Here is a 52,289-nt window from a genome sequence, read left to right as displayed (position 1 = left end):
GTTACCGAACATATTTTAAAATCTTTTACTTTTCGATTCCCTAATCAGGAAGTACAGAGTTATTCTCAACAATTTTTTTTTTATAACAATAAAAATGAAATTTTATTTTTCATTATATAACTAAACTCGTGAAACCTTTTTTAATGTATACGTGTTACATGATACATCATGTTTAAATAAATGTTTTCTTGTAATTTTCACATTGAGTACAAGAATTAATGTAAGTGAAACAATTAAAACTTTTTAGATCGTTAATTATTTAATTTAATAAAAATAGAAGAGTTCAATTCTGTGAGAAAACTAATTAAATTACGGTAAAATGTGCCATGTAAATAGTGAAGTAAGATTTTCAATTTGTTATTACTGATTCCATAACAATTGTAAGTTTTCATACCATTCAATAAAACTATTGTTATAGTCGCCAAAACTTTAAAAACTAATTTAAAATTTTTTTTAATCTATTTCTACCTCTAATTTTAATTTATTTCTTGTAAATTAGTAACTTGATAAAACTTTCTACAAACGTATGTACATATATTTCTCATCGTTTTATTTATGTATACTCCATTGTAATGTTTTATCTTTCATATTTTCGTATGATAAAATATTAGGTTCCACTTACATAGAAATTATATATACAATGTGAATAATATTATTACTATTGTTTATATTCGTATGGCGATAACTTATATGTAATATTTTATATATAATACTAAGAAAGTGTTTAGATGAAACAAAAAATTATTGTTTTGCTTGTTCTAAAAGCGTTTTTTGACTGGTTGAATATAAGAAATAGGATTTGTTTTCAAGTGGCAATTATCGTATATAATGTAAAACATAATAAAAAANATTGCGAATTTTTACGGCACGCCTTTAGGACTTAATTAAGCATAAAATATCGTCGTATTCAGTCTCCAAAACCTCGTTCATGACCTTAAGCACACGCGCACACATCTTCCATATAATTGAGCAGCTTAGCCGGCGGCTCTCACCGTTTCTATTGTATTCCGGATACATTTTGTGTTTTTTTCCTCCATTCAGTTCTTCATAAGCCATATTATTATTCGATACTTCCATTACGCACGTTTTAATAGACGTTATTAGAAGTGTACGGAGAGCACATTCAACTGTATGGGAAAAAATATGAAATCGACACACCCGCGAAACGCGTAAATCGCAAGTCAATCTTACAATTACTGGCGACATTGAAAATTGTTATCGCATCGCGTGCGGCACAGTTTGTCCAAAGTTTAGAGTGTTATTACATTTAAAATATTTTCTGTCAAGAACGAAGGGGTGGAGACAAGTGAAGGAGAAAAAAACCTGTCGAAGTTATTTGTTCGTGTCCGTGGAAAATTTGCTTCGGCGACAAAGGACTGCGTCGTAATTATACACTACATGATCTCAGTCCCCATTTGATCACGTCAGTGTGCTCATCACAAACGTACATTTATTACACATTTGCAGTTAATCGAGTAGGATACTTACCTATAGAGTTCAAATAGAGTTAAAACTTATAAAAAAATTTCTTAATCTAAGTTACCGAACATATTTTAAAATCTTTTACTTTTCGATTCCCTAATCAGGAAGTACAGAGTTATTCTCAACAATTTTTTTTTCTTAACAATAAAAATGAAATTTTATTTTTCATTATATAACTAAACTCGTGAAACCTTTTTTAATGTATACGTGTACATGATACATCATGTTTAAATAAATGTTTTCTTGTAATTTTCACATTGAGTACAAGTATTAATGTAAGTGAAACAATTAAAACTTTTTAGATCGTTAATTATTTAATTTAATAAAAATAGAAGAGTTCAATTCTGTGAGAAAACTAATTAAATTACGGTAAAATGTGCCATGTAAATAGTGAAGTAAGATTTTCAATTTGTTATTACTGATTCCATAACAATTGTAAGTTTTCATACCATTCAATAAAACTATTGTTATAGTCGCCAAAACTTTAAAAACTAATTTAAAATTTTTTTTAATCTATTTCTACCTCTAATTTTAATTTATTTCTTGTAAATTAGTAACTTGATAAAACTTTCTACAAACGTATGTACATATATTTCTCATCGTTTTATTTATGTATACTCCATTGTAATGTTTTATCTTTCATATTTTCGTATGATAAAATATTAGGTTCCACTTACATAGAAATTATATATACAATGTGAATAATATTATTACTATTGTTTATATTCGTATGGCGATAACTTATATGTAATATTTTATATATAATACTAAGAAAGTGTTTAGATGAAACAAAAAATTATTGTTTTGCTTGTTCTAAAAGCGTTTTTTGACTGGTTGAATATAAGAAATAGGATTTGTTTTCAAGTGGCAATTATCGTATATAATGTAAAACATAATAAAAAACTTATGGGCAAGGTGAACAAATTGAATTCAAATTTAAAACGTGACTATCGACTTAAATACACTTTGTGTTTTTATTTTAAGCGGCGATTGTTGAAATTTATAACTGGGGCTCAGTTATTACATAATAATGATATTGCCCAAGTTTAAATTGAGAGAAATTCTTATTTATTTTTAAAAATCACAAATATACGTTTTTTGTCATTACGACTTAAAAATCGTATTTTAAAAAAATGTAATAAAAGTGTTATCATGACAAACAGGATAAATGAATACTTCATAATAAATGATGTCCGTATTTTATAAGTGTGTACAAACTCTTTATTCAAGAGAAATTCATTGGTAGGTACATTCGATTAACTTACAATGCTAAATTCAATAGTTTCTTGATGGTGTATATAAATAAGCCTTAAAATAAATTAAATTAAATAGGGATAAGATTACAAAAAAAAAAAAAATACAATTATAATATAATTAAATTAATTTATACATAAAAACTAGAAATTATTTACCGGTTCAAAACAAACAAAAAACACATTGGAAGACAGGCTTTTTTAACGAGAAAAATGTTTTGTAGAAAATTTAAAATAAAATGAAATTTCATGTGAAAAATTGTTTAATGTTAGGTATAAAATAAAAACATTATTTTTTTGTACTCATCGTTTAAAAAAGCTCAGTGCTCGATAACTTCACCAATGGTTCGATTAAAATTACATGACATACTACCACAATCATAAAATATGACTTAGATCTGTCATGAAACACACAATAATAATTAGTAATATTCAATTAACATCATTATTTTTCGTTTAGAATACAAAAATTGCAACATCTTAAAATATTTATTTGAAATTTAACATATAATTAAATTTTCATATATTTTTTCCCTAAAAAAAAGTCTTCCAAAAATATATATTTATATATTATTTATATAAATTTAATCATTTATTTAAAATATTTATAGTGAAACTGTTCATGTTGAATCACTGTTTTTACAAAAATGTATACATTTTATTATTCTAAATAAAAATTATTACAAAAATTTTATGAGCGTTTGAGTATACATTATACTATGATTATGACTTATAATTTATAAGTGTTTCTATAATACTAAGAAATTCACACACTATATACCTATGATAGATAAACTACCTCCTAATCAGTCAAATTCCATGTATTTCATATTTTTAATTCTGATTTTAAAGTAAGTTTACTTGAATTTTTTATTCTAAAACTAATAAGTCGGGTGGGTTTTTAGTAACGACCGTAGAGATCTCTTCAATGAACACAAATTACATTACAATTACATTTCAAAATATAGGGAACTGATAAATCAGTCATTTAAAACTTGTGGGCGATAAAGTTGGCGATTTACAACCAAACTTGACATTTTCAGTTCATAAAATATCAGAACTGTTTAATATATCTCAAATACATCAATGATAATTTATATACATACACGTAAACGTGATAATTTAAAGTACAAAAATAAAAACACTAAGTATTTGGAATCATACGCGAAAAAAGTATCTATAAAAATAATACACACAATATATATTTTTTTAAGAAGGGTCTTAATTGTCTAATATATACAAAAAATAAAAATAAATTAAAACAAAAAGTAAAACAATTGACAACAAAAATTGTGGTTAAAAATTGATAATTAAAACCATTTAGTTATCTTCCTTAATCGTAATGAGTAATTAAATTTAAATTTTCGTTTCAATTATAAAACGTTATTACTTTAGCATCTTTGGCATTCAGTGGAATTCAAGAAAAAGAAAAGAATAATAAATTAAAAAGAAATAATAATAGTATTAATAATAAAACAGGGGACAAAATCACTGCGATACTCAACAAAATTTTGACGGCTTTTCCTGGTATGGACCAGTTACCATACACGGATGCATGGGGAATAATGTTGTCCACGTTGTCGTTGTATTTGTGGCCAATGTCGGGTCTCCTGCTGTTTGAGTGTACGCATTCGCAGTAGTGTTGTTACAAGTAGTAGATCCCATTTTTCGCACCTTCATTTTTTCTTCCCATTCGACCCATCCGTGATTTGGTCGATTCAGGTTACGGTGCTGATAAAAAACTAAACTTATTCTAGTTGGATGTAACCGGTCTGGTTTCCGCAGCGCCGTGGTAGCATGCAATTCATGTTTTGCTACTTCGAAGAGCACAGAACCATGGCTAAGGGCAATAGCTACTCCACCCATTTCGGGATCCTACGCCATACCAATAAAGATATTATTAATAAACTATTCTCAAATATTCCTTTTATTTTTTGTCGTATTTACTTTAAAGCATTCTTTGTTTTCAATGAAATCAGTCACTTCACCTAGGGAATCAAGTTTATGTGTTGCCGTTTCAGCAGGTGCAACAACTGAGGGGAAGTACGGTGTCGGTCCGTATAAATCCCACTTTTGAAGCTGGTATTGAGACATCCCCTGTAAATAAATTTAAGTTTAACTATAAATACATAGTTTTATTTATTTTGAGAAAACTTATAAAACTTACCTGATCGTACATAATTGTTGAGTCTTGATGATAGAATTGCTGCGGCATAACATTAAGATAGGTTGGCCAATAATGGTGATCAGCCATCATTGGTTGATATAAGTTCGAAGGGTGTCGAATGAGCGAGTTACCATGTGAAACATTTTGTGGAGTAGCCACATGTGTCAGACTAGGTCGGACTTGACTAGATTTATTGTAATAATTATTTTTGTTGATATTCGTCACCTCGATTGTTGCTACTTTGTTTTGCTCATAACTGGTAGATTGGTTACAATAATTAGAAGGCTTTTGAAGCAACGGTGAAATACTCCCTAACTCCGGTTTTATAGGTTTACCACCAGGCAAACCACCCCCAACAGGTGGCCATAGATTCCGAACGTGATTGTAGTCATTTGACAAAGATCGACTATGAAGTTTTGAATCGGTATTATTCATTATGTTCGAGTAAATTGTTACTAAAAGTTGTTATAAGTTAGTCGAACCCATATAGCTTAAATAATGATTATTAATCTTACTTGGGCTATTTAAATTACTATATTCTTGACTGCTGTAAAAATCAGGAGCTGAACTCTGTCCCAAAAGACCTTGTTGGTTCCAATGCTGATACATACTCATTGTTGGGCTGTCAATAACTGTTGAAGAAACCTAAAACATAAAATTAAAAAATTAACTCAAGTGATTAGAAGGTCCATCTGTTATCATATTTTAACCAATTTAATTATTATATATTGAAAAAAATATATATATTAATTTATGTATTTAATACCTGTGAACTTTGGACTTGTGCATCATAAGTTTTCTCTTTTTTTTGTGACAAAGAGTTAGATTGTTTTTTCTTGGGTGATTCACCTTCAAAATTTTTTTGTTTTTTTTTTCGACATGGAGTAAGTGGCACAGATCTGACTCGCACTTCGCAAGGAAATCTATACATTATGGAAAATATTTGTAAAATGTTGTTCTGTTGTTAAATGGATTATTTATTACATACTTAGATAACATTTCGATCGACCCGTTTTTGAATTTATCGCTTTGAGCTTGCTCGTCTCCAAATTCGTCCGAATTATCGATGACATATAGAGGAAGAACGTGTAGTTGTTCATCGTCAGGTTTTTCCAAACCACGATGTTTAGTTAATGTGACAACCTTTAAAATATATTTATTTATTTATTAAAACCAATGATTAAAATCTAATCTAATAAACTTACCACTGTACATCCATTATTCATATTGTGGAAATCTCTATGAGCATGAGCGCAAAAGTCAATACAAGCAGTTACACTTGCAAAAGGTCGACCTGGTTTAAATCCAAGTCGACAATCAGAAGCTTCACGTTCACATTGAATTTGATTACTAAATGACCGTGGTGCCAATGACTTATATAACGGCGAAACTGACGTGGCTAATGACTGCAATTTTTCCTCTAATTCTTGTTCCTAAAATTTTAATAACGATACATTAAAATGGAATCATTTAAAATTGTACAAATGACTTAATGAATAGTTTTTTTATTTTTACCTCAGATCTGACGGACAGTCTAAATTTTCGCACATCTTTACTTCTAGCATATTTACAACCATTGTAATACATAGACCAAGAACATCCAAAGGAAAATGAAGCCCCACACTTATCTGGATTTAATCCTTGGCACGCACACGTACGTGGATCATTTGTACCACATCGTCTAGTAGTAGGTACTCCAAATCTAATATAAATAAAATCATAAAATAACGGTTTATATAGTAATTTTAACTTTTTTTTGCTAACTACAAGATAATTACTTATTAAGCTTGATGGAAAGCATTGAATACAAAGAATCAGCTTCATCAGAATAAACACCTTCCCATGCCACTATACACACAACAATCCAAGAATGTTCACACTTGTGTCCTTTGCGATTTTTAACGACCAATAAAATTTTTTCTTCAGTCGATGATCGTCGTATTATCCATTTGGCTAGTGGACATCCTTGTGCTGTTTTACCCTCCTTGCCCGTGTATAAGATCTAAAAAAAAAATATTATAAAAACGTGTCAACAGATATTTTGATTACAAAATCCTATGATTAAAAAAATAGTTACCTTTTCCATTCGAATTCCTTTTCCTTTTATACCAGACATGGTTTCCATGATATTTCTTAACTCTGTTAAATTACACGCAGAACCAAGATGCGTATAAAAAGGACCTGGTTCGGGCGGAGCTTGGTCATCTGGGAAACAGTCGCACTCCGAAACTTGATTTTTTACAGTATTTTTTAATCTAAAATATTGGAAATGTAATTAATATATTTTTTTGTACACTAAAGTAGTAGAACATTTGAAGTAAAACTTACTTCTCTTCTTGATCGTAAGTAAATGAACTATTGGGAGTGGTTTCTTGTTTAATTTCACCGTGATCTATAAATTCATCTTGAGTTATTAGCTTTTGACATGCATCAGATAGATGTTTTGAAGTATCTATTTCACCTGAATGGCGACACCAGGGATCGACTTCTTCTTTAACTGAAATAGGTCCACCATTGTCACAAAATACATAATTGTTATTTACAGTTACTTGGGGATCATTTCCAAAAGGTAATATTTTTATACTGGCATCATACGGAATATTATTCGCTTCTCTTTTTATTTCTAATTTAGATTGTTTAATAAATTTTTGGTTGTTGATGTGTTCAAGTTGCTGTTGGTGATGGTGATTCGGATATCGTCTGATATCCGTATAAAAGCCACCACCCTCAGTAGCTAAGCTCCGAGGATGGTGGCCTTGGACTAAAAAATTATTGCTAATTAAATTTTGTTTAGTATCAACCATGTATTGCTGATGATCTTTTTGGTCTAAAGGACTTTTTGCATCTTGATGCAGTTGCATTATTTGCTGCCTATGTACGTGTTGCTGATGTTGTAATTGTTGTTGCATGTGCTGCATATTTTGATGATGCTGTTGTTGTTGTTGTTGTTGTTGCTGCTGCAATTGTTGCTGTTTCTGCTGCTGTTGTTGTTGCTGCAATTGTTGTTGTTGTTGTTGCTGTTGCTGCTGTTGTTGCTGTTGTTGCTGTTGTTGCTGCTGATGCTGTTGTTGTTGTTGCATCTGTTGATGCTGCTGTTGCATTTGTTGGTGATGCATTTTCACATGATTATTTTGCTCTAAAGGACTATGTCTTTGTTCATTTTGATATTGTTCATTTAAGTATTGCTGATGTTGTGCAGCACTTTGTTGCGCTTGTTGTTGTGCTTGTTGCTTTGCTTGTTGTTGAGCTTGTTGATGAGCCTGTTGCTGTTGAACTTGTTGTTGTAATTGTAACTGTGCTTGTTGATGTAGTTGCTGACGATTATTCTGATCATTTGGACTCAATTGATCTGTAATATATTGTTGATGCTGAGGACTTCTAGACACTTGGTGCTGTGTTTGTTGTTGATCTTGAGAACGATCTTGTATATAATGTTGCTGATATTGTTGTTTGTTTAAAATCATTGACTTAATTCTACTATTCAAATTATTTTTATCAGATGATGGAGGCGATGGGTCATATTGATTGTTAGATTGTCCCCACACACCAGTAGCTGGAGAATCTGAAATTCGGGTTCTTTCCTCCCCTACGGAATTTCCGTCGTTCTTACCTGGGTACCTGAAAAAAAATTGTTTTGTTTTAGCTATGTCGATGCACAATACTTAAATTAGCAATTGCTATTTATATAATTTACTCTCATTTAAACTAATTAATGAGTGGAAAAAATATATACTTTTCAAGAATCAAGTTTACTTTTTAGGAATTGCTCAACAAATACATTGCAATATTATGCTTATATTAATTAGAAAATTAATAAGATTAAAAGTTTAAGAGTTACACTGTTTATAAGAGTAATTAATATTTTTTACATAGCAAAATTAATTGAGACTTAAAGGTATTTATCAAATGGATTTATTTACCCATTAGAGTTGTGTAAACTCTGTTGTGATTGGGGAGGTTGTTGAAGTGGGTACCCAGGTATCGCGTTTCCCGCACCAGGTTGACTAAAGCCATTGTGCGTTATAACTTTGGAAGATGTGTCATTTGTTGAATCCATATTTTGTGACGTAGGTGAATGATCTTGTCCCTATTGTACAAAAAAGCAAAGCAAATATTTTACAAAATTATAATGAAATAGATTTATTTTTATAAAAAATGAACATACAGTCTGAGGAATATGATTATAATTTGATGTTCCGTTCACTGTGAATTCGGTTCTACCGGGAGCTTCTAAATATTCGACGTTACCATTAATTGTGGGTGCTACGCCGTTCATCAATGAACTGGTGGTAACTTGGGTAGGCTGTTGCGCAAATCCGTTGCTCACTTGAATAAAACCGGTGGTTGGGGTTTGAGCCGCACTTACCGTTTGGTACCCCGGCTGATTATAAACGTTCGGTGGAGCATGAGCGGAATAATGTAATGTATTTGCAGGCGAATGGTATCGGATATCTTCCAATTGAATTTGTTGGCCTACATACTGAGGTTGAGGAGCTTGAGTGACAGCAGTCCAACCTAAACGAAAAAAAAAATTATTAGTAAAATATAATAAATAAAGTGCATTATTTTATTATTATTATTATTTTTTACGAACCTAATGCATTTCCATCGGTTGAGTGCCATACCGTCGCCGGTGTTCCAAATCTATTATCCCTGAAAGCAATACCATTGGGATCCGATTCCATTATACTAACCGGTTGGTTACTGTAGAATCCGTTTCCGTTCGTAGTCAGTACAGCTCCAGATAACTATAAAAATTTAATTTAGTTACTATGATTAATACACTAATTTATAATTTATAAATTTATACTAACCGAATTATTGTGATGAGAATCGTTCATAATCACGGGGGAATTCGGAGCTCCGTTTAACGGAGTTGTTGGTCCGGGGGATGGTTGAGGTGTACTCGGATTTCCAGATATTGAACGATTTCCCTTGTTTCTATAAGACTGTAAATAAAAACGACTTTTGTTAAATGTATTACTATATTATATAAATAGAATACAAAATACAAGAATGAAATTGAATGGTGTGTTCATTTATAGAAACAACAGTGGGTGGTGTCACATTGAGCCAGTGCCAAAATAACGTTTACATCGTTTCTTGCCCATGTCAATATCTAAAGTAAGTGTATTGTATTTTTTCTTCTCATGTCCGGAGAATGGAGAGAATGCAAAAGGGGATTCTCGACACGACCTAACACAATATTGTTTCGAGATGCACTTGTTACAGCACCCGTTTAAATCCTGTCAGGCGACCAGCATTCAACCACGAAAGGATAGAATGGAAGTAGGGATGTTTTTCCACCGTAACAACAAGCTTTTATTATGAATGAAAACTCGTTTTCATGTACGAAACACAGTGAATTCGTACATTTTTATTCTAATCAATTTATAGTTCGATATCATAATGACATTTCAAATTAGTTAATCTGCGCCTTAAACGATTATTAATAGCAATAATAATCGTTAAACAATAATATATAATCTTATCGCTAAGATGACGTCTTAATTAAAAAATATAAATCAGTACATGAGCTACTTTATATTTATGTATGGGTACAAAAATCAAACTACAATTATTCAAAAAAAAATTCTGGTGGTTATGTTAAACTTTACATTTCAGTATATGACTATCATACATTCGCTTATGAAGTACATAATTAACTAAAAATTTATTTAACCTATAAAATGAGGTCTGTATTATTTATATCATCTTTTAAATAGATTTATCAGAGATTTGTTAATAGAATCATTTTGTACATTACCTATGTACTGTATTAAATATATGAGCAAGTACATAATTTAACAATAATGGAAATAATGAACAAGTTTTTAAAATTAACGATTCCTTAATAATTATTAATACTTTCGTATATTGACATATTTATGGCGCCCGATTTTTGAATACACAACATTTTTATTTAAATGTATAACGAACCTGCATATCGAAGTTCCTAAAGTCTATCCTGACTCAACAAAACAACTGAAGTTTTAAAGTATCGTATCACATCGATAGACCTATTTTTACAATTAGTTGTTAATATGCATTGCCCATACCACAGCCAAAGCCTGTCAGTTCTCCTACTCCTTAACCATTCGTCAAATTATTATGCCCACCCGCGCACATGTGTATGCACACGCACCAAACTACACGTATCGAGTAGTAAAACTCTGATAGTATCGTAACAACAATAGTACATAATACGCCACTGTCCAAAGAACAAAATCAACGTTTAACAATACAAATTAATTAAAACACGATTAAACATATTGACAGAAATGTAATTATTTGTAAAAATTAGCATTTTTTAGTGCAATCAAAGCACATTTACAAGACAATTTGATATCCAAAAAATGCGCAAAAATAAACACACTTATTTTTAAATCCGAAATCATATGAATTCATTTAAATAAAAAAATTTTTTTTTCAAAAATAAATTCAAATCTCACCACATACGACTGGATAACATTTATTGTAAATTTGAAACGAGACTCATCATTTAGGTACTTATCGCTAAATGCAGTAAAGAAATCGTTAGTAATTTCGACTAATGTGCTGTAGTTGTCGTTAAAGTAATAACAATTAGATATTTTTATGTAAAGAGGCGCACGGTACGGTCGATAACAGCGGAGCACGGCGACTGGTATCAAAAAACAACGATTCCCTGAAGCAGACGACCACCACTCACCAGTCTATCTATCCTCCAGCCTTCCAGTGCATATGTGCGTCCAGAGTAAGCGCAAGCCCTGGGGGGGACACGTCGAACAGTGTTAACATGGACACGATAACTACCGGGCAACACAGTATTTATCGCGTTAATAATAACAATAGACGTTTTTATCAGTACAGATATAATAATAATAATACGGTAGCAGTAGTAAAATTATCGTGTCTCCACATCCCACCTTCTACAATGACTTTAACGATGTAGGTCAAGTGTTTTTTGTAAGGGTCGAGGCCATTTAGCTGTCAACCGATTTCCAGGTATTGTTACTCAAGGAATTGTATTATTTTTTTCCATAAAACAAAATCAAATAAAACGTTAAAAATGTTTGTTCAGATATATTTTTTTAATAAAATATTTATATAGAATGAAATAAAAAATAAAAAAATAAATATTTTAATTAGAGAATCTAAATAATAAAATATTACTAAAAACAAAGAACTAAATATGAATTAAAAATTGTTAGTGTTGTAATAACGATTTCCCAATTAATTATTGAATCATATTTTGAAATACATTATATAGGGTTGAATTTTTCTATATAAATTGAAATTTGATGATGATATTTCGATTTGACGAAAAGTTTAAACTATTCTATACATAATTTTATAAGTTCGTTATAAGTTTTTGCAAGTTTTACAAGTTGATTCCATATTATTAATCACTTATTGATTCATAAGTGAAGCAAGTTCAATACTACGGTCTTGAAAAACAATTAACATTCTTCTTTTATAAATTAAAAACATCAGTTATTATTGGCTGCAAAAAAACTAATAAAAACTGTTTTTTTTAAACAACATGACAATTGATTAGCCACAACTTAAACTCATCCAATAAATTTGTATGAAACGAAAAAAAATTTCATTATTGCAACGTATAAAGGCTTTTTGTGTTCACTTTATCTTAATTACGTTTTATCTATAGCAACAGCAGTAGGACACTTGATACCAATTAACAATATTGTCATGTGTTTGAAACTTTGTTAAGCACATTTGCACTAAATTTACATTTAACAATATAGAAAATAAAATCTTTTATGACCGCAAAAAGAAAAATCATTTTTGTCTGAGCTTAAAATATAAAAAGACGAATAGAAGTTGTAAAAATGTAATATTTATTTTAAATTTATGATTTATTGGTAAAAAATTATTACAAAGCATCATAGCAACGAAATCTAATTGAAAACATTTTTGCGNAAAAAAATCATTTTTGTCTGAGCTTAAAATATAAAAAGACGAATAGAAGTTGTAAAAATGTAATGTTTATTTTAAATTTATGATTTATTGGTAAAAAATTATTACAAAGCATCATAGCAACGAAATCTAATTGAAAACATTTTTGCGCGTCATTTATCATTTTTATTGCAGTTAGAAAAGAATACATTTTTTATTCGCCCAAAGATAAAACTTGTTAAAAAAGAACAGTAATAAAAGTAAAATATTAAATTCCGGCTAGTTGACACGTTTGCGGGAGGTTTTAAAATAATGAAAGAATGAGGAGGTGGAGGATGCCATTTTTTAAAATAAGATACCAACGACATTATCGAAGTGTTTTCGTGTTCACCGAAAACAACAATTATCATTTCTCTCGACGTACAACACGAGATACAAATCCTGTCGCAGCGAAACGCTGAATTTGCCTATACAGACCGAAATACGGCGAACATCATTTCGTTGAACACGTTCTATTTTATGACGACTATTACTTCGAACGAGAAAAAAAATCGATAAACACGCAACGTTGCCAAACGCGTATTTCTAATTGGATAAATTATCTCGAAATTCAGCAACCAAAATGAATCATCGTCGTCTGCCTGTCAGAGAAATGTAATATTGTTATCGGCAAACCCTTTTAGCGTCTCGCCGCCACTACTTTTCTCATTTATTATTACTCAGACGGCTCATTTAATTACCGTCGGTACTGATTAGTTTTTTTGCAGACACGAACCGTTTTCCCCACATGACCGTACTCCGATTTCTCCCAATCTCGATGCAAATAAGGTTTATCGTGTTGTAATTACCGTACCGAAAACATGCCACAGCAATCGTTTTATTGAAGTGGGTGGAGTTGTGTAAATCGTTTTGGGGAATAAAAAAATGCAACGATAATAAATAAGGTACCCGTAGGGTGGTCGCATAGATCGACGGTAATCGATTTGTCACTTACCCCGTCTAATATTATCCATTCAAGGTAGACGGAACTTTACGGTGGTGCCATGGTTACTGCGGGTCGAGGGGAGGTGGTGGTGAGACGCGTAAGGATCGTGTAAATGCCGCCGGTTACATTTCCGGTACGGCGCTTTTTCCTACCTTTAGCGTTCCATGCGTCTGTCTGCCCTGTCCTACCCCACAACGAAGGCCGGCACGTTTGTCGACCCCATTGACAGCGAGTAAAGCGGTTCGCCCGTGTATTTGACAACAAAGTGCCCTCTCAGCCACCGCCGGATTTCGCCTAATAACCCCGTTTGGGTAGAAGTACTGGATCTCTGGTAAACCCGTGGGGCTGAACGCAGACCTTAACCCTGAACCTAGTCAATGTCACACGATCAACGACCCTGATTATCCTTTTTCGCTTTACCCATCCGATGTGCAATTTCGAGTGCACTTATCATTTTGCCAACGTTCGGAAAGGTAACAGACCACTTGAATTACGTCAACAGTAGTTTACCAACTTTTTATCTTTGTTAATTGCGATCGTTTAAAAAGCAAATCAACAACAATGTTCCTGGAAGTGATCCAATCCGTCATAAATCGGTAGAGTATACTTAAACGTTTAACATTATTAGTTTGCGCGCAAAGCGCTAGATGTCTCTTTGTCTGGCGCGACGGCAAATTTATTTTTGCTCTTATTTATTTTATCCGATGTTGTAACAAGTTAGCTAACAACTTAAAATAAAAATACCTTAAAACACGTCTTTAAACGAAGTTAGATTGACAAATAAAATACAATTTCTAGAAACTACACTAGAAATACAATAATAATAATACTAAGAGTTAACAAAATAATAAATCTAAATTGTTATACAAATAAAAATCGCTGAAAATAAAATAATATAACATACCGCTCGGCTTCCTTTTCCGCGCCCTCTTCGATTTTCCCCTCTAGGGTAGGATTCGTTGGTCAGATAGAGAAGGTGCTGAAACAACAGTTCATAAAATAAATAAAATAAAATAAAAATGGAATACGAATAAAGTAAATAAACAACAATCAAATACAACTACAGCAGACGCGCATAATTTCATTGCGATTACAATGTTTTTCCTGAGACACAAAGGTCGAGCCGAAAAACGACAGTCTATTTAAATAAATAAAAAAAAAAATCCCTAAAAGTTGTCTCGGGTTAAAGGGATTTACTCGAATGTAACGATTGGACCTCTTTCATTACAGTGCTCACGTGGCCATTGGAAATGTGTTATCATTGCAACTGAAGTTATTAGACTGCGAAAAGAGTAAAGTATATTTTCTCNTGTATTTCAGTGCTCACGTGGCCATTGGAAATGTGTTATCATTGCAACTGAAGTTATTAGACTGCGAAAAGAGTAAAGTATATTTTCTCAGGAAAACTCCAACTCGCGCACAGTTGTGTGTACGCGGGTGCAAAATTATAAATTCTAATTTTAGAACATTTCACGTATCCTAGACGTCTCCGTTGACTAACACACGGTAGGTCATCGCATATGCTTGTCTGGATTAGTATAGGTACACACACGAACGTCGCCGTATATTGACATCTGGCACCCATCTGCCACGAAAATATTATTAAGTGTACACAAATTCAAAATAATACACAATGTATACGAGTGAAAAAAAAATAATAATAATTCGCGTACGGATCACGGTCGATTTCCGTTTTATTGCCTACGCCCTTTGCGTTAGCTCTGAAACGGCCGCCCGAAATGGAAATGCCGACTCCCCATTGTTGTCAGCCGTTCATTATTACTTTTAATTTCTTTTTTTTCTTCTCCGAGTCGTTATTTATACATATTAATAATATTAATCGTGATTTACTGCCCCCGATAGGGTAAATCGGTCCGATAAGCTCACCGTCGCCGGAAGAGTATGCGTTTAACGGAGCCCTTGTGTGTGAGCAAAGTTGTTCGACTCAACATGATTTATGCTGGCCGTGTGCATCTTAAGCTCGATCCACGCAGTTTCCGCGTTAAAAAAATCCTTCACCCCTAAAAACTCCAACAAGATAACGCGAGATATTTATTCGAATAAATGATGGCAACACCGAGATAATAATTGCTTCATCGCTGAAAAAAGTCCTCTGACGAAACCTTTTTTTTTTGACGTTTTTTCGAAAAGTGGTACGCGAGTTGCTCAGGGCGGCTGCTGATGAGCTTTACAATCTGTTCCGTGGCGCAACGTAAATATGAAATTTCGTGAGAATAATTAAACGGTTGAGCTCATTTGGCGGGGAACAGTGTGACGCTCGTTTGATTGGACACTGAAAAAAATTGACGCCGTTTACCAATCTTGAAGTGTGTTTCAAAGGTACCTTCACAACACAGCAGTCCGTTACACATTTGTTGTTTTACGGTAAAACACGTTTGATCCTTTCACTGCAGTCAACGTGCCAATTGTTTGGTAGTCGTGCGGTGGCGATGCAAACGCGGTAGACCGTTCGGGGGGTGAAGACGACGAGACGGACGGGGGTGGTCCGTGATGAATCACCCGACGTCGGGGAAGAGAGTTACGCATAAAATCAATACTTTACGCACACGTCCGGCTGGCTCGCGTGCGACACACCACGTGGTGTCCGCCCACAACGGCCGTACGTTGGTACCACGTGCGACCAGGTTGGCGCGTTTGCGCGTCGTCCGAGTGAACTTGAAACGCACCGCACCGGTGCGAGATTCGCGAGCGCAAACGTCCACGGCCGGCCCCCGTGGGCGTGTTAACCGGAAAATAAACACATCGTTTCTTCTCTTCTGAGGTTCTTAACCTTACGCCTCGATCGCGACGCTTTGTTTACATAAACACACGATTTCAAGGGTTGACCTTCGCAGTCGGGTTTAGAAAAAATCCGCCAGCAACACTATTGTCAGCGAACGTTCAGTGTTTGTTACATTTTCTATTTACTGAAAAATAACGAGTAAAAAAATATATTGAGTTTTTGAAATGATATTCATCTGCATAACGATAACATCGTTTTATCGATGTGGGAATAATTAATTTACACAGATAGACCGTAGATTTTTTATCCGAAAATCAGTAATAGTTATTCAAATACAAGTATAATACTTTAGCTCACCGTAGTAATAGATTAATTGATAAAATGACAATGATTAATCGAAATAAGTAATTCTAACGTAATGAATTCATTCATCTTCCGTTTAAATGTCAAAAGGAAATGCATTTGATGAGGAGGAAGAAAGTAGATTGAATTATTATTTCATGGAATTTTTCGTGTCATTGAAATTATAATTTATTGCACAAACTTGAAAAATATGAATCATGCACAAGCGTCTAATAAAAAATAAATAAATGTCACCGGCACAGCTTATGTTTAAGATGTATGCGTTCTTTATAAGTCCCAAACAGACAATTTGTACGTGTATGTTCGATGAAGGGGAAAAATCCGATTAACTGGCCCTAAATGTTGCAGTAATTCCAGACACTTATTAGATTTTCCATTAACTCCCTCGCAACCGCCCGACGCTATGACGTCACGGCGGTTCGCTTTAGCCGCGATGAGATTTTTGCTAACTGTAAATTGCGGATTAGCTAATAGGCCACAGCAGAACATCTGCTTTGCTGTTTCTTACGTTGAAATTTGGCGGCCCACGAGTTCGTTAGGAATACGTTAAATTTCAATATAAATTGCATTATTGCCGCTGGACCGACAAGCTGTATTGTATCTGAGAGATAGGCATAGAAAAACAGAGAGAGAACGTGTGTATGAAATGAATTATTGTCAGACGCATCAGCAGCGACACACACACACACGTTGGAGCATACAGCGACGTGTATGCAGCTGTTCATCATCGTTTTTCAGAGTATGCACAGTACAGTGAGAGGACCACCTGGCCAACGCCGCTGTAGCCGCCGCCGTTACAAGTACAGGCACCTCAAAGGTCTATATGGTTTTTTTTTTCTCCATCCGTCGCATGTAATTTTATACACGCGCGCACGCGCTTCCACAGTAAGCCCAACGGTTTTTTTCGCGTTTGTTCATCGGCCGCACCTTTTCCCATCGATAAGAGAATACCGTTACAAAAATTGAATGCGCATTAATGTCAAAAAATGTATCGGTAGATAATACAAAACAAAAATGTATTGTTATTTCAGACTTCCTAATCTCACAAGAACAAGGCTGACCGATGTCGTCTGTCGTGTCAGCCGCCCAAAAGTAATCGCGGCAAACGGAACCCATTTACTTACTCCTGTGTCGTCTAAAACATTGCCACTTTAACGACTAATTATGTTTACGGTCTTATTTAAATTATCAGCTCTTCAATTTTCGACTACCCTTTAGCCAATTACGGTGTAACTCCTCTGCAGTATACAAGTGTCGGCGATTTTTGGGGGGTGATAAGTGCGATATCGACGAAGGGGTTAAACCACGTCAAACGATTTCAATTGTTTACCTCGATCGTTTCTCCCGTTTTTCATTATATTCTCCACCGATATAATTTAGAATTATGCATAAACGGAGAATTACACTACCGTCGGTTGGAGTACTTTGCTCCCTTTTAAGAAAATTTTTTTTTATTGGGTGAGGGCTTGCTGTTTAGACTATAAGTGTTAGCGTATAAAAATTTATTTTTCCGAATCGTTGTCAATGAGTTATTTTGTCATGTAAATTCTTTGATATGTAGTCACTTCACTATTTTCTTGTTTTATCAGTGTCGTTGACCTATTACATTATTTTGTGGAGTTGTCTTTAAAAACACACATGGTAAAACCAATACTTTCTAAGCTTCAAAATGAAGCTAAAAACTCATTTCGAATAAATTACATTTCATTTTAATGAGTTTTGGAGTTAATTAAAATTTAAGATCTCGGAAGTTCTATTAAAAAACAATGACTTCAGCGATGAAAAGGATATCCGATATGACGTAAGTCTCAGCCAACGGGCGCCTTGGACGTAATGCATTACACGTGTTGTGTACGTTTTGTATGAGTAAGATTCACTATTTGAAAAGGGATATTTTTTACAAAATTTCTCAGTTGACAAATATTCAGAAAAAAATGTTGCGAAACACTCGCTTATTTGTTTCAATATAAAAACATACTAAATATTCATTACAAAAAGTATTATACATAGAAGGGTCAACGATTCCATGAAGACCGTTACACATGAAGACCTCTAACGACCCTTTTTTGCGCGGGCCAAGTCAAAATTAAAAATACAGGTAAATTCAGTGGTATATTCGCATCCAGTCGCATCTCACGCATATGCATGCACATAATAATATATGGGTAAGTGGGTTTCTCGAGGCAATCGAAATAATAAAAAAAAAAGAACCAGCCATTAGCATAACACGAAGAACGGGTGGGAAAAACAACTGACTATCATCGGGTTTACTCCTGTCTCTTTCTCTCTTCAGGTATGTTTTTCTTGAACGGAAAGGGGTGAATCTTTTTAATAGTAGAACAGAAGACATGAATGAAACTCATCGTATTCACATTATATGTGTATTGTTATAATTTATTTCAATATTATAATGACATATATCTGTGTAGTCACGAGAGAACGGGTTTTTCATATGTTAGTATGTAAGACGTGGTATGTTGTCATAACCGCGCGCTGAACATTTAGTCGCACTAGTTCATATGGTCGGGGTGGGAACTTTTTACTGGCTGAATTACCCCTCGAAAATCTCGACAAACAGGTGAGTCAACTTCTATTTAGTCCGTTTAAATACGCAAGCACAAATAAATGATGGGCTAAAACGCAATGACGATCACACAAGTACACACACTGGTTGAAATCTAATACCAAACACCAACTACTTCTGGGGCACATCCTTTTTCCTGTTTGAGTAGTCGGTTTTTTCTGGAAAAAGAAAAGAAAAACAAAACCGGGTGTCGATTTTTGTGGCTGCTCGGGATACTCTCGGATCCGTTGGAAAACGGCGTTGAATGGATTTTATTATTCATGACACAGGTTCTCACGCAAAATGTCAGAAATCCGATTATTAGAGACACACAGAACGGACGGCTCGAGTAATAATAATAATAATAGGTACTTGAATACGTTTTCGACCGATTTTATTAGTAGTGTTATTTTACCACTAAGTCGGGTTGTTCTGTACTTCATAAAACCGAATACAGTGGGCACATAATCTCCTAGATTAAAGTAAAATAAATTATTTTGATGATGAAAACATTTTTTTTTTACCCGAAAAATCTTGATACGATATTCGTTTGATTATTATTAACTTATCGGATTACTCTACAACTCGACACAAATCTTAGGAAGTTGGTGTATTAAATGAACTAATTAATACGGCGAGACAATTTATATAATTTTGTTATTAAAATATTGCCCAACAGTCGCGATACAAGTTGATTTTTTGGGTTTTCGGTGATGCCAAATCGTTACGTTTATTATCTCAAAACTAGTTTGTAAAACAAGTTTGTGTTCGAATTCAAAAGTCAGTTACAGGGGTGATTTTTGGTCTCACCGCAGACGGTATAGACAGAAAAAACACCAAGTGGTTAATATTCGACGCAGTCCGCAGCTCTTGTTTATCGTTGTACGTTCAAGTGACGATAAGACGTTTTTTACGAACCTCGCGTGCTTATCGACACGTTTGTCTACGCCATCGTCTAGCAGACTACGGCGGCCAACTATTCAAGTCTCCGCATCCAACCGTAACTATCTGCACCTGGGAAATCATTTATATGCGCGATAATATGGCGACACCGCAAGCGTACCGGCGATTACGCCGGTGTTTTTAATTGATAAAACAAAACGCAGTACTCGATTTTTTTATTACGCGGCCCACACTGAACGCGCGAGTGCCTTACGCGTCGGTGCGCATTGAAAGCACTCGAATAAAATGCGCATTACACTTGGAATCTTCGGGGTGATTCACTTTTTCATTACAATCCAAACGACTGATTGAAAACTACTAGTCTGCGAGGGTTGGGTGCGGTGGCGGTGCGCCTATAAACGGCCGTAGTTAATATATCGATCCCGTTAACCCTGCTGGCCCCCCCGTCCCCCCGCCGTGAACACGATAATATCACTATGATTGTCGTGTACAACGCCGTCGTACTCGGAACATTCATTCCGTATGAATATCACACCAGTGATAATCGTTACATTTACCAGGATGGATCAGACCAGTTTAAAATGTATCAATAATAATGTACGTGACGTGTTTCGCGAGAACCGTTTTTTGGTTAGCCGCTAACGAAGTTTAATTGAATCGCCTGAGCCTATGTCAGGTTCCCGCGCACTCCAACGTCCGATTATCTTATTTGACTATTTATGTTTCTGTCACTTCAAACGATGCGTGCGAACGCGGGAAAACGTAAAGTTTTAATTTATTTGTTTTATCGCATAATCCTCGACCTCAATTGCTGCAATTGTGTCACACACGACCGAATAATCTAGCCCGTGAACACAAAGGTCACAATATCGATAAAAAAAAAACAAAGAAAATAAAAAACCTCGCCAATTGTTTCGTTCGACGGCAAATGTTAATTTTCACGTATTCAAATTACTTGCTACTAACATTAAGTTTTAGTAGCTGTTTATTGATCGGTTAGTTTTTTTTTTTTTAATTAAACCGGCACAATGAAATGCAGCGATTAAACTGAAAAGTCGTTTTGACATTATAAAACTATATTTACGGCGGAATTTACATCGCAAGTTTAATCGAATAAATTCGGTTTTCTCGTTAATGACGCGCTTTAATTTTTTTTTACCAAAATTTCAATTAATTAATATTGGCAATAGCGTACAGTGTTTTTGTCAGTTCTGCCAATTATGACGACAGCACGAGAGCTGTGCCGTGCAAATCTGGTTCCGTGGTAATATTTCTAATGCTCTAGACTGGCGAACAAAAAACCGGTACGACACCGAAAATTCAAAAACCACACGGCGTAAACGTTATGGCAATAATAACATCCACAAGATACACCACTGGTGTTGTATAATGCACTCCTTACGTCGGAAATCCGGCAACGTGGTGACGGTGGCGGTGTTAAGTTACACACACACACACGGTAGTGCGTTACAGAAACGTATTCGAAAAGTTGTGTACGTGCGTGCGCCAGTGAGCAGTGTGGTTAAAGAGACATTTTGAAAAGGATCGACAACATGGCCGCCGTCGACAGCTGTTCTCACGCACACCGCCCTTTTGTATGTGTGTGCGTGTGTTTGTCTGCATTACAAATACCCTGCGGGCCAGGGCTGCTCAGACGTGTGCAAATTTTTGTTTTTACTTCCGAAAAGATCGTACGTCGCCACCGAGTCAAGACGTGCTGCACGACCGGACGAGACCGTTGACGTCGAATCCACCCCATATACCTGACGTATAAGCTGAACTGATGGTCGCGTAATAGGGGTGGAACGCCACCGTCACTTTGTAGACGAATGACCCATTTTAGATACCCTTGGGCGCGGATCCCTGAGCGACAGCTGCCGCCGTTTGCACCGATCGGCAATGAAGTACCCCCACTACTGTATTGCCCACTGTGGTTCATGGATAATTCACCGTGTGCCACGGCCGATGCTGTAATTTGTTTTTGTTGTAGTCGCCTATACATAAGAGTGCGAAATGCGCACTACGGTTTGCGTAGTGATCACTCGCTATACGCGTTACGCGAGGGGACAAAAATTGCCCGATAAACGTCATCTTTTTATTCTTGACCGTTTTCTTAGGGAATAATGCCTCGCCTTTTTTTTTTTTTTTTTAGCACGTGGTCACCGGAGGGGAATGTTAACCTTGTGCAAGGCCGTCTACGCGTCGAAATGAATACGTCAAGATACGCGTTGAAGGGACGTGTCAGTTTTTTTTTTTTAATTAGGGTTCGCGGTATCGTAGACGGTGGCCGAACAGTTCCCTTTGGGGGCTTGAGGGTTAAACGAGGGGCGGAGCAGCCGACCACGCGACTAAAACTGCGTGTCTTACTTTTACTATAATGACATACATACCATTATAGTACAGATATCGAGTATGCGGGTGTGTGTGGTCAAGGACCTTCGAAGGGATCGTCGTTAGGAGCAATAATGTGGTTTCCGTATAGGTACGTGTATGGGAAACGCAATATTGTCTAGCAGTCTCCTTACTACTGCGTCTTTTCTGACCCTTCCGGCATTTAAACCTTTGCAGACTGTTGGAGCATCGTCAACTGTGTATTGGCTAACGTTAACGACGAAAAGTGACCAGACAATGACTGCCAACACTGTTAGTGAAATTAATTTTTGCAGACAGTGAAACACATAATTTTAACAAGTCACTAAGCAAAAAGTTCAGTTGTTTACATTTCTCGACGAATACACTTTCACGTATTGTGCTCACTCATTCTCCGTTGTGTTTTCGTTTGCTCAATTTATTATGATAACCAATCGATTTATTTGTCGTCCGTAACCGCGACAGCAGCAGCTGTTCTACAGCCAACCGGCATACGTCTGTCGGGTGAAAATATAGCAACGGTCATTTGGCGATCGGTACAACAGAAGGCTGAAAATTGCCGTTACATTTACTACAGACGGCGTAGACAAAATGTCATTAAGCAAAAACAGTTTAAAAAGTGTCAATAACCCCCTAGTTACGTTTTACAGCTCATATTAATTAACGTTAAAACCGACAACTTTTTAGCGCCATATTATATTACACGGCACAATAAAAGTTTGAAGTGTAAAAAAAATTACACCCACCCCGTTTGCTTTTGTTAGTAATAATAACGTTAGCGATTTACCGTCGATTTTTTTGTGTGCCAACAACTTATCGCGTTAAGCTCGTTGAAGCCACCTGGGTTCCGGACGTTTAATCATATCGTGAGCCGGTAATGAAAATACAATAAAAAAATAAATAAATTAAACTTGCACCTGGAGCCAATATCATAAGTGTTATTACGAAAATTCATCATAACAACATTGTGCCTATATATGTGTATATACACATATAGTATATGCTATAGCAACAATAGGATTATTCGTGTAGGCACACCTGGAGCGCGTAGTAATATATGCGTTTAATAAAATAATTTACCGACAGAAAAGTAATTTCAATTAAAATCAAATACTTCATTTTACCGCGTCGATTTCCCCTTTAGGCGTACTTTGATGTCGCAAATAAACAACTCGGAACAAAAATTAGGGTCCAAAAATTTATGTCAAAATGTACTGCCAACGTTTACCAATTATCATATGTAAACTTTTACAATTATATTTTTCCAAGTCACGCTATTAATATTCGCAAAATCGAACGGCATATAAACAGTGCGAACAAGAGGGAAAGTGAAATTGGGCGAACGAGATGNACAATTAGCGTTCAATTAACTTTACAAAATCGATTCCATTAGAAACGTAACGCTACTCGATAAACAACGGTTATCAATCAATTGAATAACGTGAATCCGAAATAAAAACTATTTCATTTAAGTTTACACCCAGAACACTTTAGCTTGTAAAAGCTTCGCAATGGATTTTCAAATGCATGTACTACTAGTATATAAATGACAGCATTTGTTAGGGTCCAAAAATTTATGTCAAAATGTACTGCCAACGTTTACCAATTGTCATATGTAAACTTTTGCAATTAGATTTTTCCACGTCACGCTATTAATATTCGCAAAATCGAACGGCATATAAACAGTGCGAACAAGAGGGAAAGTGAAATTGGGCGAACGAGATGGAGAAAACCCCTCGCACCCCGTGCCCGCGGTAAATAGTACATCGACACACATAATTTCATGTGCATTACAATGATACGTGTGAAATGTGCAGAAGTCACCGTTTACTATTATGCGGACACTATTTGTATACGAGTACGTATATGGGATTTAATCTTTGTCACCCCAAACGTTGCCCGGCGCTGTTCGGGGTGCGGGGTTTTTTAGGTGCAATGGCGGCTTCGTTTTACCCCATAACATTGACCTTCAACACCGACGATGTGCAACGTTGCCGCGGTGTGCTTACCGGGCCGAAATTTCGAGTTATATTGTTCAGCGCGAGTATTCGAAAAGACGAGGCCGTGGAGGTGGTACATAAATTCTCTCTAATTCGTTTGTAAAAAGAATACATTTTATTAACTTTTCAACCAAATCCAATGGCACGATAGTATGAATACGCACAAGTATCAGCCGTTCAGCATATACCTACACACGGTAAAAAAATATACGGTAAAAGGCTTCCCGATGCTTCAGACGACCGGAAACGGTGTCTCGGGTTCTTCAGTCGTTGCGCCAGTGTTTGTATACCGTGTGCAATGTTCTTCTCAGACATGTGACCAAACCCGTACGGCAGTGCGGAAGTGCGGTCTTCTCGGCGTATTATCGTCACTTTAAAACGCTGGGTGTATACGTGACGTCATAGAATTTAAAGGGGTTTCCTCCCCGTAAACCATCCACCCACGTGCATTTTACCATAACAAACCGCACTCATAAAAATTTCTGCCCGATGTTTTTTTTTTTGATCTCCGATCGTATACAGTTTTACGCAAAACGGTCGAACCTTTTTAATCGGAAAGGTTATATTTTTCAAATCGATATTTGGTTAAATTTTACACGGTTTCAATGAGACTCTGTAAAACTTAAATTTCTCTAGATAATAGATGCGCAAATTATTATAAAAGAGTATTCGAATACTAATGTAAAGAACAGTGATGATTTTTATTTTCCATAATAGAACAAGAGCTAAAATAACGGTTACAAAGGGCCGCTCTTCGTAGATGAACCGTATCGAAATCGCAGCTAGAAAAAAATGGCTGACGTTGTCGATACCGTTGAAAAACGTTACTCTAATCGAATAGCATAAATAAAAAATGATAAAACTGCAATGACCTCTAGGCGACTTAACCCTTAGTGTTTTGCATGGTTAAGAACATTATTATCTGTCTAAACTTTATTCGATGTAAATAATGGAACGATTATTTTACGATCAACTTGGCGTAGTGATGCAAATTTTACAAAAGAATTCTTAACACAATGCTATCCCTGTAAAAAACGCGGCCAGAGGGCTGTCCGACGATATGAATCTGCTTTGAGACCGTACAACAATGTACTAAATGAATGCACAGGTTAAACGACGGAATCGCGACGATTCTCATCGTTCTTCTTACATCATTGTCCGTTCGATATCCACGTACACCTACACACAGCATGGGGCCAACCACCAATGGGTTTTTAGAGTACTCGATGAGAACACTTGGTAAGAGACCATCGCAACAGCGTTTTTCTACGAAAACAATCGCCGCTTTGGGGGCGGACAAACACACTAGGAAAACAATATTAAGCCAATGTCCTACTGCGTATTAAAATTTGACGTTATGAGCTGTATGAAAAAATCATCAGAAAAATTTTTATTTGTTATAAAAAATCTAAATACAGAGAACTCCCTATCGATTTAAAAATCAATATTTTTACTTTTAAGAAATCGTCGAAATATTTTTAAGCAAAACATTAGTGCGCCAAAAGTGTTGAAACGAAACAATTCATATTTGAAAAAAAATGTAGAAGCTTTTGGGATAAAAAATCGTTTATCACAACTTATAATTTCTATTTAAGTTGAATGATTCCGTAATAGCATCAAGAACGAAGACACACGACGCGAAAATAAAACTTTCTCGGTGCATATGTACCGCATGCACTGTCATGCATAAATACACATTTGAGTGAACAGAAAATGAGTTCACAAGAAAATGAAAGGATCCGTCTACCTGGCAATGCAATACAAGGGGAGGGTTTCGTCCCGAACCTTTGACAACCGCACTTTGCACGATGCGGCAGCGTTTCTTACTCAACGCGCGATCAAACGACGCGTACGCGGCTTGCGCGCCAAAGGGATGCCACGATGAGTCATAGCGCGCGACGCCATTACTGTGCTCCACTATCGATCCATGAACTGCCCACCTCGCCCTTCCTTCTGCACAGTGTACTTTACCACTGTTCGACACACGGCGAAATTTCTTTTTCATCTCTCGTGTATGTTTTCACCCCCTCGCTCTATCCTTCGACCCTCAAAACACTTTCACTGCCATTGTCGTTAAGCAATATACCGCCTCGCATTCATTTCTCTATATCCGTAATCGTGACCAGCGTCCTAAATAAGATGCTTTTTCGCCATTTATGATCATTAAAAAATATTATACAGAGAACAAAATATAATAATATACACCATCTTAAAAACTGTATTTTTATTGAGGTTCTTTGATAACAAGACAAAACGGTTTTCGAATTATCTAGTTAATAGCAAATCAAACTTCATTTAGGCATATACGTTCAAAGTACCAACAAAATTAAATTTCAACAAGTAAATTAATTTTTATCTAAATTATTATAATTTTGTACAACTAAATTAATGAATTAAGTTTTACGAACAGCTGAAAAATATTAAGTTAACCGATAAAATTTAACGATAAAAAATATCGAACATTTAATTACTGTTACGATACAAACACATTTAATAAAATAAGTTAATAATATTTCGTTATTTTATGAACAATAAATATAAATATATAGAACAATTTTGTTTTATTATGAATTATATCATCTTTAACTTTTTTTTAAATAGGTCTTACGTTATTAGGAATAGTGAAATGGCCTGTGAATGTGTTGGTGTAATTTTAAAATAAAAGTTAATGGTAAATATAAAAAAAGTCAAGGAGTTTTCACGTAGATAACATGAGAGATTTCGTTGGAGTCTACACGAAGATATTTTTACAAAGTGTAAATAAAATATATTAGCACTGAGTAAAAGATATAAGTTCTAGTTTATTATTAATTAAATTGAATAATAAAGACTATTCAAATATCTTTTATATGTTATAATATCTTATTTTTGTAAAATCTAAGAATAGGAAATTTTAAAGCCGATTCAGAATACTTTACCCGCGGGGAGTTGTGTATGACTCATAATGAATGACACAGATTTAAATAAATGTAATAAAAAAAAAATGTACAATAATGCCTAAGACAATTTGTGTTGTTTAACCAAACAATAAACAAAACTCAAAGACATTTTATGTCGGACATCATCTGTTGCAACGGTACAGATGACCCTTAAAAACACTATTACATAACACGCACTAATCACTATTATTTTGTCTTGAGTTGGGGTTATGTACATTTAGTTATTGTGGCGTGAGTGAATACGGTAATGGTAACTACAGGGACTGCAGGTGCCTCCGTCAGAAATGTGTGTCAAGGGGAAGGTCCCGTTGACGAATCATCAACACAACAATATTGTATATATCCCAAACAAATGCCGGTATACATCTACCCTTGCACATATCTAGAGGGGTTTGAACTTTCTCCGCAAACGCAATGTACGAACGTTCATGAACATATAATATTATTGTATTTTGGGGTGTGTAGTTGCGACAGGAAGTAAACAAAAAGCATTTAACGTGTTGCACTCGGTTCCCGTACCGTGCTGGCGTGACTTAACATTGAAACAATTGAATGCAGATAAAACAAATGTGTTTGTATGCGGATTTAAATAATTATCGCCAAATTCCCTACATAACGTCCAACGGTAATCATTGTTCAACTGGCTATTTTATCGGCTGTTGACTACTAATTAATTTTAATATTCATATCACGTTTTATCGAACCTATTTTCACACTTACCTTTTTATCAGTGAGCTTTTCGCATCTCCTCATCTTGCATATTTGATGACTTTTGTCGTTGCGACATGGAGCGCAATCGCCACAGTTGTCTTTTCGCTGACATCCAATACATTCACCACATCGTTTTCGTTTCTTCTTAGTCTGTTTATCGAGTCCATTGCTACCATTCTCGCAATGATCAGAATCCATCATGGATCCTCCACTAGACATATTTGATATATTGTGCTGTACAAGCGGCGACTTGAATCCGGCAGTACTACTAATCGCAGCTACCTGTCCCGAGCTTTCCACACTTGAACTTCCTACTCCATCACTTTCCACAGAACTATCCATACTAGATGCTCGTACTTTTCTCCGTTCTTTTTTACGCGATTCTTGCAAGCCTCTCGGCGATAGAGTGTCCTCCATTTTTACCGAATCGATATACGTACCGCCAGCGTTCTGATAAATATGACTGGGAATTTGAGCGGAAACAATAGCGACCGGTTCAGTCTTCACTACTGTCAAAAGAGTGGCTTGATTAGACTGATGATGTGGCGCTCCCATAAAATTGCCTTGTATTATTGTACTTTGATGGTGGTTCTGGGGCGCAAAAGCGTGTGGTGGAGGTGGAGGAGGTGGATACTGTGGACTTTGAAACAGATGTATAGTACCGGCTCGATCATCGAGAAATTGTTGTTGAATACCCGGCACTAACGTTGGATAGCCCCGAGGTGCAGCGGCTGCTACGTTAACTGTTGACAATGTATGAAAACTCGGTAAACCGGGTGATTGATTAGGCGATACAGCTGCTGGCGTCAATGTAGTTAGTGACACCGTTTCCGGATGTTGCTGTTGTTCGGTTTGAAAGTTGAACTGAGATTGAAAAGACGGCAACTTACTACCGGCGGGTGACGATGGGTAATCAAACGATCCTTTCGACATGGAGTCTTGAGAATTGCTGCCATCCAATTTACTTTCCCATGGCCTATAAGACTGTGGTTGTGGTATGATCATAGTTGTTGGGTACAGATCTGGACGATGAAGTCCGTCTGGATTATAATCCCAGTGCATGTCCATAATGCGACCGTTGGTCGGATCGTAGCCGTCGCCGGGACCCAAACGAGCGCCTAGACCCTCTGCCAGTTCTACCGCCGAGAACGAACTAAACGGCGGAAGACCAGGAGCCGGGCCTGGCGTCTTGGATTCCGGCACTGTAGATGACGGGGTGGCAGGCTGAGTCGGCGGGTATCCCGCCGTACCGTAAGAGGCCATTGCCTCCCCGCCACCCTCGCTCATACTAGCCGATGTCGCAGCCAGCGTCACGTGCCCATATCGTCACGTTTAACTTTCACTGAAAACAGAAAAATAGTATTATTAGAAATCATAGTGTCTATCAATAAACTTCTCAATGTAACTTTCAAACATTTTACTAGTAATGTTTCAGACTAATTTATTAACAGATAATTTAAAATTTCATTATTAAAAAAAAAAATTTTTTTGAGTCTATTTTCATTTTGAAAGCATTTTGATCGATTTTTTGCACCCTACGACAACAATAAGTTTAAAGGAAAGAAGTGACTCGTGACCTATGGCAAGACGCTGTTTGAGGTATTTCTCCCCAAGTAACGAGAAAACCCGCCCAAGGGAAAGAAAACTGTAATAGAGACAAGTAGTTCACCCTAAAAAAGATACCCTTATGTCTGTGCGATTATGAATACTCTCAGTTATGGAAGATTTTAGACGGATGAAATTTAATCTTGTAAGAACGAAAAATAAGCGAATTATTGAAAAGTCCGGTGTTAACAAATTGAAAATAAATTTAGTAATGTAATAATGTTTCACTACACTTGAAAAACTAAATTTGTGCATTTGACTAACACAGATAATTGTGCTTGGCATTTTTTCGAAACAATTTTTCAACTCATCGTTTTACACACATAGACACGTCAAAAGTCTAAACACATTATAATAAAATAATAATCATGGTAATCTGAGGCAAGCGCGTACAACCGCTATAACGGCGTCGATGGTTAATCAGGAAGGATGTTTTTATTGTTGAATAAAAACACTTTATTTAATAAAATGACATACACATACATGTATACATTTATAACAACGGCTGTTGTTGATCTACACAGCTTTATACATCACAACGTATTCACGTTTTTGGAACTCTTTACACATAATAGTAATAATATTTATACTGTTCAACTTACACACACAACATCATAATACATCGTAACTACAAATTAATATGACAACGTCCAATTAAAAAAGATAAAGCAACGGCCATAACACATCACTCGTTAAAAACTGTTATGAGCTATTTGAATCAAAACTTGAATTTTGTTTCAAATGAAAAGTTTATCGCCAAGTTACTGTCAAGTGACCGACAGTGCGAGCAATAAAACGGTTTAGGGTTTGTTTGTAAACATTTACGTTGATCCCGCAAAACGAGACAGACGAGAGAACACAATGCGAGAAAACACTTCCGGCGTTGCGCTTTCACTTTCTCTCCTCCTGGGGGGTCGTTGCCTCCCCTTGTTTGTCTCGCTACCGCCGTCAAACGAAAGTTACAATTTTCGCGCGCAACCCCATTTATCACGTGTTTATAAATCAAAATTTGGTTCATTAACCGTCGAAAAATTTGTATCAGTGTTTTTTTTAATTAATCGACATGTACTCACTTAAAATATTTTCTCATTCGATGATTTTTAAATGAAGTCCAAATTAAGAAAAATAACAATTAAAATAATTTTTTTTTCGTCAAATTCACACCGAACATACACTCAAACGCGCGCGCACTAAGCTATCCACGCACCTCGACACGACTGTGGCTTAGGTGTACGGTGTACGCGGCACGCACGACGCACATTGCACGCACAGGGTATACGGCGCGCGCACGCACGCACGGCATCGATGGCACCCATAGCCGCCGTTGCTGCTTAGTTACCGGCCGGTCCGCTAGGGGTTGGTTTTTCGCGATCGTCATCGTTGCTGTGACTAATCGCGAGGAGGGGGTATTAGACTCGCGCTCCCCGGCATCCCCCTACCAGGTGCCCCCGGGGTGGCAGCTGTATTGCCGCATCGCTACCGCGTGCAGCCGTCGACACCGTCGCCGTGGCGCACATAGCGCAAACGCACGCACGCACGCGGTCATTGTTAAATGTTCACCGCCTACCCGCCAGCCGTGGTCTTACTACCACCTCTACCGCTGCCGTGATGCAATACCGTGTGTAACGCACCAAAACCGTCCCTGCCGCACCACTTCTTACGCCGACACTATCACCACCACCACCGGTACAGTCATCATCACCCGGCCCTTTTGTGTCCCCGCGAAAAACTCCGGCTATACTATTTATTTTTTTTATTATGTTTTTTATTTTAATTATTGCTTTTAATCGGAATACAAAACCAGTTTGTGAACGGTAACAATAAAAGCGGACTGTCACGGGTCGCATAAATAATGTGAAAAGTTTTATTATTTGCGACTTGATTTAAAAAAAATGTTTTTATTATTTCATATGATTCAAAATTTTATATTACAAAACAGAATATCAATTACAAATATTAAACCATACGTAAATTTTTAAAAATTCAGACGAAAGAGTCTAAAAATTATACTTGATATAGAATGCTGATAAATTCATTATTATGTTATTTCGTGCAAATAATAAATTTAAAGGTTTAATCATCGACCTATGTTGATTAGAATTTTTGTATATTCTAGTAGATATATGTAAAATCCAATTAAAATAGTTGCAATAATTATTAATGAACCAAATGTCTTTCAACTTTAACTATTATAACAAATAAATTACAGTTAATAAATACAATAACGTTGTATTGATTATTTTTCATTATACAATACAGTTGTACGGATTTTACAAAAGTTTTTAGTCGTTAAAATTCGCATAATGCCAACTTGACTGTATTATAAAAAAAGACCAAAAGGAATAGTTTTTAAGAAAACTTAATAATAATAGTTTTTAATTCGCAACGGAATTATTGTGATACCGTTTTATCTTATTAATAATTATAAAAAATACGATGATTCATTTATTTCTATGATAATGATAAATAATTAAAATTAATTGATGTACATTTATTGATTGTAATTATTTGTATCATCAGGAGATAGATTAGGCATAGTAATTCTTAAGCAGAGTGTAGAGTATTACATTGTAACGCATATTTAAAAAAAAAATTAATAGGAATAAAATTTTAAAAAAGATATTGTAAAATTCATTCATTCATTTGTTAATGTAATTAAATTATAAGTAAACATCCACCTTATTGAATATTTATGAGAAATACTAAGATTAATGATTAAATTTTACTAGATAATTAATTATTACTTTATTTATTTATTGGTTTATTTTATTATTAAGATACTTATATCTGCTGTTATATGATTTTGTGTTGTATTATATTGCTTACTTTATTTTTAGAGGGTATTTTATTTATGTTAATTAAAGTAATCTATTTATAAGTGATATAATACATTTTTAGATTTTATTTATTCAAAATTTAGTAAAAATAAAATTATTAATATGTGTTTAATTAAAATTAACACGATAATTATAATTTTTCACTTGGTAAAATTTTGAAGTTGTCCTACAATTGTTTTTGAAAACATTCTTAAGGCATTGATCTGATCTAACCTAACGCAAGCTAGCAACATTCCTTTAGCTAATGTATAGAGAGAAAATAATTTTCTTAAATCTCTTTATTATACTTGTACATTTTTAGCAATGTAAACCTATGCATAATGAATCCTTAGCCAAAGATTTATACATCATGATTCGCCTATATTTTATTTGGATAAAACATAAAAAAATATGAGCTAACGTCGTCTTAGTTTTTAATTCAGAATCTTACAACGAAAAATTGTTGACATATTTTCTTTAAGGTTTAAATTGTCTGTGACATAATGCAATGTCAGTTGTAATATATGAGCATAAATGATACTTTATTCGGTCACGCGGTTTCTAATTCTTCTAAAAACCACCTGTTCAGCTTACACTGAGCTCAATAACATTTTACCAAAAAAAAAATTACAAAATTCATAGTTACTTTTTATTTTTTTGTGGTTTTTCTAATTTTTAGTCTATATAAAATAACAACTTATTGGAGTTTTCTAGATTAAATGTAATGTTACTATAAATAAAACTTCAATAATTTTTTTTTTCATATAAATAATAAAGACTTGTATAATATGCCTATATAAAAGAATGTTACTATATTTAAATTAAAAGCACCATGGAAAATTAAATTTAATACTAATTTTACTAACCTTAACTGGAATATTTCTTAAGAAAAATTTTAGCCTTACAATAATATCATTACTTAACACTTTTTCTATTTTAATGAAATATTATGATATATTAGTATAAAACCTTAGATAAATTAACAATTATTTACAAAAATAAATATCATAAATACTCAAAAAGTATTATAATTTAAAATAAATCTAAATTACATAATATTTTAATTTTACGATTTTATAAAAAATTCTAGTACTCCTGTATTTATTTTTTTTTTATAAAAATTATCATACTAAAAAAATATTAAAATACTTTTTTATGTGTGTTCTTTTTTTTCAAAACCACTGATAGTAAAACATAAAAACCGTTTATGTATTTTTTATTTATTTTTTTGTTAAACTCTGCCAATAGTACAAGAGCAGNGTAAAACATAAAAACCGTTTATGTATTTTTTATTTATTTTTTTGTTAAACTCTGCCAATAGTACAAGAGCAGCAGTGTGGAAACCAGAAAACGTCTATGTACAAATTATCTCCTGTCCCTTGCAATGCTACCAACCGTTTTTGGACATATTTCTGCTTACACGTTGTAGTATACCCGAAAGGAGTTTCGCAAATTCCACTGCAAGGCTGATCTGGAGATCTGAAAATCAAAGAACTCATTTATTATGATATACTTACATTATATTTTAAAAATTATATTTATTATTTGAACATAGGTAATTTTTTTCTTCAACATTAGTTAAACAATTGGGAAGTTTGAGTTTTCAAAAATTAACTTTTGGTAAACTATCTATTTAATATTTATCTTATTTAACTAATGATATAATGAGATGTAACACTGATATTACCTAAGTATTATCTATGTAATGGTTATTTAAAAATATAAAAGTTTTTAATATTTAAGCAATAACTAATCACTGATTTACGATATTTTATAAAACGATTTAGTTATGCATTAATATATAACGCGAATGCAAAAAACATATAATTTTTAGTAACTGTTGTGCGGCGCCTACTGTAGACAAACATACGTACACGTGTGTACGCATAAAAAACTTGTGGAAAACAATAGATTTTCATTATCACACTAATATCACATGTATCATACTCACGCACAGATTTCCGATCTGATTGACTGTGTATACATATCAGAAGGTGTTCGGACCATGTTGACTACGTATTTCCATTCACCTTGAGTGTTCAATGCAGCCCTCGGATAGACATTGTTTATGTTAACTTGGCACAACTGATCTTGTTCAACTTGTCTTTTACGTCTTTTGTAACCACTTTCAACTGGGCTGTACAGAATAACAGATCATTAAAAAATGTTTAAATTTTTAGATGTTTTATCTCGCGTTAATACAATAACATTTTCATATAAGCAATCCTATTTAATAATTTTATGCATACTCTTTTGACATACTTAGAATTCCACTGCTGATTTCCTAAAGGAGGAGGACTTTGGGTCAATGAAACATGTGGTAAGTTATACCTTCTATCTGGGTATCCAGCAAAGTCTATGTTTGTCTCATTATATTGATAATTTTTACTAATAAAAATAAATAAATATTTCATCATTAACTGTGTTAAAACTAACTAAAATCATTAAAAAATAAAATTCTTTACCTATATGAATACGGATTGTCGCTTAATTTCTCTTCGTTAAAAAAAGTTTTAAAGTTTTTGTCTACTTTGGTCACTAAATAGCTTATCAGTCGCCTTTAAAAATAATTATATAAGAAAATCTTACAACTAAATAATATATTTATTATTTGAGTTTGTAAAAATTAATGTATTATATTTTAGAACAAATGATCATTGGTGCAACTAGAGGTGCTTACAGGACCATATTAACCTTAAAGTACTTTTGGTATTATACCTAGAGCCTATGAGAAGAAAATGGGTTTACGAACTCAATTTTTACCTTTGTTGTGCTTATTATTGGTTCCAAATTATTTTTAATTAGTGCCTAGGGCTTACGAATATCTAAATCCGGCTATAAATGTTAGCCCAAAAAATTCAGAAAAACTATATCTATTATTATGTAAAAACATTTTTAGGGTAAGGTGAAAGTACATTCAGGTCCTTCCGAAATTTTATCTAGTTGCACCTGTGATAGTAACTCATTTACTTAAAAAAAATCAAATTAATACATACGTACGTATTTTTCTTTAAAGGACAATTTTGACTTACTCGGGATATCTGTCTATATTCTCACAATACGTGACGTCACCATTATAATGATAAACGCACCTGGGAATTTGACCAACGGGCGCAGGAACGAAAGGCTCGTTGTATCTGCAACCGCCGTATGATTGTTGACAAGGCGCGTGTCCGCCGACTACAGACACTATCAACGATAACACCCACCACTCGCTAAGCATCTGCAAACATTATAGGCAGTATTGTTATTTATTATAATATTTAGTGTTCTGTACCAGTATCCAACAAAAACGTTATAAACTAACAATTACATTTAAGGAAATACATGGTATTTTTATATACTATCGATGATTAATTTATGAATCAGCATTTTTATATAAAAAGAGTAATAAATATTTTTCACAGATTTAACAGGTCTAGTTATTTAAAATTTTAAACAAGTATTCTTTTTATTTTCAATATAATACAATTTTTGTAATAATATAATTATTATTATTTTATTATTAAAAACAATGCCGCAATTACAATGAATAATATCTAGGTCTTTAAAAAATATACACACGTATACCAAAAAATAAATAAAACCTTGAAGCGACTAAAGTTAGTTGTACTTTTTTGGTATAAGATAATATGATTCGATTAATTATAGTGTGAAATAAAAATATTAATCATAATTTTTCATAGATAAAACATCACTATAAACGTGTTAATATATATTTATTATAAAAATATTAAACTGAGTATCTTAAGAAGTTATTTATTGTATGTTAAATTATATTACTTATTATATGGAATAATTAAAATAATTTATGAATATCTCTCTATAAATATTTAAGTAAAGCATGAAATACCTATTGATATTGTTGGAAATCTCAATATCTTATGATAACACAACAGCCTTATTTTTCCTTATAAAATGAACCAATAACAAATTTGTGGAGTTCGTGCAAAAAAGGATAAATGTAAAAACTGAAACTTTAAAAAAATTAACTTGAAACTTACATGAGTCATTTTTATTTCAAAACATAAAAACATTATTTTGAATGTTTCACGTATGAAAATTGGGATTAAATGTATCTTACGAGTAAATTTTTATTTTTATTTCATTTTTCCAAAAGTTGAAATTTTAAATTTATCCATTTTTGCTAAAACGCCGTAGAAATAATAAACTGTTTATCAATACTGATGCAGTTTAAGGATTAAAAAACTGTTTTGTTTATAATTTAATAATGATGCACTCAATTATATTATACTCCTATATTCATATACATCTAATAATCTTGAGATATTGTCATTCATATAATTAAAATGTATAAGTAAAAATAAATGACTGTATCTATATGATTTTATTCGAAAAAAATCTCACAAGTTAATATAAAAATTTGATAGTGGATATTAAATAATTTAACCGAACATTTTTATCATGTCGAGTGCATTTAGTGCAATAATTGAAAAGTATGAATAGCTTAAAATTTACTTAAAAACAAAAAACAAAAGAATCAAAAATTGAAATAAAAAAATAATGTAATATCTAGTAAATATAAATTAATTAAAATATAGTTTACAAAACAAGTCAAACTTGTTTTTTGTGCAAATTGAATCTTTTAAATGCATATTTACAAACACATTAGTTTTTTTTTAAACTTTATAACTTTTTAACAAAGTAAAAAAGAAATAGCAAAAATGAAAAGTTATTGTTAATGCTATTATTATGTAGTATAACAAGTAAGTTAATTATTTTTTTTATTAAAATTAAGAAACTTAGCGTTTATTTTATAGGTATTTAAAACTGCGATGAAATTTTTACAATTCAGTATGGTATACATGTTTTGTTTAAGTTAGCTATCATATTTTTTTCATATTATTTAGATAATTTGCCTGACATATATTTTTGTATTCCCTATCTTTTAATGTAATCACTTAGCCATCCGTTTTTAAATATTTATATCTAAATTTATTCAGTTCTTGCTACAATCTAAAACTCATCAGGCTTACCTACTTGACGTTTACTTGAACAATTTGGTTAATGTCCCCTTGTATTAGCATATTGTTCGTTTTATCACACCAATATGAAAAAACATAGATTACGTAAAGCCATAGGTATATAACATTAAAAAATCTTGTGTAGAAATACCATTCTTTAACGCCGTAAATAATGAACTTTGAACAAGCCAAATGTTTTATTTTGTTTATTCATAAAAATATAATCAATACGATGTTTATAGTAATCAATATCATTCCATTATTTTGGTAAAATATTTTTTAGTTATTAAGTTGTAACATCATGTTAGTAATAATTCACCAAAAAAAAAACATTTTGTTATTTGACGCCAACCCTCCCACCAATTGATTAATCTTGAGTATGCCATTGGCTAAGATAATTAAAAAACATTTAGATATATAATAAAAAATAAAATATTTATAATTTCTTAAATCAAATAATTAATATCAATATATTTTTAGGTATTTAGATACCCAACATATTTTGTGATATCGGCATTAATGAATTTGTAATTCCGAATGAGGTTTCACAACACTTTACGATGGTCTAGTGGAGTTCACAATATCAATAGAAATTCATTTAGCTTTCAAAATACTTGCAAATTAGTGATGATAAACATATTATTATAAGTCATAACATACGAAAAAATATTTGAAATAAAGTTAAGATAATAAAAACATTACTTCCATAGATTACTTCTAAAATCTTTCACTACCACACGCATATTTTTTTTATTGAGGAGTAATTTCTCGAATATTCAGTAATATGACGTTGAGGGATCACCTCCCTCTAAAACAAAAATTATTACTTTGGTACTGTATACACTTATGATAATTATTCACATAGTTGGGTGTCTCAGAAGTGGTTCAAACAAAATTTAGAAATACGTTAAGTTCTGAGCTCTGGTAGTAATCATATTTTGTTTATCATTTTGGTGGCACATTGAGTTTTTTGAATATATTTTTGTTCTTTCATAAATACTGTTCAATCAAAAAAATAATGAATTCTAACACACGAAGTTATGGTATGCCTCTCCAATAATAAATATTTTAACTGGTACACTAAGTCAATTGACAGATCAGTTGTCTAACATTTTGATTATCCATGTTATACATATAGATTCATAAAGACTCAAATTGTATAAATGCGAAAGCAAATAATTACCTATTAACTGAGTAACACGACAGATTTACAAAAAAACTATTATTTTAAAATTAAACTTTGAAAAAAAAACAAACAAATTTCAATATTCTTTTGATTATACTAAGAAAATTAAGATATTGTTGATTTTATAGTTATGTTATTGGTATTACTTTTAATATCTACGGAAAAGCGGTTGTGTATGGTACAAGCACATTGAGTATCTATTTAGAAATGAAATACGTTTTCATATTTAAATAAAATCATAGCAAAGAAAATACATATGAAGGTCACAAATTAATACTGTTGTTTATAAAAAATATATTTTAAACATAACAATAATTATAAAGTAGATACAGCCGTAATGACGTTCAAGGGAGTAAATATGTGCCTCGATGAAGTTTTTATATAAATTGATACAAGAATTGTCTTGGTTATTAACTCGCTAATTCTCATATCGGCGATAAAATCTAATAACGAATATTAAAATATTCTATATACTCCCTTTATAGCCTTGTGGTTATCTTAAGTTTAAAACCTTGGTAAATTGTCTTTGGTAGTTGATGATTAATATTTGAGAAGGTCATTTATAATATTTAAAGTAATTACATCTTAAATAAAATATTTATTAAGTTTACTTGAACTATTTTTAAATAAAATCTTTTGATTATTAAATAATAAATATTAAGCTAAAGTTAAAAACACGAGGTGCTACATCATAAAAATGAATGGAATTAATTTCATAAAATTATAATAAATAAAACTATAAGGTATGACTTTATGACGACGGTGGGGTGTGATGAACTAGAATCAACTTGAAATAAGATAATTAAACGTTAAATTTAATTTTCGTATGAGAAAGTATGTTTTATTCATACACAGTTTTAAGATAAATAAAATACCCACCGAGCTACACATATGTATTATGGTAAGACAATGCCGATTGGCAGACGAATATTATAAGCGGCCAAATGTAAGTAAAAGGTAGTGTTGAACGCAAGTACACTTTCTTTGTCTGTCTGTCAGTCAGTCACGAAATTGTATTACTAAGTCAAGGTCCTTCAGTATCAGAGGAGTAGTCGTCGGTACAATAAAAAAAAAAAATATCGCGAATTACAATGCGACACATTCACACGTTTAATAATTCAAATGCGTTTTCTTGTGATAATGAGATTCTGAAAGCAAACGCGGTAATATCTATAATCGTTATTAGGTCACATTTCGATGAAAGTTTCACGAACTAAACTAACGTGACGATTCGCGGCCACTGTGGACAACGGAGATGAGTCGGCACAATACTGAATTTGATTCCTTTACCGGTTATACAGCTCATCTTTGAGTTTCCAGTTATTGGTTATAACCGCAGTTATTATGTCACAAGACTATACGTTTTGTGGCCCATGTAAACAGTATGTCGTATCGTTTAATTCCAAAATTAACGTTTTCGAAATGGCAAAAATCGTCAAGTGGATTTTCACTGTTGCTAGCTCATCTCCCCCTTATGTCATAACCGAGTTTATGAGGAACTGTCGTGAAAACATTGTGCAACATTTACTGATTTACCATTATATGTATTTGGATATTCTAATCAATTTGTCTTGTTAAAAATAATAACATGTAGGTATTTTTTCATTTTTATCATTTTATAATTCTAGATTCGTCAAATGAAAATTATGTCTTAAGTTATTAAGTTTGAATAATCCTATGAATTTTTGTTTTAGAATAATTTTTTAAAGATATTTGAAAATTTAATTTTTATTCTAACCTTGTTAACTAAAAATAAAATTTATTTTTTAATTTAATTATTTATTTATAGTCGTAGAAATGTTTACGTGTGTATTTAAGACCGGATTTAGTGCCGAACGAGTTAGAACGCACGTCCAAAACCTAATACTTTTTTGTGGTTTTAGGATTCCAATTTAAAAAGTGATTAATAAAAAAAAATTAAAAACTAATCATTTGGTAGTTTATTGTACGGGTTTAGTGTCCCTTGTTTATAATTAGCATAGAGCATAGTATTATTACTGTTTTCACCACCTCTAATCTTCACATATAATTAGAATTAATTTAATTTAAACTATTTTTGACCTTTTTATTTTTACTTATCATTTTTGTTAAATAAATAATATTTAGAACGACGTGAGCGGCCTTTAATTATTGTGGGCCATTTGGCTACCAGTCTTGTCCTGGATTTAGATATCAAAATATTTTTAAGAAAATAATGGTACACTTTAGCTGTTGTACATTTTATATAATTTATTACTTAGAATAATATAAGCTATTATGTAGAAAAAATAATATCTCACTAAAAGTAAATGTAATATAGTATTACATTTGTAAAAATGTACAAATTACCAAACAAAACAAGTAAAAAAAGAATTTAGTAAAGAATTGATATTAATACTTCAACATGTTAAACTTTCATGCAATTGTTGACAACGTAATATCATAAACATTTTACAAAAAGGCGAAATATGTCATTATAAATTTCTACTTAGTGATGATGAATCATTTAAATATTTTACTTTTATTGTAGCTATTAAAAAAACCTGTCAACATCTATTTTAAAATACAAAAATAAGAAAATTGCACTTTTAAATATTTAAAGATTTTTGGTTGAAAGTAAAAAATTACATTTGTTACCATTTATCATATACTAATAAACATTACAGTTATTTGTTAGTTATTAGAATTTAATTTGACAAACTCAAAATAGCTTAGACGCGTATTAAACGACTTAAAACTATAACTCTTCCCAAAAATTTATAAGTAATTTTAAACAAAACATTTATTTTTTATAAATAGTTGAAAACGTTTATAGTTATATAACTCGGCAATTAATTTATAATAATATATACTTACGGTACTTGTATTTTTTTGTCATTGTAAAACTATAATTAGAATTATACGAAAACGCAAATGAGTTGTAAACTATGTCCACCAAATAAACGGACCATAAGTATGACGCGCGTAGACAACTTTGAAGGCATACTGATATTGAAAGATCCTGTGCGGTACACTCACAATAAATATAATGGTAAATATCTGCATGAATCGTCATTGGGATTGTAACGCAAGTGTGAGGATCAGACGGTATTTGTTTGTTAGGTAACAGACACGTCTTGTATTCATTGGTGGCTTAACAGTAACCGTAAATTTGAACTTTCACCTCGATCCTACATTTCATATTGATATCATAGCAATATTTTTTTATTTTTGGCTTAGGCATACTGTATGAACACAATAAATATATGATATACACTTATACGTTTATACAATATAAAGAATATAATGCAACGTATTATTTTCATTTTTTTTTTCAAAAAAAAAAAAATATTTTCAATCGGCTGACTTAAATTTTAAAATAGCAGAAGTATTGTTGTTATATTAATACCATTAGTTAATTTTTACAAGGGAAATTTTGTAGATTAATGAATATATATACAAAAAAATAAGTCTTAAGAAAGTTGAATGATTATATTATTTTAAATAATAAAAATTAACAAAAAAATGTATATTTGTTATGATCTGTTAATTCTTAAGACATAGCAATTATAAGTTTAAATATTAAAAAAAAATTCTTTGTTTGGCTTAGCTTAATTTAATTTAAGTAAACAAAAATAAGGTAACAAATAAGTTGAAAAGTTTGGTGATAAAATTTAAGTCATGGACTAAGTGAGGCTTTGATATAAGAGGAACAAAGAAATAATAGCCCATTAATAGTAGCATTTTCTAAAGTAAAGTTCAATTTTTTAAATATAAGTCTTACGCATGGAAAATTAGTGAAATACTCTTAACCGCCAAATAAAATGAAATTTTTTAAATAAAATTTATTTCTTCTGTAGCCGCGCATAAGCTAAGCCATAAGTTTTTTATTTTTACAAGAAAATAAAATGAAAATTTGAAAAAATTCATATTATTATTATATTTTTCATTTAATAGTAATAGTTGCATACTCTTTACCTATTGTTCATTTGTACTTAATGAGTATTTTCTAAAATTATGTAGATAAATGATAAGCGGAATATTTTCTTCCATGACATTTGTTGATAATAATAATGTAAATACAAATTTAAAACTAAACAACGGATAAAATATCAATTATATTAAACGAAATTACTTATAATTGAATTAAGATAACTCCATTGTTTGAACTATATTAAAATATAATTATCTTAATTTAATTTATAATCATAATTTTAATAATTTATAATAATACAATGAAATAACAAGTAAATTATATTTTTGATTGGATTAGTTTGATTTTTATTTCTTTATTGTTAAATAAATATAATAAGAAAATATTCGATAGTATGTTTTTTTGATTTATTCTATGAGGTATGTCATCATTATTATTAAATATTTATTACTTTTTATTAAATTTATTTAATTTTCCTTGTGTATAGTGCTAAAAGATAACAAAAAAAATTTATATTTTTATTTAAAATTTTCAATGAACAATGAACAATTTTTTTTATCCATTAGTGTAATGAGTTCCCCAACAAATATTTTTAATTTTAATAGTTTTCTTAATTTTTCTCCTTAAAAAGAAAAATAGAACACCTTAATATAATAAATCTTAATTTGTTTTCTAATTTCCTTTTTAAATGTAGCATATATAATATTTTTTATTTAGAATTGTGCAATCTATAATAAATTTAATTACAATAAGTACAAATAATGTTTATATCATTATAAATATATAATTAGGTAAATATATTAAGACAGTAGGTTTGATAGATAATGCCAACCATTGCAGGTACTTTAAGATGTGTGAAATCGTGGATTAGTCAACCAATAGGGAACAACACCACTTTTGCTTTAAGTGCCTTCTAGGTTCACTAGTAATAGAGTGGACAGATAAATCAAATATCAGGGGGTTTTGATGATTTAATGTTTTGGTAGTTTATATTGTTTTGTTTTAGTATAATAATGTCAATAACTTCCGAATTATTTATTCTTAATTAGTTCATTATCTATTAAACAAATAAGTTTATTATATATGTTTCCATTTGAAAANATGAAATAACAAGTAAATTATATTTTTGATTGGATTAGTTTGATTTTTATTTCTTTATTGTTAAATAAATATAATAAGAAAATATTCGATAGTATGTTTTTTTGATTTATTCTATGAGGTATGTCATCATTATTATTAAATATTTATTACTTTTTATTAAATTTATTTAATTTTCCTTGTGTATAGTGCTAAAAGATAACAAAAAAAATTTATATTTTTATTTAAAATTTTCAATGAACAATTTTTTTTATCCATTAGTGTAATGAGTTCCCCAACAAATATTTTTAATTTTAATAGTTTTCTTAATTTTTCTCCTTAAAAAGAAAAATAGAACACCTTAATATAATAAATCTTAATTTGTTTTCTAATTTCCTTTTTAAATGTAGCATATATAATATTTTTTATTTAGAATTGTGCAATCTATAATAAATTTAATTACAATAAGTACAAATAATGTTTATATCATTATAAATATATAATTAGGTAAATATATTAAGACAGTAGGTTTGATAGATAATGCCAACCATTGCAGGTACTTTAAGATGTGTGAAATCGTGGATTAGTCAACCAATAGGGAACAACACCACTTTTGCTTTAAGTGCCTTCTAGGTTCACTAGTAATAGAGTGGACAGATAAATCAAATATCAGGGGGTTTTGATGATTTAATGTTTTGGTAGTTTATATTGTTTTGTTTTAGTATAATAATGTCAATAACTTCCGAATTATTTATTCTTAATTAGTTCATTATCTATTAAACAAATAAGTTTATTATATATGTTTCCATTTGAAAATATGAAGTTGACACTTTTTTAAAGCATAAAGGATGAACAAAAAAAATTATTTATGATTGATAGATTGAGAAAAACATGTACTCAAAAGAGACCAAAAAAAAAAAGCTCAATATTATTTTTATTTTTCACTTTTTTAAAGATTCATGATAAACAAATCACCCTATATAGAGCAATTATGTTGGTTTATATTTATTCAACCTTTATAAAAATTACTTGGTATATAAATACCAAGATTTGATTCTGTGACAGTGGGATATATAGGTTTTACAGTCCTCTTTGACATAATCAATAGGTTTTAGAAAGGACATTAAGTATAAATAAATAAACAAATAATTTCAACTATTGTACCTTATAAAGATTTAATTTTTGACAGATAATTTGTAAAAAATGGCTTCCAATACTTCTCAAATTGGATTTGTTAAAACATATGGGAAACCAAGGCGAACTCAATTATTAAGTGAAACAGCAATATGGAATGATGATCTAGTTGACGATTTTGATAAATGCTTAGGAGTTGAACATGATCAACAGACTATATTTTTATCTCCTGAACCTAGTGGTTTTGAATCGTTTTATAAACCTAAAAAGCAAAACGATAAAATTGATAAAATGAAAACCATAGATGGTTGGTCATCTCGATTGCAATCAACTTTAAATTCTAAAAAAGGTCTTTCAACTGTTAAAAAAAGGTATTACTTAGTTGATTAAATGTGTATAGTTTTTACACATATAAAATTGCCACTGAGGTACAAAATTGTTATATTGTATTTTAAGGCATAATTTTACATGTTTTTTTTTAAATTTTACTATTATATTTTAGAAAACATTTAATAACCATTGAGTAAATTAATTAATTTTCTTATTAATTTTTTACCATTTTTATTTTTTTTAATCGTATAATACAATAAAAAAGCCTAAAATTTTATTTTGATTTAAATGTTGTAGATGTTCTGTTGCTATACAAAACACATAAATTTTTTACAAAAATGCTATAATTTTTGGCTATAAATTGAAATTTCAGATAGTTTTTCTTTTTTCGTCTTAAAGTATATAAATTAGTTTTAATTTAATGTAGATCTATTGAAACAATTTCAAAATTTCAAAAAAAAAAAGATTTGAAATGATTTTCAACCACCTTCTGCATTGTATTTTAGTTAATGCTTAAATTTCAAAAAAAAAGTATGTCGTCAGCAAGGCAAATGTTTTTAAGTTTTCACAATAAAAATAATGCAATAATCCATTCAGTTTCCAAAAAGTTATTTCAATATAAAATGAAAACTAAAATTGTCAACATTGTAATAACAGTAATTTTTAGGAACATTTCTCATTATTAATTGGATTGGGAGAAAATTGTCAAAATTATAGCATTAATAGCACTTCAACTAAATACGTTTTATGATCTTTTGATGTGTCATTTAACAAAATTAGGCTAGTAAAAGTGAAATAATTGTGTATATTGTTATCAGAAGCCATGGGACAACTGCATGCTTTCTATAAATAATGAGGGCTGCTATGATTAATATATTCCTTTTTGTAAAATTAATTAAAAAATTTTGTTTTTCTTGCTCATAATTTCTTTTTATGGAGCAATACAAATATCTTTAGCTTCTAGGTTGGGTTGGGTCTCTTAGTTTGTCCCTGAATGGTACTTAAACAAAATACCGCAAAGTAAAACCAATAGCTTCTCAGCTATATATCAAAGCTAAAAAATATTTAATTTTGTATTATTTTTTCAGGAATCAATACAGTAATTCTCTAGAGAACAAGTACAAGAAATACAAGTTATATGGGAGTGCAGAAAAAAAAAGAAAACTTTATCATTCTAGTAACAACTCTTTGAACTTAGAATTAACTCAAAATACTTGTAATTAAAATTATGCTATTCACTTATAAAGAAATATTCAAAATATTTGTCTAATGATAAGGCTCGTATTAATTTTCCCGAATATATGTGAATCTATATTTATGTTATATTTAAAAATTCAAATACTTATACATATAAAGTATTGATTTTTAAAATAAGATGTCAATAGATTTAAATTCATTTATTAAGTTGAATTTTTTTTTATTCTTTATTTTTATGGCTACACATTTGAACAATTCTTAAATTGTTCTTTTTAGTAGTAATTTTTTTAATGAATTATTAATATTTTAATTATACCAAAAACTAGAGCCTTTTCTGAAGATGTATTATGAATGCCTTCATGATAGATAATATAATAATTATTTTTAATAATTTTAGGTTCACATTTGCAAAAAAAGTTAAAAAAGAAATTTAAAATCCCAAAGAATCAATGTTCAACACCTTTACAAAAACCATTACATTTAGTCAATAAAAATACAACAATTTTAATGTCTACTGATAAAAAGAAAGAAATGAAGTCTATAAAGAATCTAAGTATTCCAACATATGATATATCTTGCTCTCCGGAATTATTTAAAAAAAGAGACTACTCTGCCTGTAGTCCAGCAATACTTTTAAAGAAATCTTATAAAAAATCTCATTTTGATGAATCTATTCAAATATCAGATTGGCACGGATTACTTAGAATTAATAACAAAGAGAATTTTAATTCAAAATTGAATTTGACTTATGAAGCTGTAACAAGTAATCAAAACTGTTATATTTTACCTAAAACCAATAAAATTAACTCAAAAAATAAGAAAAATAAGAAAAATGCATCTAACATCAAAAGGGATACATCTTCTGACTGGTTCCACAAAGTAATGAACACACTAAATAGTGATTTTGATAGCAAACCAAATTTACAAGATACAAGTTATTCATCAGACTTAAAATTAAGTCCAAAATTAAATATTACTCCAAATAATATACTGACTCCTTCAAATATAATAAATAAAAAAGTTAACGAAAAAAACAATTCACCGGGTACCTCCTTGTCACCACAATGCATAATTTCAAATATTTATACGAAAATAAATTCATCTAAAATTATACAAACTCCAAGTGAAAAAAAAATACATATTGATTCTGATAAAGAAGAAGTGGATTGTAGCTCACATGATGGTCTTAATGTAGAAAATCTTTCTAAATATTTAGAAAATTCCTTGAATATTTCATATTCCCTTTTAATTAGTAATGATATTTTTTCAAAGAATTACTCATTAGATGATTCGCCTAAATCAAATGGTGATATAACTGTTTTAGATAAATTTCATAATTCAGTTGAAGAGTTAATTGAATGTACTGAATTAAAAAGTAATTTATTTATAGAAAAAAAGAATGATTCAACAGTAAGCTATGATGATAATCAAGTACTTGATTTAAATTCATTAGATAAATCAAATAAAAATAATAATTTGCTTAATGTATCTTCAATTCCATATAAATCATGTGATTTAGATAGTACTAGACTAAATAGTGATTTGAAAAGTTATCTTTCTACTAATTCAAATGTAACAGTCAGTTCAATATCTAAGATATCAAATGACAATGATTGTTTTAACACATCTAATGTACTTTTACAACATAATACATCTGTATTATTAAACTCTAGTCAATCAGCCAGAATATCATCTTTTAAAAATAATGTTTCAATAAATAGTTCAAGATCATCATTTCACTCTTCTAGTTCTGAGCAAAATACTATCATTGAAAAAAATGAATTGATTGACCAAATTTTGAAATCTGTTGTACAACGTGAAGATCACCAAGATTTATCATTTTTGACTTTACCAATATTGAAAAATAATCAACAATCTTTAGATGTAGATAATGAAACTTTAAGTATTAATGACTTGAGTCAAAATAGAATATACACAAAAGAAAACACTCAACATAAATCATTAAGTCAAAACTTGTCTAACTCATGCAATACTTCTAATAATATTTTCCAAAACAATAATCAAATTACGTCAAGTTATAATTTAGAAATTAGTCCATTTTACAATGATAAACCAAAAAAATTATCTCGTCAATCGAGTCGCTTTTTTAATGTAAATGAACGAAGATTAGATAATTTTTCTAGTAATTGCAATAATCAAAAGTCAAATAATAATGACATAAATACATCTTATAGTTTATGGGAAGAAGAATGTCATAATTTTAGTTCTAATATTAATCAAAATATATCAAGACATAAACGATATGCTGGGCGATATCAAAATAATTTTAATATGTTATCGATTAAAGAATCTTTAACGGAAGATACTAACAACCAAACATTGAATGAGAAATATTTAGATAATTCTCAACCTATTTGTTCACAACAAAATCTTCCTAATTTTCGATTAGAACCTGGCAAAAAATGGAGGCGTTCTATATTAATAATGCGAAGTTTCATTGATGGTAGTATAGATCATACTAATCATTTTACTCAAAATAGAAATAAAGGTCGTAATTGGAATTCTACTGTTGATAATGTANCATTTTACTCAAAATAGAAATAAAGGTCGTAATTGGAATTCTACTGTTGATAATGTATTGCACCGTCAATCAATAGGTAATTTTGAAATTTTTAGTTACTATAATTTAAAGATTTTTTTATTTCAAAGTTATTGTATATTTATATTTTATTCTAGACTCCAGTATTTATGAAATTATAAGTCAAAATAGTATAATGAGATCATCTATGTGTCAATTTAGTCAAATTCATTCTCAATTTAATTCTACCGGTAAATTAAAATCAAATATTTAAAATATACAAAAGTTATGAATATTTTAGAAGTACATATTTTGTCTAAAGCTTTATAATAATATTTTATTTTACATAAATATTCTTGTATGTATATGTATATATTTTTTTTCATTTCAAGGAATACAAGAAGATTATGCCTCTGAATATATATTTAATAAATGTGGTCAATCTGAACCAATAGTCTTTGAGGATTGGATTTATTCAAAGTAATAAATTGACTAAGAACTTGTCAATAATAAAATTAACATTATTTTAAGTATACAGTTTTATTAATTTTTAATAGAGGTAGAAAAATGTGGAAGAAAATTGGTGAAGGTGTTTACGGTGAAGTTTTTAGTTATTCAGCAAACAGGAAAATCATTGTAGTTAAGATTATTCCTATTCAAGGAGATACCTTAATTAACGGTGAAAATCAAAAAAAAATGAATGAAGTTTATTCTGAAATACTTATAGCCACAGAATTAAACAAATTGTATGAAAACTCAAGAAATCATACAAAAACTTTTTGTAAGCTTAATAGTATTTCTTGTGTCAAAGGAAAATACCCACAACAACTACTTTCACTATGGAAAAAATATGACAATGCCAAAGGTTACTTTAAAAAATAAATTGTTCATATTTGTTGAAATTTATAAAAACATCTAATTATAATAGGTTCTGATAATGATTGTCCAAGTATACTACCAGATAATCAAAATTACATTGTGTTGGAAATGGAAGATGGAGGAATAGATTTAGAAAGTTTCTTGTTTACTTCAGCAAATCAAGCACTCCATGCTATATTACAAGTATATTATACGTTTACATTTTTTATTTTATAACTATTGTTAAACATTTTTTAAATAGGTCCTATTTGCATTGGCAGTTGCTGAAAATGAGTATAATTTTGAACATAGAGATTTGCATATTGGTAATATTTTAATTAAAAAAATTAGTACTAAAAAACAAATGTATAGATTAAATGAAATTGAATATTCACTTCAAACTAGTGGTATCAAGGTAATTATTAAAATATAAATCATAGACAAATTTATATTAAGCATTTTTATTATAACATATAAATTAAATTAATATTTGTCTACAACAAAAGTTAAATAATTAACATAAGTAAGGCTTAAACTAAAAAAAATATGTAAAAGATACTTAAATTCAATGATTAGATTTCTTAATTTTCTGTTATATTTTTTTAAATTTTTTAGGCTTCAATCATTGATTTTACTCTTAGTAGAATTACATATAGTGGAAAACAAATTTATAATAATTTAAGTAGTGATCCAGAATTATTTACATCATATGGCGATTATCAATTTGAAATTTATCGCATGATGAAAGAAGAGACAAAGTAATCTTTTTTTATTAATACTTCCTACCCTACATTTTTTAAAGTGTAATTTATTTAATTTGGTGTTGTTCAGTGAAGAATGGAGTTCATTTAAGCCAAAAACAAACATTTACTGGATGCATTATGTACTAGATAAATTGCTTGTTTCTGAAAATTATAAAAATACTAATACAAATATTCACAAGCGTGGTAAATTGTGCTTACAACAGCTAAAAGAAAATATTTTATCATTTGACAGTGTGCAAAAGTTTGTTGAGAGCCATTTTATTCAGAATATAGTGAATTAAAAGTAGCTATAAATTAATATTTAAACAATTTGTGTTCATTATTTAAATTTAAAAATAAAAATTATCATCTCAAATATATATACATTAATATTTAGTTACACTATATATGTTTATATTATGTGTTGTAAGTTACAGACATATAATTTATATTATGTTTTATGTTCCATTTAATGATATTTTTAAATACTTATTATTTATCAATTATTATTATAAGACTGAATGACAATACCAAAACTGTAAATTTTTGTATAAAAATATGTTATAATTTTTAGTTATATTATATTTATAGTATCTACCCAATTGTTTATTATTGTATTGCCTATCTATAGTTATAGTAAAAACGGTAGCACAGTGGGGTCGAGGCACAGTGTAGACAAGGCATAGATGGGACAAGTATAGATGATATTTGACAGTGATTTAAATCACTATCATAAGAAACGCTTCGATGCAAATCTGTAGATAGTATTTCATTTTAAAAAAAAATTTGTTAAAATAGCANAAAAAAAAAAAAAAAACACATCATAGTAAAATTAATACCTTCTCCGCTTCGCATCGAAGCTAAAATAATTTACTACCAACTATGTTATTTATCCAAACATGGTTAATACAATTTTTCATCTATATATAATGTGTAATTCAATTTACACCAATCTATTCTTTTTTTAATTAATCACAGCGCAATTTGAGAATAATTAGAATAACTAATTTAGGAGCTTATACAACAATGCATTCCGTTGATTCTATTACGTCCATTTATTTAGCTATATTAACTTCTGTGGAACATTAATCTCATAAGATATAAATTATCATAAATTTAAAAAAATTATTACTTAATGAACTCTTTAGAATTTTTCAAAAATCAGACATTTTTATGACTAAAGTAAAGTTCATACTAAAAAATGTTCTATGGAAAATTTTAAAATAAGTATAAATTTATAATTTTATTGAAACTATATTATATGTCATATTAATTTTATATTTTAAAAATTTTTGTAAAATTGTTTTCTTCTTTAAATTTTTANTATTTTTATTTGTTCATTTTTGAAAAAGTTATGGCAGTTTTAAGCACAAAAAACATCCCGATAAAAGGTAATTTTTATCGCAATCATTACATTTTTTTTTTAAATTTTCCAGCCATTTGCACATAGAAGATAGATCGTCGGGACAAATTTTTTTTTTTTATTTTATAGTACATATAATAAGCTTTAATTTTATATATGTTTAAAGGACGCAGTATTTCCGGAACA

At 31.2% G+C, this 52,289-nt stretch overlaps 3 protein-coding genes across 8 annotated transcripts; 1 reads left to right on the top strand and 2 right to left on the bottom strand.

The window, feature by feature from the left end:
- Positions 1 to 2,678: 2,678 nt before the first annotated feature.
- Positions 2,679 to 31,220, bottom strand: LOC126905682 (DNA N6-methyl adenine demethylase). Its single transcript, XM_050685624.1, has 18 exons — positions 31,057 to 31,220; positions 28,388 to 29,720; positions 14,691 to 14,765; positions 9,717 to 9,851; positions 9,497 to 9,650; positions 9,068 to 9,417; positions 8,823 to 8,989; positions 7,231 to 8,520; positions 6,980 to 7,157; positions 6,681 to 6,904; positions 6,418 to 6,604; positions 6,108 to 6,335; positions 5,891 to 6,045; positions 5,669 to 5,825; positions 5,418 to 5,547; positions 4,903 to 5,357; positions 4,683 to 4,832; positions 2,679 to 4,610 (listed from the first exon to the last, which is right to left on the bottom strand). The coding sequence occupies exons 2-18, from the start codon at positions 29,663 to 29,665 to the stop codon at positions 4,236 to 4,238; spliced, it is 5,688 nt and encodes a 1,895-aa protein (XP_050541581.1). The 5' UTR covers positions 29,666 to 29,720; positions 31,057 to 31,220; the 3' UTR covers positions 2,679 to 4,235.
- A 2,845-nt stretch (positions 31,221 to 34,065) lies between these two features.
- Positions 34,066 to 42,017, bottom strand: LOC126905705 (uncharacterized). Of its 5 annotated transcripts, none has more exons than XM_050685684.1 (6): positions 41,806 to 42,011; positions 35,892 to 36,022; positions 35,265 to 35,357; positions 35,062 to 35,187; positions 34,751 to 34,936; positions 34,066 to 34,278 (listed from the first exon to the last, which is right to left on the bottom strand). In XM_050685684.1, the coding sequence occupies exons 2-6, from the start codon at positions 36,020 to 36,022 to the stop codon at positions 34,104 to 34,106; spliced, it is 711 nt and encodes a 236-aa protein (XP_050541641.1). In that variant the 5' UTR covers positions 41,806 to 42,011; the 3' UTR covers positions 34,066 to 34,103. The 5 variants fall into 5 exon arrangements, with proteins under 5 accessions (XP_050541641.1, XP_050541637.1, XP_050541638.1 ...); XM_050685680.1 differs by having other exon boundaries at positions 35,832 to 36,022; positions 41,806 to 42,007; XM_050685681.1 differs by lacking the exon at positions 41,806 to 42,011 and adding an exon at positions 38,968 to 39,182 and having other exon boundaries at positions 35,832 to 36,022.
- A 1,073-nt stretch (positions 42,018 to 43,090) lies between these two features.
- Positions 43,091 to 51,350, top strand: LOC126905687 (putative uncharacterized protein DDB_G0282133). Of its 2 annotated transcripts, none has more exons than XM_050685650.1 (12): positions 43,091 to 43,281; positions 45,129 to 45,444; positions 46,492 to 46,619; positions 46,998 to 49,109; positions 49,168 to 49,218; positions 49,298 to 49,390; positions 49,532 to 49,619; positions 49,697 to 50,004; positions 50,068 to 50,201; positions 50,260 to 50,412; positions 50,613 to 50,755; positions 50,829 to 51,350. In XM_050685650.1, exons 2-12 carry the CDS (start codon positions 45,143 to 45,145, stop codon positions 51,040 to 51,042), a joined length of 3,726 nt encoding a protein of 1,241 aa, XP_050541607.1. In that variant the 5' UTR covers positions 43,091 to 43,281; positions 45,129 to 45,142; the 3' UTR covers positions 51,043 to 51,350. The 2 variants fall into 2 exon arrangements, with proteins under 2 accessions (XP_050541607.1, XP_050541608.1); XM_050685651.1 differs by lacking the exon at positions 43,091 to 43,281 and adding an exon at positions 43,965 to 44,081.
- Positions 51,351 to 52,289: the final 939 nt, after the last annotated feature.

Source organism: Daktulosphaira vitifoliae, unplaced genomic scaffold (assembly GCF_025091365.1).
Source record: "Daktulosphaira vitifoliae isolate Bord-2020 unplaced genomic scaffold, ASM2509136v1 Scaffold_4, whole genome shotgun sequence".
Lineage (NCBI taxonomy): Eukaryota > Metazoa > Arthropoda > Insecta > Hemiptera > Phylloxeridae > Daktulosphaira > Daktulosphaira vitifoliae.
Note: the sequence above shows the minus strand (reverse complement) of the source record. Positions and strands in the feature narration are given on the sequence as shown.

Excerpts from the sequence above, each read along its gene's own strand:
- LOC126905682 (XM_050685624.1), bottom strand. The coding sequence starts at position 29,665 with ATGAGCGAGGGTGGCGGGGAGGCAATGGCCTCTTACGGTACGGCGGGA. Across the intron at positions 14,766-28,387 it reads AAAAGCTCACTGATAAAAAG|CACCTTCTCTATCTGACCAA; the intron begins GTAAGTGTGAAA and ends CTGTTGTTTCAG. Across the intron at positions 8,990-9,067 it reads ATAATCATATTCCTCAGACT|GGACAAGATCATTCACCTAC; the intron begins GTATGTTCATTT and ends TTTGTACAATAG.
- LOC126905687 (XM_050685650.1), top strand. The coding sequence starts at position 45,143 with ATGGCTTCCAATACTTCTCAAATTGGATTTGTTAAAACATATGGGAAA. Across the intron at positions 49,391-49,531 it reads TTCTCAATTTAATTCTACCG|GAATACAAGAAGATTATGCC; the intron begins GTAAATTAAAAT and ends TTTCATTTCAAG. Across the intron at positions 50,202-50,259 it reads CACTCCATGCTATATTACAA|GTCCTATTTGCATTGGCAGT; the intron begins GTATATTATACG and ends TTTTTTAAATAG.
- LOC126905705 (XM_050685680.1), bottom strand. The coding sequence starts at position 36,022 with ATGCTTAGCGAGTGGTGGGTGTTATCGTTGATAGTGTCTGTAGTCGGC. Across the intron at positions 34,937-35,061 it reads AATCAGCAGTGGAATTCTAA|CCCAGTTGAAAGTGGTTACA; the intron begins GTATGTCAAAAG and ends TATTCTGTACAG. Across the intron at positions 34,279-34,750 it reads ATCAGATCGGAAATCTGTGC|ATCTCCAGATCAGCCTTGCA; the intron begins GTGAGTATGATA and ends TTTGATTTTCAG.